This window comes from Diceros bicornis, chromosome 26 (assembly GCF_020826845.1).
Source record: "Diceros bicornis minor isolate mBicDic1 chromosome 26, mDicBic1.mat.cur, whole genome shotgun sequence".
NCBI classification, from domain to species: domain Eukaryota; kingdom Metazoa; phylum Chordata; class Mammalia; order Perissodactyla; family Rhinocerotidae; genus Diceros; species Diceros bicornis.
In genome coordinates, this window is record NC_080765.1 from 6306485 (window position 1) to 6378573 (window position 72089).

The 72089-nt window shown below is 40.0% G+C and overlaps 1 protein-coding gene across 3 annotated transcripts; it reads right to left on the reverse strand.

The window, feature by feature from the left end:
- Nucleotides 1-17396: 17396 nt before the first annotated feature.
- On the reverse strand, nt 17397-55520 carry LOC131422935 (cytochrome P450 3A12). Of its 3 annotated transcripts, none has more exons than XM_058570559.1 (14): nt 55450-55520; nt 51706-51798; nt 50028; nt 49776-49828; nt 49101-49200; nt 37152-37265; nt 36801-36889; nt 35344-35492; nt 29578-29705; nt 28856-28922; nt 25508-25668; nt 22872-23098; nt 20522-20684; nt 17397-17492 (listed from the first exon to the last, which is right to left on the reverse strand). In XM_058570559.1, exons 1-14 carry the CDS (start codon nt 55518-55520, stop codon nt 17397-17399), a joined length of 1512 nt encoding a protein of 503 aa, XP_058426542.1. The 3 variants fall into 3 exon arrangements, with proteins under 3 accessions (XP_058426542.1, XP_058426543.1, XP_058426541.1); XM_058570560.1 differs by lacking the exon at nt 50028 and adding an exon at nt 51445; XM_058570558.1 differs by lacking the exon at nt 50028 and having other exon boundaries at nt 49776-49835; nt 51712-51798.
- Between the last annotated feature and the right edge of the window lie 16569 nt (nt 55521-72089).

Consider the following 72089-nt stretch of genomic DNA (forward strand, 5'->3'; position numbering starts at 1 on the left):
ATATTCGTTTTCATTTGTCTTCAGGTATTTTTTGATTTCTCCTTTGATTTCTTCGTTGACCCAATCATTCTTCAGTAGCATTTTGTTTACTCTCCACATATTTGCGGCTTTTCTGATTTTCTTCCTACAGTTGATTTCTAGTTTCATACCGTTGTGATCAGAAAAGATGCTTGGTATTATGTCAATCTTCTTAAATTTATGTAGACTTGTTTTGTGGTCTAATATGTGATCAGTCCTGCAGTATGTTCCATGTGCATTTGAAAAGAATGTGTATTCTTTGGTTTTTGGATGGAATGTTCTGTATATATCTACTAGGTCCATCTGTTCTAGGGTGTCATTTAAGGCCAATGTTTCCTTATTGATCTTCTGTTTGGATGATCTACCCATTGGTGTTAGTGGAGTGTTAAAGTCCTCTACTATTATTGTGTTACTGTCTATTTCTCTTTTTATGTCTGTTAATAATTGCTTTACATATTTAGGTGCCCCTGCATTGGGTGCATAGATATTTAAAAGTGTTATATCCTCTTGTTGGATTGTTCCCTTGATCATTATGTAATGCCCTTGTCTCTTTTTACAGTTTTTGTTTTAAAGTCTATTTTGTCTGATATGAGTACTGCTACCCCAGCTTTCTTTTCATTGCCATTTGTGTGGAGTGTCTTTTTCCATCCCTTCACTTTCAGTTTGTGAGTGTCTTTAGGTCTGAAGTGTGTCTCTTGTATGCAGCATATATATGGGTCTTGTTTTTTTATCCAATCAGCTACCTTATGCCTTTTAATTGGAGCATTTAGTCCATTGACGTTTAAAGTAGCTATTGATAAGGATGTACTTACTGCCATTTTTCAACTTTTTTTTTTTGGTGTTTTAGTAGTACTTTTCTGTTCCTTTCTTCTTCTCTTGCTCTCTTCCCTTGTGGTTTGATGGCTTTCTTTAGTATTATGTTTGGGTTTCTTTCCCTTAGTTTTTTGTGTATTTATTATAGGTCTCTGGTTTGTGATTACAATAACCTATGTATATAGGAATCTATATTAAGTTGATGGTCTCTTTAGTTTGACCTCTGTCTGAAAGCTCTCCTCTGTAACACTCCTCCTCCCTCCTTTTATGTTTTTGATATCATATCTAACCTCATTTTTGTGCATTTGTATCCGTTACAGTCTTATCATGGAAATAGATAATTTTTCCTGCTTGTGGTCTTCTCTTTTCCCCTTAAATAAGTCCCTTTTGCATTTCTTGTAGTACTGTTTTTTTGGTGACAAACTCCTTTAATTTTTGCTTGTCTGAGAAACTTTTGATCTCTCCTTCCATTTTGAATGATAACCTTGCTGTGTAGAGTATTCTTGGCTGTAGATTTTTTCCTTTTAGCATTTTAAATATATCGTGCCACTCTCTTCTAGCCTGTAAGGTTTCTACTGAGAAGTCAGCTGACAGCATTATGGGGTTTCCTTTGTATGTAACTTGTCTTTCTCTTGTGGCTTTTAGGATTCTCTCTTGATCTTTAATTCTGGACATTTTAATTATGATGTGTCTTGGTTTGGGCCTCTTTGGGTTTATCTTGTTTGGTGCACTCTGTGCTTCCTTTGCCTAGATGTCTGTTTTCTTCCTTAGGTTAGGGAAGTTTTCATCTATTATTTCTTCAAATAGATTCTCTGCCCCTTTGTCTCACTCTTCTCCTTCTGGGACACCTATAACACGGATGTTAGTGCACTTGATGTTGTCCCAGAGGTCCCTTAGACTGTCCTCACTCTTTTTAATTCTTTTCTCTTTTACTTGTTCAGCTTGGGTTATTTCTTCTAGTCTTTTGTCCAGCTCGCAGATCCGTTCTTCTGTATCCTCAACTCTGCTTTTGAGTCCCTCTAGCGAATTTTTCATTTCCAGTATTGTATTCTTCATTTTTGATTGGTTCTTTTTTATATCTTCCATTTTTTTGTTGACGTTCTCACTGACGTCATCCATTCTCCTCCCCAGATCAGTGAGCATCCTTAACACTCTTTGTTTGAACTTTCTGTTGGGTAGGTTGCTCATTTCTGTTTCAGTTAGTTCCTTTTCTGGGGTGCTGTCATGTTCTCTTACTTGGAATGTATTCCTTTGCCTCCCCATTTTGCCTCTTTCCCTGTGCTTGTGTTATTAGGTAGGTCAGCTACATCTCCTGCTCTTGAGGAGGTGACCTTATATAAGTGATGCCTTATGAGGCCCAGCAATGTGCTTCCTTCAGTTCTGAATGTTCCAGATGTGTCCCCTATGTGGGCTACGTCTGTCCTTCTGTTGTGGCGTGGTTGCTCTCCCTGTGGGTGCACAGGGATGCTGAGCTATGCCCCTACCAGCTGTTGCAATGCTCAGATGCTTGTAGTTGCTGTGGGGCCTTCAGATTCTTTATCGGGTTTGGGGAGCTCCAGCAAGTTGGCTGAAAGATCTAATAGCACATTCGTATTGCAGTATTTCTTTTAAGTGAGTAGGCCCCAGCATGGCAGGTTGTTAGGCTCAGGAGCTTACAATTGCTATAAGACTCCAGCTTTTAGGTCTCTTGTCAGCTCTCAGAGGATTGCAGCTGGGTGGGGCTGTCCTCAGGCACAGGAGCACCCAATTGTTTCAGGCTTTGGAAGGTGGGGCAAACCCCCTATGTGGGTCTTTGAGAAGCACTAGTCTTCTGCAGCTGACAAGCCCCACGGCCCACAGGTCTGCACACACAGTCAACACAGTCCTGCCCTGTGTTCATGCCCCAACCTCCTGAAGTGAATCCAGTCTCTCCAAGCAGGGAACCCCACACATTCTACCACTACCCCACACTCTCCACTTGCTCATTGGACCTACTCACCAATATGCAGAGAATCCAAGCAGCTCACTTAGCAGACCCACAAGTTGCCTGAGGGCTTGTTGTTGGGTGGGGTCAGACCCTAGGGTGGGCTGCCTGCCCTGCCTGAGCTGGATTAAATTGGTCCTCTAGTGGGTGGGGAAGACCCTGGGCTAGCAGGCCCCAGGGAGAACTCCAATGGCGTCTGTCAGTGTCTGTGTCAGCACACCCACACCAGGCCACAACAATGGCTGCTGCCAATGTCCCAGTCCCTGGAGACATCTCACCTCTCACCAAGATGCACTCAGAGCCTATCAGGTGAGTCTCTTTTCACCAAAGCACTGCACACCTTTCTTTCTGGTGATTTTAGGTTGCTTTCTGAAATGGGTGAATTTGTGCATGGGCCCTTTAAAAGCTGGTTTTAATTTCTTTGTGAATCAGCTTTTCTGGGGGTACTCCCCAATGTTTTAGTAGCAAGAAAAGTCAGATATTATGCCACTCATCTCAATTGCGCTGGGTCCAAAAGATGCCTACAGTGGGGGCACTCCCTGGCTCAGGGCCCCTCTCCTCCAGGGAGGGCTGCCTACATTTGGGCTGCTTCCCAGCAGCTGTGAAGCACTGTGGCTGGTGAAGGCAGTGTTTTTTCTCTCCAGAAGGGAGTTTCTGCCTCTTCCACCTCAATTAGGATTGTTGCTTGTTGCAGGAGTTCCTCTTATCCAGTTTTCAGTTCTCGCTCAGGGGTAATTTTTCCACGAGTAGTTGTAAATTGGCTGTGTCCATGGGAGGAGATGAGTTCGGAATCTGCCTACACCACCATCTTGACTTCTCTAATTTTGGTTTGTAACTCCACTTTTTATTCTATTATAGGATTTAAAAGACAAAAGCATAAAAAATAACTATAAATATATATTAATTTGTACACATTATATAAAGATGTAATTTATGACATGAATAACATAAAGCGGGGTGCAGAGTGGTAAAAGAGTAGAGTTTTTTTTCGTGATTGAAGTTAGTTTAAAGTAGATTGTTATAATTTTAGGATGCTTGATGCAATCCCCATGGTAATTACAAAGAAAATTTCTATAGAATATGCACAATAGGAAAATGAGAAGGGAATCAAAAGGTCAGTACAAAATGTCCATCAAACTCAAAGGAAAGCAATAATGGAGGAAATGAGGAGCAAACAGCTGTAAGACACACAGAAGACATCAAAATGATAAGAGGAAGTTCTTCTGTATCAATAATTACTTTAAATATAAGTATAAATGGATTAAACTACACATTCAAAACACATAGATTGTGAGATACAATAAAACAAATTGAATCCAACTATGTTGTACCTGCAAGAGATTTGCCTTAGATCTAACAACAAGCATAGGTCGAAATTGAAAGGATGGAAAAATATACTCCATGTAAATGAAAACCAAAAGGGAACAGGGGTAGCTATAATAATATCAGACAAAATAGACATTACTTCACTCCTCACATCCCTTGCCCTAGTCAGACCCTCATCATCTCTGACCTAGATAATAACCACAGCCTCCCAGGTGATCTCCTATCAGATGGCCACCTTTGTACATCTAATCAGGGTGCTCCCAGGTTACACACCTCCCATGGAGGAGTGCTGCCTGTGTCTTATCCAGTGAGAGGTGACCACTCCAGCTGAGTTCCCAGCCCATTTCTCAACCTCATTCTGTGACAGACTGTACTCTTTATAAGTCCGAGCACACCCTATTCTAGCTCACATGTCCACACGTTTGCTCACGGTGCTCTGCCTGCCTTACTATCTCCAGAACACCTCCTCAATTTTAATATTCCTTCAGAAACTTAAATGTGATTGCTCGCAAACATGCATTTACTTCTAAACCCTACTGAAGCCCCAGAAAAATTCACTAAAGTGCTTTCTTAGAAGGCATAAATCCACAAGGACAAAGACAACCAGAGAGGAGGCAAGTGCTGTCAAACTTTAAACTGAGAATGTAGATAGAGCCAAGAACCATCACGAGCTCTTCATGCCAGACAACTTTCTAAGCACTGTCCTTAGTCCTCATAATAACCATATGTAGTGGGTACTCTTATTATCACCCCCTTTTCACAGGCACAGGAAGCAACGACAGACAGTCACAGAGCCAGGATATAAACTCAGGAGGTCTGGCCCCAGGATATATGCCTGTGACCACTGTATTTCTGCCATGAAAGGGAACTCACTTGTCAGAGCAGAGAAAGATGAAGACTGCAACACTGCAAAGACTAGACGCAAGCAGAACCAGGCTGCTGAAGCCCAGAAAGACTCAGAAACTGAATGCACCATGGACCTGTAAAATAAGAAGATGTAAGTGAGGCTGAAAACAGAAATTCTTTGAAAGACTGTACAAAAAAGAGCTAGACTTCCAGTTCCCTCCTGTAATGGGTTGAATAGTGCCCCCCACAAAAATTCACATCCACCAACAACCTCAGAATGAAGCCCTATTTGGAAAGAGGGTCTTTGCAGATGTAATTTCTTAAGATGTGGTCATATTTGAGTGTGTGGGTCTAATTCATTGACTGGTGTTCTCAGAAGAAGAGACACAGAGACACACACAGATGGAAGGCAACTGTGTGAAGATGGAGGCAGTGATTGTAGTGATGCTGCCACAAGCCAAGGAACACCAAGGATTGCTAGCAACCACCAGAAGCTTGGAAAAGGCCCAGAGCAGATTCTCCATCACAGCCTAATGTAGGAACCCACCTTACCGACATCTACATCTCAGACTTCTGACCAGTGAGAGAATAAATTTATGCTGTTTTAAGCCACCCAGTTTGTGGTACTTTGTTACGGCCATCTCATCTACCCTGAAGAAGACTGAGGAACACTTCTCTGTACATATTGAACTGTACAGGCTCTCGACATGGGGATCCCTGGTACAGAGGAGGATGAGATCTGGAGTGGAAGTGGGAGAAACCATGAGATTTCCATCACCCTCTTCCACCTGGCTGACAGGCCAGACTTCCCCTCCTGGGCAGAAAACCAGATTATTCATCTTTGGGAAGCTTCTCAGCATAAAGGATCTACAGATCCTGATTTTAGGGGTCTACATGCAGATGGCTCTACACCAAAGCCCAGCAATGACAAATCCCTCACATTCTCAAATACAAGAAGACAGGAAACAACCAGTGGACATTCAAGGGAAAGATAAAAAAAACAAACAAACAGAGACAGGGGTTCAAAGGAACAGAAGAAATATGGGAGGAGGAAAAGAGCTTCAAAAACAGTCACAGCAGCCTGAGAGCTGTGCTCACATGAATTCAGAGCAGAGAGCAAAAAGGAACTCTTGGAAATAAAAAAAAATTTAACAGAAGATGTAACATTTTGTAGAAAGGTAGGGAGGTGAAGTTAAGTATTTGACTCCAAAAGAATAGTAAACAGATGGAAATGAGAGAGAAAAAATAAGAAAATTAGAGAATTATTCCAGGAGTTCCCTCATATGACCAATAGGGATTTCAGAAGAGAGAACAGAAAAAAATGAAAGAAATAATTCAAGAAAATTTCCAGAACTGAAGGCCAGTACACTGCACTGTCCAATATGGTAGCTCCAAGATACATGTAGCTAGTTAAAATCAAGTATAAATTTTTTTTAATTAGATAAAATAAGTAATGCAATTTCTTGGTCACACTAGCCACGATTCCTGCGCTTAATAGCCTCATGGGGTAGAGGTACCATATCAGAAAACACAGACATTGGACATTTGCATCCTCAAAGAAAGCTTGATTGGACAGCTCCAGCCTAGAATAATGGATGAAAGAAGATCCACCAAGACACATGGTCACGAAATTTCAGAACATAAGGAACAAAAAGAATATCCCAAAGACTTCCAGAAAGGGTAGAGGAAGCAAGAAACAGGTCACATAAAAAGGATCAGAAATGAGGTTGGTGTCAAGATGACGGCGTAGGCAAACTCTGAAGTCACTTCCTCCTGCAAACACAACAAATTTACAACTACACTTGGAACAATTATGCCTGAGAGACAACTGAAAAATGGATAAAAAGAACTCCCACCACAAGGGACAGTCTTGAATGAGGTGGAAGAGGCAGAAATTCCCTTCTGGAGAGAAAAAAACAAGCTTTGCAAGCCACAGTGCTTCAAGGCCAGCTGGGAGCAATCCTCAGGTACACAGCCTTCTCTGGAGGAGTGGGGGACCTGAGAGGGGGAATGTTACTGCTATAAACATCTTTTGGACTCAGCACAACTGAGACGGGTGTCATACTGTCTGGCTTTGCTGGCTACTAACAACAATGGGGAATACCCCCAGAAAAGCTATCAGACATAAGGGGGAAAAAGTGGGCTCATAAAGGTCCCATGAACAAATTAACCCACTTTGGAAATCAGCTTAAAGTCACCAGAAAGAAAGATTCACAGTCTTTTGGTGAAAAGAGACTCAGCTGACAGGCTCTGGGTGCAACTTGATGAGAGGTGAGACCTCTCCAGGGGCTGAAACATTGGCAACAACCATTATTGTGACCTAGTACAGGCGTGCTGACACAGACACTGGCAGACGCCATTGGAATACTTCCACTGGCGTGATAGCACAGGGTCCGCCCCACCCGCTGGAACACTGATTTAATCCAGCTCAGCCAGGGCAGGAAGCCTGCCCTAGGACTGGCCCCACACAGTAGCAAGCCTTTGGGCAACTTGTGGGCCTGCATGGACTGGATGCTGGGTTCCTCTGCAGCCAGGTGAGTGGGTCCACCTCTGCGGGAGAGGTCCTGTGTGAGGAGTGGGTGGAGTGTGTGGGGCCCCTGCAGTGGGGCAACTGGCTCTGCTTCAGGGAGTCAGAGCATGTGCGCAGGGCAGGATTGTGTTGATGGGGATTGTGGCCCTATGGGAAGTGGGGCTTGTTAGCTGCAGAAGACTTGTGTTTCTCAAACAGAGACTTAGGGGATCAACTCTATTCTCCAAAGCCTGATCAGTGAGCTAGATGAAAGACTAGACGAAATCACCCAAGCTTAACAGATAAGAGAAAAAAGAATTAAAAAGAATGAGGACAGCCTAAGGGGCCTCCAGGACAACATCAAGCAGAGTAACATCTGTATTATATGTGTCCCAAAAGGATAAGAGAGAGACAAAGGGGAAGAGAATCTATTTGAGGAAATAATAGTTTAAATCCTAACTTAAGGAAGGAAACAAACATCCAGGTACAGGAAGCACAGAAAGCACTAAACGAGATAAAACCAAAGAGCCCCACACCAAGAGATATCGTAATTAAAATGTCAAGAATTAAAGATAAAGAGAGAATCCTAAAAGCTGCAAGAGAAAGATGACAAGTTACATACAAAGGAAGTCCCATAAGGCTATTGTCTGACTTCTCAGCAGAAACCTTACAGCCTAGAAGAGAGTGGCATGATATATTTAAAGTGCTGAAAGGAAAAGACCTATAGCTAAGAATACTCTACCCAGCAAGGCTATCATTCAAAATGGAAGGAGAGATAAAGAGTTTCCCAAACAAGCAAAAATTAAGGGAGTTTATCACCAGGAAACCAGCCCTACAAGAAATGCTAAAGGGACTTATTTAAGGGGGAAAGAGAAGACCACAAATAGGAATAAGAAAATTATCAAATAAAATCAATGGTAAAGGCAAAAATACAGTAAAGGTAGCAGATCAATCACCTATGAAGATAATATGAAGGTCAAAAGACAAAAGTACTAAAATTATTTATTTCTGTGATAAGAGGGTAATAGACACACACACACCGAAAAAGAGGTTAGATATGATATCAAAAACATAAAATGTGGGAGGAGGGGAGTAAAAGAGTGGAGCTTTTAGAAAGAGGTCAAACTAAAGAGATCATCAACTTAATATAGATTGCTATATGTGTAGGTTATTATATATGAATATCATGGTAATCACAAACCAAAAACATATAATAAATACACAAAAATTTAAGAAGAAGAGACCCAAACGTAATACTAAAGAATGCCATCAAACCACAGTGAAGAGAACAAGAGAAGAAGAAAGGAACAGAGAAGACCTACTAAAATATCCATAAAAAAGGTAACAAAATGGTAATAAGTGCATACTTATCAATAGCCACTTTAAATGTTAATGGAGTAAATGGTCTAATCAAGAGGCATGGGGTGGCTGATTAGACAAAAAACAAGACCCATATATATGCTGCATATAAGAGACACACTTCCTACGTAAAGTCTCTCACAAACTGAAAGTGAAGGGATGGAAAAAGATACTCCACGCAAATGGCAATGAAAAGAAAGCTGGGGTAGCAATACTTATATGAGGCAAATAGACTTGAAAACAAAAACTGTAACAAGAGACAAAGAAGGGCACTACATAATGATAAAGGGAACAATTCAACAAGAGGACATAACACTTGTAAATATCTATGCACCCAACACAGGAACACCTAAATATATAAAGCAATTATTAACAGACATAAAAGGAGAAACAGACAGAAACACAGTAATAGTAGGGGACTTGAACACTCCACTTACACCAATGGATAGATCATCCAAACAGAAAATCAATATGGAAACATTAGCTTTAAATGAAACGTTAGATCAGATGGACTTAGTAGATATATGCAGAACATTTCATCCAAAAACTGCAGAATATACATTCTTTTCCACTGCACATGGAACGTTCTCCAGGACTGATCACCTTAGGCCACAAACCCAGTCTTAATAAATTTAAGAAGAGCAAAATAATACAAAGCATCTTTTCTAAACACGATGGTATGAAACTAGAAATTAAGTACAGGAAGAAAATCAGAAAAGCCATAAATGTGGAGATTACACAAAATGCTACACAACAACGATTGGGTCAATGAAGATATCAAAGGAGAAATCAAAAAATACATGGAGACAAATGAAAATATGATATGCCAAAATTTATGGGATACAGCAAAAGTGGTTCTAAGAGGGAAGTTTATAGTAATACAGGCCTATCTCAACAAACAAGAAAAATCTCAAATGGTGCACCTAAAAGAACTGGAAAAAGAATAACAAACAAAGCTCAAAATCAGTAGAAGGAAGGAACTAATAAAAATCAGAGCAGAAATAAATGAAATAGAGACTAAAAAATAGAAAATATCAATGAAATCAAGAGCTGGTTCTATGAAAATATAAACAAAATTCACAAACCTCTAGCTAGACTCACCAAGAAAAAAAGAGAAAGCTCAAATAAAATCAGAAATGAAAGAGGAGAAATTACTATGGACACGTCAGAAATACAAAAGATTACAAGAGAGTACTAGAAAAAGCTATACAACAACAAATTGGATAACCTGGAAGAAATGGATAAATTCTTAGAATTATACAACCTCCCAAAAGTGAATCAAGAAGAAATAGAGAATTTGAATAGACAAATCACCCGTAAGGAGATTGAAAAAATAATAAAAAAAACCTCGCAAAAAATAAGAATCCAGAACCAGACAGCTTCCCTGGTGAATTCTACCAAACATTCAAAGACGACTAAACACCTATCCTTCTCAAACTCTTCCAAAAAACTGAAGAAGAATGGAAGCTTCCTAACTCATTCTATGAAACCAATATTACTCAGATACCAAAACCAGACAAAGACAACTCAGAAAAAGAAAATTACAGGCTGACATCACTGGTGAACTCAATGCAAAAATCCTCCACAAAATACTAGCAAATAGAATACAACAATACGTTAAAAAGCTCATACATCATGATCAAGTGGGATTTATTCCAGGGATGCAGAGATGGTTCAACACCCGCAAATCAATCAACATGATACTCCACATTAACAAAATGAAGAATAAAAATCACAGGATCATCTCAATAGATGCAGAGAAAGCATTTGACAAGATACAGCATCGATTTATGATAAAATCTTTGAATAAAATGTGTATAGAAGGAAAATACCTCAACATAATAAAGGCCATATATGACAAACCCACAGCTAATATCATTCTCAATGGAGAAAAATTGAAAGTTATCCTTCTAAGAACAGGAACAAGACAAGGATGCCCACTTTCACTAGTCTTATTTAACATACTATTGGAAGTCCTAGCAATCAGCTAAGACAAAGAAATAAAAGGGATCCAAAGTGGAAAGGAAAAAGTGAAACTGTCACTATTTGCAGATGACGTGATTTTATATATAGAAAACCATAAAGAATCCACCAAATATTTTTAGAAATAAGAAATGAATAGGGTAAACTTGTGGGTTACAAAATCAACATACAAAAGTCAGTTGCATTCCTATAATGAACAACGAATTAGCAGAAAGAGAAATTAAGAATACAATCCCATTTACAATTGCAACAAAAAGAATAAAATACCTAGGAATAAATTTAACCAAAGAGGTGAAAAACCAGTACACTGAAAACTGTACAACATGGTTGAAAGAAATTGAAGAAGATACAAAGAAATGGAAAGATATTCTGCTATTAGATTGGAAGAATTAACATAGTTAAAAGGTCCATACTTCCTAAAACAATCTATAGATTCAATGCAGTCCCTATCAAAGTTCCAACAACATTTTTCACACAAATAGAACAAAGAATCCTAAAATTTATATGGAACAACAAAAGACCCCAAATAACCAAAGCAGTCCTGAGAAAAAAGAACAAAGCTGGAGATATCACACTCCCTGATTTCAAAATATACTACAAAGCTATAGTAACCAAAACAGCATGGTACTGGCACAAAAACAGACACAGAGATCAATGGAACAGAATTGAGAGACCAGAAATAAACCCACACATCAATGGACAGCTAATTTTCGACAACGGAGTCAAGAAGCTATAATGGAGAAAGGAAAGTCTCTTCAAGAAATGATGTTGGGGGTCCAGACTGGTGGCTGAGCGGTTAAGTGCACACACTCTGCTTTGGCGGCTCGAGGTTCACAGGTTTGGATCCCGGGCTCGCACAGAGGCACCACTTGTCAAGCCATGCTGTGGTGGCATCCCATATAAAGTAGAAGAAGATGGGCACAGATGTTAGCTCAGGGCTGATCTTCCTCAGCAAAAAGAGGAGGAGTGGCATCAGATGTTAGCTCAAAGCTAATCTTCCTCATAAAAAAAAAAGAAAGAAATGGCATTGGGAAAACTGGACAGCCACATGCAAAAGAATGAAAGTAGACCATCATCTCACACCATACACAAAAATTAACTCAGAATGGATTAAAAACTTGAATGTAAGACCTGAAACCAGGAAACTTCTAGAAGAATACATAGGCTGTGCTCTCTTTGACATCAGTCTTAGCAGCACATTTTCAAGTACCATGTCTAACTGGGCAAGGGAAACAATAGAAAAAATAAACAAATGGGACTTAATCAAACTAAAAACTTCTGCACAGTAAAGAAAACAAAAAGGCAACCTAAAAACTGGGAGAAGATATTTGCAAACCTTATATCTTATAAGCGGTTAATATCCAAAATATATAAAGAACTGATACATCTCAACAACATAAAAAACTAACAACCCAATTAAAGAATGGGCAAAAGATCTGAACAGACATTTCTCCAAGGAAGATATACAGATGGCCAACATGCACATGAAAAGATGTTCAACATCATTAACTATCAGGGAAATGCAAACCAAAACTACAATGAGATATCACCTTACAGCCATCAGGATGGCTCAGAGTCCCTCATGAGGTTTCAGCCAAGCTGTCGGCTGGAGCTTCCATCATCTAAAAGCTGAATTGTACTGGATAATCTGTTTCAAAGGTAGCTCACACATAAGCCAGGACTTATTGTGGCAAGAGGTCTGAGTTCCCTGCCATGTGCCTAGTTCAGTGTCCTCACAAGATGGCAAATGGCTTCCCCTAGAGTGAGTGATCAATGAGGGAACAAGGTCGAAGCATCTATGTCTCTTAAGACTCATCCCCGGAAGTCATGCACTATCATATCCACAATATCCTAGTGGTTTCACAGGTCAGCCCAATTCCCTTTGAAGGATATTACACAGGGTACAAGTGCCAGGAGGAGAGAAACATTGAGGGTGCGTTTGATATCTGGCTACCACAGTCTACAGCCACAACGTTGCCCTATTGATAGGTATTATGGGAACACAAAGGCTTGGTATCAAGGAGAACCAGCACATGACAGGTACTCAGTAAAGTCAGTACACACCCATTCCCTTTGGTCCTCAACCATGTGATTCCAATGGTCGCCCTTTGCTTAGACCTTGGCACTCCTTCCTCTGACCTGACCCACTACCCCACTGCTGCTTCCAGTGATTCGCAGTAACTTAAAGGTTTGTTGCTTTCTCCAGTTTCCCTCAGTTCTCATCTCTCGTCTGGGTCCTATACGTCTTACTCTACCTGAAATGAAGGAGGGATGTTCCAATTATCTATTGCTACGTAACAAACCCCCAAAAGAGTGGACAATAATGATCTTTTACTTTGCTTATGAGTCTGGAGTTGACTGGGCTCAGCTGGGCTGCTCTTACTTGGTGTCTCTCTTGTGGCTGCAGACAGGCTAGAGATGGGGTCACGCCAGAGGCTGTCTTCACTTGTCTGGGTTAGAAGACTCAAACAGCTGGGGGCTGTAATTCCTGGGTTTCCTTAGACATTTCTATATTGCTAGATAGTTACACAGATTATTAGATAGATAGATAGACAGATGATAGAAAGATGATAGATAGATAGATGATAGATAGATAGATAGATAGATAGATAGATAGATAGATAATAGTTATAGATAGATGATAAATAGGTAGCTAGATACAGATGTAGATAGATGGATGATAGATAGATATAGATGGATGGTAGATATAGATAAATGATACGTAAATAGGTAAATATAGATAGATTGAGAAATTTGGACAGACATGTATAGATAGGTGATAGATAAATGTAGAATCATATATACATATGTACAGACATACAGTACTACACTTACAACGACTTTTTGCATCTTCAAACAAGATTCCAAGTAGAGGAGCGTTCTTGTCCTAAAAAATCAAATATAGAAGTTCAGACACCCAACTGAGGGCCTTCCAGTCCCTTGGTTCATCACCCACTCAGCTGAAGTTCTCAGCCAGTCTGTCACAGGAGAGGAAGTGAATCCCTGAATAAACCAACATTGACTCAACAATTTCCTGGTCCTGCCTATCTTTGAGACCTGAAGGGATAAACCTGTCTCATCCTAGCTTTTCATGTATCCTGGACACTGCACAGCCCAGACATGACCAGAGAGACTTGTCAGAACTCTGGGACCAGAAAAGCAATTCTAAGGGAGGGCAGGAGAGGGCCCACATGGATGCAGTAGGAGCGTTTCCCTCAAGCCACTGCAGTGCATCCCCCACAAGGTTACCCATGCTTAGTTGTGATGACAAAGGCACTCCTAGACTGGAGATGTTTATATTGTAGTTAGAGAAATTATTGAACAGTATCAGCTGTGACACCAATGATTTCATAGTTCAACTTCTGTGAGAGATGTATGCAATTATTTTCTAAATTGGTAGATGAAGCTAGAGATGATAATGCTGGAGGGCAAACTTCAAAACCAATATTGGCTTTCTGAGGACTTAGAATAGCAGGTCTATGAAAATAATAGCTGACATTTGTTAAATGCTCACTGTGTGCTCAGTGGTCCATGTCCTAAATACTTCACTCACATCATCTGATTCCATTGTAACTTGAGATAGGTGCTGGCATTATCCTCCTATTTTGTAGAGGGGGATTCTCAAGCACTAAGTACTAAAGTACAAAGGTGTTAAGTAACTTGTTCAAGGTCTCATTTGTGTCTGTAGTGAAGGAAGGTACCAGACCCCTTTCACTAGGCTGTGCACCCACCCCAGTTGCTGGGTGTATTGGCTGTTACTAGCTGACAGCTGCCCTATTCTCTGGGGAATCACCCTTGGCCAAACTAAAGCCACTTTTCCCGAGAGTTTAAGCATTTGCCCAAAGAACTGATTGGTCCAGACTCAGCTCTAGACTGAGCTGGGATTCAAAACACAGGAGCTCCAAGTTCCGAGCCCCCCATCTCTCAATCACTGTGTGGTGCTGCCTCCTAATATTAAAATAATACAAGTAAGACTAAGGTGATGAAGAGGGAGAGGTGGATAAGCTAAAAGGTGCCTTTGTGGCTCTTCTCCTGCAAGCAATCACAAACTTACAGAAGAGTCTTAAAAGAACTCTTTTCCTGAACCACCTCAGAGTAAATTGCTGACCCAATACTTCATATGGCCCTGTATTTCCTACAAATGAGGATATCCTCCTACGTACCTCAATATGACCTTCAAAGTCAGGAAGTTAACACTGCTACATTACTGCCATCTAACCTCACACCCCATTGAATCACCCCAGTTGTCTCAACAATGTCCTTTATAGCAGAAGGACCCACCCCAAGTGTTGTGTTTAGATGTAACCTCTCTTTAGTCTTTGGTCTGGAACACTTCCTCAGTCTTTGGCTTTCACGACTTTGACTATTTTGAAGATTACACACCAATTACAGACCAGGAGTAGAATATTCCTTAGTTTGGGTTTGTCTGACTGTTTCAGGATTTCTTTCAGGTTTGCTTCCTGGGCAGGACAATCACAGTAGTGATGCTGAGTTCTCACTGCATCCCATCAGGTAACACTCAGTCAATTCATCCTGTTCCTGGTGATGTTTTCCCTGATCACTTGATTAAGGGGATGTCTTCCAGGTTTCCCACTGTGAAGCTACCCTTTCCTCTTGTAATTAATGGGAATTTTGAGCAGCAGCACTTTGAAACTGTGTAAATATCTTCATTAAATTGCAATTTATCCATTTATTGGTATATATCTATATGTACACGTTTCCCTGTTTTATATAGTGGGTCATAATCTCTTGTTATCATTCTTTATTTTGATGCTCAAATTGTCTCTGATTTGGTCAGTGGAAGCCCCTCAGGCTGGCTTCTGTGTCCTGTTGACATGTCACCATCACTTTTTAGCATTCTCTTCCTTTTTAGCATAACAAGATGTTTCAGGCTCATCTTGTACTTTCCCAGTCCCAGCCCAAGAATCAGCCATTTCTCTAAGGAGCCTTGGTTCCTTTGAGCAGAAAATAGTATTTATAAGCCAAGATCTGGTCACAGGTGTGCTCATTGTTGTTAGGAAGTCATTGTTTCTGAGCTCTAACCGTGGAGAGAAGTAAAGAAGGTGTGTTTTTATATTTACGCACACACACACACCCTTCTATCTATCTGTTATCTATCAACCATCTCTTACATAGAAAGCATGAATTTACATTGATACTCAGTTCCAATCCCTGACTCCACAGGGTTTATTCTGGTTTTCTCCCTTTCTGAATTGGTAACTACCTTCTCCAACAGTGAGAAACCTGTCTCCTGTCGTCTTTAATATATTTACTTATTTGATCAATCCCCCTTTATGCGGCCAATCCGCACTCCATCTCTTTCCACACACAGATGCCCTCCTCACACTACTTGGGTTCTCCACACTCCATTTAGGCTGTGGCTTCTCTCACCAGGCCACCCCTCTGTGTGGACCTACTTCTCACCTTGCTTGGGCTCCCACACTCATGCCAGGCTGCCCCTCCATGTGCACACCTTCCCCACCCTACTTGATCTCTGACTTGGAGCCACTATGACTCCCTTCTCTGCCTCCACCCTCCAACATGTGGCTGCCCACCTTGCTGTGCCCCACCTACTGATTTTAGGACTGAATTTTCCTGGAAGGGAAGGGAGTGAGGAGAAGGAAGGGGAGGGAGGCATCAGAAAAAGAAAAGGAAGAACATGTACAGCTGCTGATACCAACTGAAAGTGATGAAAACTTGTAGCCTTTCTACCTATCAATTGACATATCAGCCATTGTTTATTTGATCTCCATTGTGATAAGACAGTTGGGAGTTGAGGATGGAGTAGAAAGAGGTATAAGAAAACATGTTTCCCGCCTTCAGACAAGTCAGGGGAGATAGGATAAAATCCATAAATCAAAATTAATATAATAATAAGTGTCTCAGTTGAGTGTTATAAAAAATATGTGCTCCAAAAAAGGGAGTATTAAACTATGAATATACTTTCTAAGCAACAGGCAACGTCACAGTAGATTTCTCTCACTTATCTTAAATAACAAATGGGAGTTCTGCAAAACGTCCCAGTCAACCAGTGACTGTGATGGTCAAAAACATTTAGTCACTGGGTCTCACTGATTCAGCTCTGTAGATTCCCCCTAATGTGCAGAAAGCATAAGATAATACTTTTGTAAACAGAAGTTCATTGACTTGCTCAACATAATACTTTATGGAATATTCTAAATGAACATGTGATATAAATGCCTCTACTACAGTCAGCACAATAATTCTTTTTTTCATTAAAGTTTGTTGATAAAATTGTTGAGAAATTTTATTCTTGATCAGAGCTCAGGGAGAGTAGATGGTACTAACTGGGGGTGGATGGAGATCTTTCTGTGAGAACAAGATAAGATGAGTCTACATATCTGGCACTTACAAGGCCCCTCCTTTATATCACACAACAAGTAATACTCTACACAGACACTGAGAAAGTGCAATGAATGTAAGACTGCATAGGCATCCATCAAGGGCAGTAGGTTAAGACAATCTTTATTCTGGATTTTATTCACCAAGTAAACTGAGGTCCTCGGTGTTCTGGGATACAGCTTCCTCGAACAACAAAATGGAAGTCCTTAGGGAGAGTCAGGCTCCACCCACAGTCCCATCTCTGGACTCAACCTTTAGAACAATGGGTTTCTGTGGTTGAATAAGTCCTTGAGTGCCTAATTTCAGGGGGATCTGCAACAGTTAAGCAAGCATATGAGAACCAACTAATGAAGCTCTGCCAACAACAGAAGCAAAGTAGACAAGATACATTAAGGACAATAATGCTTTACAAACATATAAACTACTTTCAGCATCATATAACTTTTATTTATACTTTGTAAGCTATGTCAGACTGGATGGTGAAAACTTTCATTCATCCATCCATTCAACAAATTATCTATGGAACACCTATTCTGGATGAGGCCAGACACAAAGTGATGTTGGCTTATATTACTTTTTGATTTAAATTTTAAGTAAAAAAGATGAATTTTTAAAATTTAAACCAAATTCTTAGGGATCATGGCAAACTATTTTGAAAAGCCATATAGAGGTAATTTTGGATATGTTGAAACTTGCAAGGTAACCTGGAGTGTGTATTATACATTTTATTTATTTATTTTTTCCAGGACATTAAGCTTTTATTGACTTTTAGGTGTAAATTAGTAAGTTATGACAGCTTTAAACCGTTATCTTTCTTCTGGGCTCATCCTCATTGTTGATCTGCTTTTGGTTTTCCTTTTTCTTTTTCTTTTTTTTTTTAAATGTTTTGTTTATTGCAGTAACATAGGTTTATAACATTGTATAAATTTCAGTTGTACATCATTATACTTCTATTTCTGCACAGATTACATCACGTTCACCACCCAAATACTAATTACAACCCATCACCACACACATGTGCCGAATTATCCCTTTCTCCCTACTCCCTCCCCCCTTCCCCTCTGGTAACCACCAATCCAATCTCTGTCTCTATGTGTTTGTTTATTGTTGTTATTATCTACTACTCAATGAAGGAAATCATATGGTATTTGACCTTCTCCCTCTGACTTATTTCACTTTGCATAATACCCTCAATGTCCATCCATGTTGTCACAAATGGCTGGATTTCATCGTTTCTTATGGCTGAGTAGTATTCCAATATACATTTTAATTTTGTGAGACATCTTCAACTTCTAAAGAGTCTAGTCTCTTCTTCCAGTGGAACACATCCAGTTTCATGACCGGGAGAGGTCTTTGCGAAGCATTACGCCTCTTTTCTAACATCTTTTGGCTCCCACATGTAGTGCAAATGGTGAAATTCTGGAGTTCTATGGTGTTTTGACTGATAGTTTTAGCTCCATTCTCATATAGTCACTCCTTAGTGTTAGGGGATCCAGTAGCAGAGTAATCTTGTGACCTCAGTTGACTGAAGGGCAAGAAAATTGTCACGGAGGGTGACAAGTGCCAGCCTGTGGATGACTTGGAGCTCGCAGGGAGGGTCTGCCCATCCCAGGTGTACCAGAGGCCATTTTCTCTCAGGGCTGAGTCCTCTGTTTGTACACCTACAGGACTGCCACACAGATTCCCTAAAGCCAAAAATAAGATGGAAATCATCTCCATCCTCCTCTCTCCTGCAGAAAGCCTACTTAAGGAGAGGAGTTGCATATTAAATGTACAAGTCCCAGAAATAAGTCTTATTATAGGACCTTGCTTGATATGAGTCAATAGCTACTGTTCTTTGCATATTCAGAGGAGAGATTCCAGACCTTACTATAAAGGTAAAAACCTTATTTTCTAATTTCAAATGGCATACATATACTCCCCCTGCAGACAGACACACACACACAACATGCACATACACAAATCTCATTTGTTAAATTTTAACCATTAAAATTGTTCAAAATTTGTATCCAAGAGCTCTAAATAAACTGCAAATCACTCCTTAAGCATTTCCTGGATGACTACAAGGTATCATTGGGAGTTTATGAAAGGAATAAATGAGGTGCTAGAGTTAAAGACATTCTTAGGCACAAAGAAAACATAGAGAACTAAACTGGATGGTTTAATGACAAAATATTAAGATACATGGTCTGATCAATGATACCAGCCTTCAGTGACTGATAACAGAGCAGAGGAGAGAATGGTCTCTGGACTAGATGTGTGCCAAGGAGGGGCTTGGGGATTGAATGAAGACTTGAAGGATGAGAAGAGACATGGAGAATAGTGAGAAAAACATCCATAGAGTTATTACGAGGACGTACAAAGAGCCCAGCTTGACTGGAGCTGGGATCCTAGAAGGTGAGGTCAAATAGCCAGAATGGCCCTGGACTGTGAGAGACCTTCACATCTGGCAGAAATGCTTTCAGTCTGTGATTCTCAACCTTGGCTGCACATGAAAATCAATGGGGTGCTTTGAAAGCCATATCTGGGGAAATTATTTTAGAATTTCTGAGAGGACTTAGGCATGAAGATTTTTTAAAGTTCCCCATTGATTTCATTATACAGACAGTGGATGAGAACCACTGTCATAAATCTTCAATAAGTTTTGGTAAGGAAGAGCATCCTTCAAAAGTTACACCGTGTTGTCACAAATGGCTGGATTTCATCGTTTCTTATGGCTGAGTAGTATTCCATTGTGTATATATACCACAGCTTCTTTATCCATTCGTCCCTTGATGGGCACTTAGGTTGCTTCCAAGTCTTGGCTATTGTGAATAACGCTGCAATGAACACAGGGGGTGCATGTACCTTTACAAATTGGTGTTTTCAAGTTCTTTGGATAAATACCCAACAGTGGAATAGCTGGATCATATGGTAGTTCTAACCTTGATTTTTTAAGGAATCTACAATGTTGTAAACCAATGTTACTGCAATAAACAAAAAATTTTAAAAAAAAGTTACAATGTGGTAATTATTACATTTCATGGCTATTCAGAACACTGTCCCTTCCTTCCAGTGGAGTGGAATTTAAAACTTTGCTCAAGTTCAAAGGACTGCACATAATCATGTCACACAAACTGAATTGACTCTAAATGACCTTTATAGTTGAGTCTTTATAAAGCCACAGACTTAGCAGTCCAGAGCTGAAAGGTCCTAAATGTCACAGATGGCTTCAGATAGATTCTCTGGCCAATAGAACAAATTATTATTTGAATAGAACACATTTTTATAAATATATAAAGCCTTCAATTACATAAAACTACAAATAAAATATTATTTATGCAGAAAATTCACTGACTGACCTGTGTTTCTTTACAAGGTCTGAAGGAGAAGTTCTGCAGCATTTTGACGACAGCAAGTTTCATGTTCATGATAGCGAACCTCAAGCCAATGCAGTTTCGGGGTCCAGTTCCAAAGGGCAGGTATATATAAGGATTTATATTGTCCTTATTCTTCTTACTGAACCTGGATCCACAATAGTAGATGAGAACAAGTTAATGAAACATAAAAACCGTAAGAGTTACATGTTTTGGGTTCTCGCTTAGACTCCTCAACCAGTAGTACACAGGATACTTTTGTGGGCTAGTCATTGACATCCTGCTATGAGTATTTTGCTGCGAGAATTGTAAGCGACAGATCCTTTCCATTCCCCTTACTCTCCAGGAGATTTCAATCTTGTTGTGTTGAGGAGATAAGATGAATGCTGTTTAAAACAAAATTTATCTTTAAACATGAAAACTACATTCAGGGTGATGAGGTGTTCACAAAAAGAAATGAGAGTGATTGAAGGAAAAGTAGATCCCTGCCTCCACTCTCTTATGTTGGTCATGTGCTCACGGAGGAAGGAAGCACGAGAAATGCCTCCCATTATTTAAATTGTTATTTTCTCTTCTCTTCCCTTCTTCTCCCAGCCTTCTCTCTCTCTCTCTCTCTCTCTCTCTCGCCCATAGAATAGCTTACATCAGATGATTTACGTGGGCATATAATGCTACTCCACTATAGTATAATCACTGACTTTCTTCTCTATCTGTCCCACCAGCTATAAATTCCTTGAATGTTAGACCTATGTTTTATACAATTTGATTCCTCAATACGTAATTACATTAAGAAAATTTATGGATTTCAGGAAAGTGATAATGGCATTGTGGCATGTACTTTCTAAAGAGTCCTTATAGTTTAGAGAACATTCTGAAATAGCTATACATGATGCGATATAATAACATAGGATTCAGGAGAAGGGTAGCAGTGGTGTGTGGATGGGGCAGCTGACATGGGCTGATGGTTGTTGGGCAGGTGATGGACACATATAGAGGTAGGAAAACTTATATGCTGTGTGTATGTCAAATACACATATAGTTGTATACATGTCAAAAATTCTTCTTAATAGCAATTTTTTTAACATTTGGATTTCTAACTGCATGGTCCAGTCCCTGACACACCTTAAGCACTTGCTCTCTGTTTGATGACTGAATTAATCAAAAAAATGTAGAGTGACTGGTCTCTAATTTTATGTTCGTGAAGTTACAGGAGGGGATACTGGGGAGTTGGGAGGAACAACAGAATTCCTCTGGTCCAGAAACAAAGGACTTGGTCAACTCTAACCTCTTTTTTCAACAAGTACTATGTGTAGATGCTATGCCAGCACTAGGGACACCATGGCCAAAAAGACAAGGTCCCTGCCATCAGGGAGCTTATACTCAAGGGCTAATAAAAGTCTAGATCTCAGCTAGTGCCCTAAAAAGTTCATTCCAAATTTTGCTCACCAATATAATAAATGTGAAAGCATCAACTCTTTCCAGAGTTCAAGCTGTGCCCAAAGTCAGACCTCAGCTCAGTTCCCAGAAGAATATGCTGAAGACCCCTCCAAGGAGGATGTCTCAGAGTCTAGACAGCAGAGGAATTCCCTTTGGAAGGGTTGCCCAATACTGAGAGTGGAAGGGAGCTGGCATGGGGCTGCAGCCACAGACAGCACGGGGGACGTGTGCCCACGTTTGTCCTCAATGAGGCTGCTTAAACCACCAGGATGAGGACCTCTCAGAGTAATGCTAGATGACACAGCAGCAATGTTTGAAAAAACGGAATGTGGGAATGTTGGTGATAATTTAAAGATCTGAAGAGAACAGCAGAGGAAAACATGAAGGAAAAAATAAGCCTATATTCCTAAAATAAAACAGTGGTTTCATAAATGTATGGCAAAATACAATTACACAGACAAACACACACAAAATATATACACATATATACACACACACATATATGGTAACATTAGATATTGTTTATATTTTCCTGTTAAAGTAAGTAGTTCAAAACCAAATAAAACATAATACCCTTCTAATTTTTAAAAATTTATATATGCATAGAAAAATGTCCATAAGGACATACATCACATTATTAATGAGGTCTATCTTAAGGTATTGTCAATGTGGAGAGCTATAATTTTCTTTTTCTTTCTTTTTCCTAGTCTACAGTTAGTAAAATTTTGACAACAAACATTGATCACTCTTATAATAAGAAACAAAAGCTTCTAAAAATAAAACGATGTACAAATAAATGATTATACAATCACACATTTGTCATCTATACTAAAAGATGTCAGAATATGCTCAAAGCTGCCATGATCAGGGTGGGTCCCCTTTCCCAGCGGCCCTGTACCTTTCAGGATGGAACTCCTCAGGATCTGGCCAGAACTCTGAGGCTCGGTGAAGAATAAAGGTTGGCACCATCACTACTGTGCCTTTAGGAATGAACACTCCATTGATTTCCACATCATTCTTACAGACCCTCTCAAGTCTACCAGCAATTGGGAATAATCTGAGAGATTCATTCAACAGCATGTCAAGATACTCCATCTGTAACAGGGTATCATATGTGGGTGGGGCCTGGGAACAAAGAAACAGATTTTGATAAATTGAGATTTGGGATCAATTTTCTATCCAATCTCTGCAGGACTATTGAAATGTTAGGAGTACGACAGAATAATTCATATTGATAAAGCATTTATAGAGACTAGCATTTATAGAGATTTTAATACATATCATGCCCTTTGACCTGCTCAGTCATCCATTGAAATATGTGGAGTAGCTATGACTACGGGATTTAGTTGGGACAATCCCCTAAACAGGGCCTGAAATCGCTCACGTTACCATGTAGTGGTTTTTCTTTCACATGTGAACAAATGTGACTAACAGACTGTGACCTTACTCTTAAGTGAAATATGCCCAAGTCATTGTTTCATTTCCAAGAAGAGGCCACATATCTGTACCAAGGAAAGAGAACGTGTAAAAGAGCAAATCCCCTATTCGACATAGAATATTTTAGTTGAAAAATCCTTCTTGCTAACTCTTATTTGGAAAGTTGATTAGTAGAGTCTCTCAAATTTTGTATTATATAAAATCTCTATAAATAATTTGGGCAGAAACTAATTCTTTTCTAAATCTAATATGACAAAAGAAGGGTAAGATTGGATGTTACCAAAGCACCAAATTTTGGTTCTAGGGAAAGTTATAAAAATGATCAGAACCCCACTCTCAGCCCCATCCTCTGTTGCTGGAAGTCTCCTAGTGGCTGCTTCAGGATTGGACTGTAATCTCTGAAGATCTAAACAAGCCACTTGAGCCACAGAGGCTGGGTCTCTTCTCATCACAAAGAAATCCAGTTTGGGGAGAGATCTGAAAACTGTGCTGACAATATGTGGCTATGACCTGGTGTAATATTGAAGAGGCAGTATTGCAGAGGTTAAGAGTTTGGCTCAGGAGCCAAACACCTTAGATCATAGCTTGGCTTCTTCACCACTACTTATATGACTAGGGTATGAAAGTTATTTCATCTCACTGTAGCTCTGTTTTCTGATATGTTCCATGGAGATAATTAGAGTTGACACTTCATAAGGTTGGGTGGCAGAGACATTCACTGATCACTCAACATGCATGTAGTCTCACACATTTCCCAGCCCATTGAACTTAGGGGAAATCAGCTTTGGCGATGGTCTGTGAGCTGAAGTGATGCATGTCAGTTCAGGGACAAATCATTTGAAAACCCAGTGAACAACACTCTAGTTCTTTTTTCCCCAGCCCACAGAAAGGCCTCATGTTCCAGACAACCAGCTACAGGAAGATGGAGCCTCATAGCCTGTATCCCTAGTAACTATGTGGAGCAGAGACTCCTACTCCCATCCTCCACTAACATCCATGTTGGACATGAAAATGTCAGTTAGAAGTAATCTTTTGCTTTGTAATGCCACTGATATTGAGGGCTAATCTGTTACTGAGGCATAACCTAGCCTATCCTGACCAATACATAATTTTATGAGGATTACATTCACTTATAAATAGAAAGCATTTAGGATAGACATATGTAGTAAGAAGCAAATGTAAGCTATTTATGTTGTTATCGACCTTGTGATTATTATTATTAAAAAAGAGAGAACAAAATTCTTTCACTAATCTCTGTCTCTAAGTGACTTTTTCATCATATTTCAAACAAAAGAATCCCGATATTGGCTTTACCAGAGAAAAGAGATAATCTCTAATAGAGGTAGGCCCTAAAATGTCTCCTTACTCTATATCTGAAGGACCTATGATACAGAAAGGTCATAAGATTTGTCCAAAACGACAGTCAGCACTCAAAGTCATGTCTTCCATTTCCAACCCTAAGCTCTTTCCTGTACATCAGGCTTCTCCTGTCTACAAAGTTACCCAGGTTAGTAGATTGCGCTAATGGCCCCAATTCTCCACTCTTTCCTGTGTCCATGCCCTTTGCCGTCTAACTTTGTGGTGCCCTCCCATTCTGTCACTGGGGTTGGTCATGTGGCTTGCTTTGAACCAATGGAATGTTGGCCAACTGTGATGTAAGCACAGTTTTGAAAGGCACCCATGTGATTGGGCTTCTTGTTCTTGTCCTCTGCCATAGCCCTACAAAGAGGACAACCAGGCTAGTTTTCTGGACTATGAGAGACATGTGGATCATGTGCAGAGTTGAGTCAGCCCAGTCAGCTTAGCCAAGGCCAGCCTAGGTCATCCTACAGCCAGACCAAAGCGAGTCCAGCCAACATCAACAGAGATAACTACCCATACACTTGAGAAGTAAATGCTTATTGCTAGATCTCACTGAGGTTTTGTGATTTTTACTTGGCATGATTGTGGTTACAGAAAACTGATATGCCAGGACCAGAACTTTTTTCACAGATCTTTTATTTATGTGAGTTGCAAGAATTCTCCTAGAAAGTCATGAGGAGACATTCTTGCTAAGCCTTCACCTTCTCCCTCTCTCTCCAGTTATTATCCACTCACCTTATTGGAGAAAGTAGCATCAATCTCTTCCTGCAACTTCTGCTGGACATCAGGGTGAGTAGCCAAGAGATACATAAGGAAGGAAAGAGAAGTGCTTGTGGTCTCGTAGCCAGCAAAAATAAAGATAATAGATTGGGCCACCAGCTCCAGATCAGACAGAGCTAAAAGGAGAGGGAAGACATTTTAGGTAAAGCAGGTCAATGTAACACAATACAGTTTAGATGATTAAAATCGAAATGAGTCTCAACACCCTAGGGAAAAAGAATAGAAAATCAGTTCAGAGTCAAACAGAGAGTGGTTTCACTCTGATGCCTATCTGACAGAGTCAGAAAAAGGCAAAAATTGTCTTGATTCAGTTTTTCTCAAGGTCTGTACTATTCTTGAAATCTACTCCTGGTTATGCCACCATCCTCACCAACACAACTGGGTAATTTAAGAGATAGCATTTCTGTCTAACATAGACAATGTTATCAGTATGTCCTTTGGAGAATCCTAAAAATACTTAGCTACAAGTATTATGGGGTATCATTCTCCCTCAGGAAAAAATAAAATTATTCTAGCTAAAACACAGCTTGAATTTTTTTAGGAATGTGTGCAATATTAATTCTTAAAGGTGGAGAAAATTAAAGGATCTTTCCTCTAAACGTATTTGAGAAACCTAAGAGAATAATATTCCACTGCAGATAAACTCTTCCCACTCAAAATGTAGTCCAGGGACTAGCGGCATCGGCAGCCTTTTAGAGCTTATTAGAAATGCAGAACTATTGAATCAAAATCTGAACTCTCATGAGATCTGGTGGGGTTTGCGTACACAAGCTAGCATGAGAAGCATGGATAGTACCTTGAGAGGCATCAGATAATGGAAGACCTGGGGCGCAAGTCTTCAAATGGAAGATCTCAGATATGTACAGAAACTACAGAGACACACAAAATGCTAGAAGAGTGGTGATTGACCCTAGTCTAATCAATGGCATTAAAATAGCAGAAGACAGAATGTGTCAATAGAGCTCATTGAAAAAAAAAAAATATATATATATATATGGTGCAGTGAGAGTAACAGCAACGCTCATTCAATCATGGCCTTAATGTCTTCTTCCTCAGCACATACCATTTCTCTCTGCTCTACTTTATGCTCAGCAAACTGCCATTGGGATTATAAGTTGGCATCCTTTTTGATTTTCTCCTGAAAGATGCTAAGCACAGTCAGGCTCTAATTTGACTGGGACTAGATTAGGACCTTTAGATACTTAGGGGAGTAAAATAAACATACCTGCCCCAATCATGCAATTCACAACTAAAAACAATAAAAAAATGATTGTAAGAAAGGTCTATAGAGTTCTGATTTTCCAATGATGACTTCTGTGATGCTGTTGTGGGTAAAGTCAACTACCAAATTCTTTCCCCCCATTAGCATGAACCTCATGATACTCAAAGTTTAGAGCTGTGCTGTCCAATATGGTAGCTACATGTGGTTATTTAAACTTTAACTAATTAAATTTTAATACAATTTAAGTTTCAGTTCTTCAGTGGCAGTGTCCACATGTCAAGTGTTCAATAGCCACATGTGCCTAGTGGTTACTATATCGAACAGTGCGGATATAGGGTATTTACTTCATCACAGCAAGTTGCATTGGACTAGATAGATAGATAGATAGATAGATAGATAGATAGATAGATAGATAGATAGAAGTAGATGTAGACATAGATATAGATATATTTATACTAGTGTGTTGGACTCAGATAATCCCTGCTGTCTAAGACCAATTGTTGAATATTCAGGAATTCTGTGAGATGGTTGTCAAACCACTGGTAGTTTGAAATTAAACATATGGGAGCATTCATTACATGGAAATAAACTATAAATCAGAGACTTTTTTGAGAAATAAAGATACAGAGCATGTTTACATCACTGGTTATGGGTAGATATAGAAATATTTATGTTTGTCAGTTCTGTGTAAATATATTTGATGTTCTTAGCTTTGTCCACTAAGAAGTTCTAGAAGCAAAGACACCCTTAGTAACAATGAACTGCTACAAGTGATTAGCAATGACAAAACAGATTTTGGTTTCTCAGTACCATTTCTCACCAAAAGGAACCAGAATTCCTTGTAGAAATGGTTGATTCCAGGGCTGGACAGGGGAAATAGAAGGGAAACCCGGAATGTCTTGCATCAGAAAGCAAGGAAGTGCTCAGAAAATGATAGCTTAAAAGGATACGGGATACTCGGTAGACTATAACGGTGGATATATGTCATTACACATTTGTCAAAACCCATCTAATGTATGCCACCAGTGGAACCCTAATGTAGACTATGGACTTTGAGTGTCATTGAGGGTTCATTGATTCTTACAAATATATCAGTCTGGTGAGGGATTTTGAGAGTCGCAGAAGCTGTGTGTACTGGGGCAGGAGGTATATGGGATATCTCTGTACCTTCAGCTCAATTTTGTCCATGAATCTAAAGTTGCACTGAAAAACAAAGTCTACTAAAACAATAAAATTTAAAAAATGAAGAAGAAAAAATAGGACACTGGAGTCCACTTTAAAGAGCTTCCAGTGGACAAATCTAAGAGAATTTGAGCATCAAAATAAAAAATTATGCAAGCAAGTGAATTAGTTATATATAAGATCATATTGATACAAATATATAAACAAATAAATAAATTGGTGAGAATGGAAAGTTCTCTCTTACAAAGGAACATCAACTTATAAACGAAGAAGACATGATGGAATCAGAAAGCCATCCTTTTGCAATCATCATAGTAATAATGATTTCAGTCAAATCTATCCGTGGATGATACAACTTGCAGATGAACTTTTAAAAGGGACAGAATGTTTACACAGTCTCAAAGGCTTCCCCCACTAGTTACTTACTATTTACACAGGGGGAAATAAAACTTCACAGTAGGTTAAGCTAGTGAACACAACATTACCAAGTGTTCAAGGTAAGGTCACCAACACTGGGGCAATGTGTCTGCTGATGTGGCCTTCAATGTGCCTTGATGCAAATTTTCAGGCAGAGGTTCTGATTCAGTGGGTCTGGGTGAGGTCTAAAAATTGACATGGAAAGAAGCTCCCCAGAGGTTCTGATGTAGGTGATCCACAGACCACTGACTGACTTCTAGGCACTCTCAAATAACTTGTCTATGGTTTCCCTTCAAGCTTTGAAGAAAGTTGTGTCTGCATGCTTCTAGAAAGTTCCTTTGGCTACCATTTATATCTGAACATGTGTCTTTCTTCAACTTGGCAGAAATTCTCTTCTGTCTGTAAAAATTCCTTCATGTTTTAGAACCCCTCCCTCCCCCTGAGCCTCCCCACTGTGGCTTTCTGACACAGTCCTTGGTTACCTTTATGGGTGTCCATTTCTTTGGAATTCTGGGAGTTAATCATCAGCTGAAGAAAATCCACTCGGTTCTGGAAGCAGAAAGACAAATTTCAATGACAGACAGTCATTTGTGAAGTCAGAAATAAGTCAGCAGTGCAGTGCTTAGCCTCTTTCCTGAGAATATGGCCCCTTTAAGTCCAAAAGTCTGACTAATGTTTCCTGAGTCATCAGTGAACAAAATCATCCAGCTACAAATCTTGGAGAGCAGGATGTTCCCCTGAAAGAAATCCAGCCATCATGTCCAGCTGCTTTTTGGCATTCATTATCTCTGATCTTTGCCTTCTCTGGCTTTTGAATACAGCTTCCAGGCCAAAGAGTTGACTGTTCCATTTCCTGTCATGTCTGCTTGCTCAAGAGGAAGTCTCTGGAGTTCAATCATTTTTCTCCCCAGCCTTAATTCTTAATGAATGGCCACATAGATCAATTCCCTGACTTTACAGAGATCATCAACAGCTTTTCTAAGAGTATCTTCAAGTGCCCCACACTCCCAGAACTCTACACATCCTGGGGAACTCAGCCCTGCCTCCTTGACCTGTAGACGTCCTTATGCTGTTCTCCAGGCCTCATGCAAGGCAAAGCTGGCTAAGCTTTAAAAACTGACACAGAAGTGCACAAATCATATGTATACAGTTCACTAAATTATCACGAAGTGAACACCCTCATGCAACCACAACCAGATTTTACCTTTTGTTTATCTCTGAGGCGACTTTCTTTCATCCTTTTTACAGATTTTGTGAAAAAATCAGTAACACTTTTTGGAAAGAGAAAGATATTTAATACTTCAAAAACTGGGCGAAGAAATGGAAAGAGTGCTGTGGGGCAAAAAAAAAAGAAAGCACAATGAAAATGCAAAGTTTACCTGGAGAAATTATAATTTCCTTTACCAATCAGAAGAGTAAAAGACACCAGGGTTCTCAACCAGGAGCCATTCCCTCTATCACCTTTGCTTGGACATCGAAGCCACTGGATGAGCAAGGGTAAGTCTGCACATAGAAACCATCACTATAGCAGTGACATCAGTGGCCGCATCCACATCTTTGGAGTGACCAAAGGAACAGGATTGCATTCCTTCGCCTCTCAGCCTTTTATCTATTGGACTAGAGTTTCTTTGGATAAACCAAACCATAGCTGGCTACTTTAAGTAATCATGCAGTTCAAGAAAACGGACTCAAGAGACAAATAATACATGATGTCTTTCAACTGCAATGAAATGAAATCAATAACAAAAAGAAAATTGAGAAACTCACAAATATGTGAAAATTAAACAATACACTACTAAATAACAAATGGGTCAAAGAAGAAATCAAAAAGGGAATTAGAAATTACTTTGAGATAAATAAAAATGAAGACACAATATACCAAAACTTATGTGATGTAACAAATGCAATGCTCAGAGAGATCTTTATGGCTATATGGCTATGGCTATTTATGGCTATAAATTTCTACATTTAAAAAAAACAAGGGTCTCAAATCAATAATCTAACTTTCCACTTTAACACACTGAAAAAAGAAGAGCATATGAAACCTAAAGCAAGCAGAAGAAAGGAAATAGTAAAGATAAGAGCAGAAACTAATGAAACAGAGAATATGATTTCACTCATATGTGGAAGATAAACTAACACAAGGACAGAGAGAATAGTTTAGTGGTTATCAGGACGAAGGGGGTTGAGGGGTGGACACAAGGGGTGAAGGGGCACATCCATATGGTGACTGACAAATAATAATGTACAACTGAAATTTCACAATGTTATAAATTATTTTTTTTTATTTTTTGTTTATTGCAGTAACATTGGTTTATAACATTGTAAAAATTTCAGGTGTACATCATTATACTTCTATTTCTGCATAGATTACATCATGTTCACCACCGCAATACTAATTACAACCCATCACCACACACATGTACCGAATTATCCCTTTCACCCTCCTCCCTCCCCCCTTCCCCTCTGTTATGACCTCAATAAAAAAATAAATTTTTTTCCAAAAAAATAGCAAAAATCAGTCAAAGCCAAAGCTGATTCTATGAAAAAACTTTTAACTAGATTGACCAAGCAAAAAGAAAAGAAGATTCAACTCACCAGCATCAGAAATGAACTACAGGATATTACTACTGACATTAAAAAAACAAAAAGAACTATAAAGGAATACTATGAACAATTGTACATGAACAAATTAGATAACTTAAATGAAATGGACAATGTCCTAGAAAGACACAAACCATAGGAACCAATTAAAAAATCTGTGGTGGTTACCAGAGGGAAATAGGGCAGGGGGAGGGTGAAAAGGGTAATGGGGCACATGTTTATGGTGACGGACGGCAACTAAACTTTTAGTGGTGAACACAACGCAGTCTATACAGAAGTCAAAGTATAAGAATGTACACCTGAGGGCCAGCCTGGTGGTGCAGTGGTTAAGTGCGTGCGCTCTGCTGTGGCGGCCCAGGGTTCGCAGGTTCTGATCCCTGGTGTTCAGTGACACACCGTTTGTCAAGCTGTGCTGTGGCAGTGTCCCATATAAAGTAGAGGAAGATGGGCACAGATGTTAGCCCAAGACCAATCTTCCTCAGCAAAAAAGAGGAAGATTAGCATCAGATGTTAGCTCAGGGCTGATCTTCCTCACACACACACACACAAAATGTACACCTGAAATTTATATAATATAATTTATAGAATGTGACCTCAGTTTAAAGATAAAGAAATAGACAATCTAAATAGACCTATAATAAGCAAAAAGTTTGATTTATTAATAGAGAACCTACCCACAAAGAAAACCTCAGGTCTAGAAGGTTTCAATGGCAAATTCTACCAATTATTTAAAAAATAATTAACATCAATTTTTCACAAACTCTTCCAAAAAATAGAAGAGGAGGGAATATTTCCAAATTCATTCTACAAGGCCAGTATTACCCTGATAGTAAAACCAGACAAAGACATCACAGGAAAAGAAAACTAAGATCAACATATCTTATGAACACGGATGCACAAATCCTCAACAAAATACTGGCAAACTGAATCAGTAACATATGAAAAGAAGCATATTCCATAGCCAAGTGGGGTTTATCCCAGTAATGCAAGGTTATGTAATACACAATATAAATAGAATAAAATCCAAAAACCACATGATCATCTCAATAGATGCAGAAAAAGCATTTCACAAAATCCAACACCCTTTGGTGTTAAAAACACTTAACCAACTAGGAACAGAAGAGAATTTCCTCAATCTGATAAAGGGCATATATGAAAAAAACATAGTTAACACCATACTTAATAGTGAAAGACTGGATGTTCTCCTCTAAGATTAAGAGCAAGAGAAGGATGCCTGTCTCACCACTTCTACTCAGCATTGTACTATGTGTCTAGCCAGGGGAAGTAGGCAAGAAAAAGAAATTAAAGGGATCCTTGTAGGAAATAAAGAAGAACATGCTGCAGTCCACACAAAACTGAAATATAATAATGTACACCTGAAAATTACACAATGTTATAAGCCAATATGACCTCAATAAAATAATTTGAAAAAAAGTAAACCTATCTTTATTATCAGATAACATGATCTTGTATGTAGAAAATCATAGGGAATCTACCAAAAACCTATTAGAACTAATAAACTAGTTCAGCAGCACCAGGATATGATTTCAATATACAAAATCAATTTTATTTCTATACACTGCAAAAAAGCATCCAAAAGGGAAATTAAAACAATAACTCCATTTACATTAACATCAAAAAGAACAGAATACTTAGAAATAAATTTAACAAATAAGTGCAAAATTTTTACTCTGAATGGATCCAGCCAGTGGCATAGCAGTTAAGTTCACGTGCTATGCTTTGGCAGCCCGGGGTTCATGGGTTCAGATTCTGGGCGCAGACCGACACGTTGTTTGTCAAACCATGCTGCAGCAGCATCCCATATAAAGTAAAGGAAGATGGGCACAGATGTTAGCCCAGGGCCAATCTTCCTCAGCAAAAAAGAGGAGGATTGGCATCGGATGTTAGCTCAGGGCTGATCTTCCTCACACACACACACAAAAATTATACTCTGAAAATTACAAAATATTGTTGAGATAAATTAAAGAAGACCTAAAAATATGGAAGAACAGCCCATGTTCATGGAGAGAAAAGTTAATATTGTCAAGATGGTAATACTCCCCAAATCAATCTATAGATTTAAGGCATTGCCTATTAGAATCCTTGCTGCTTTCTAGAAATTGAAAGCTGAATTTAAAATTCATATGGAAGCAGGGGACACAGACTAGCCAAAACAATATTGAAAAAAAACAAAAAGAATAAAGTTGTAGGACTCACACTTCCCAATTGCAAAACTTACCACAAAGTTATAATAATCAAAGCAATGTGGTAGCGGCATAAGGATAGACATATAGATCAATGGAATAGAATTTATAGTCCAGAATAACCCTCATCTCTATGGTCAACTAATTTTGAGAAAGGTTTCAAGACCATTCGATGGAGAAAAATAGTCTTTTTAATAAATGGTGCTGGGACAACTGGATAGCCACATGCAAAAGAATGAAGTTGGACTCTTATCTAACACAATATACAAAAATAAACTTAAAATAGATCAAAGACCTAAACATAAGAGCTAAGACTATGTAACTCTTAGACAAAAACCAAGGGGTAAATCTTCCTGGCATCAGATTTTGCAATGGATTCTTAGACGTGACACCAAAAGCACAGGCAATAAAAGACAAACACATAAATTGTACATCATCAAAATGTAAAATTTTGTGCTTCAAAGGATACTATAAAGGAAGGGAAAAGATAACCTCAAAATGGGAGAAACATTTTTCAAATCATATATCTGATAGGGACTTTCATCTAGAGTATGTACAGCACTCTTACAACTCAACAAAAAGAAAAACAACCCAGCTACAAGTGGACAAAGGCTTTAAGTAGAGATCTATCTAAAGAAGTCAATAGAAGTATCATAAAAATGGCCGACAAACATATAGAAAGTTGTTCAACATCACTACCCATTAGGGAAATGCAAATCAAAACCACAATGAGATATCACTTCACACCCACTAGGATGGCCATAATCAAGATAGAAAAGTGTTGACTAAGTGTTGGTGAGGATGTGGAGAAATTAGAACCGTCATACGTTACTGGTGGGAATGCAAAATGGTGTACCTATTGTGGAAAACAGTTTGGCAGTTTCTTAAGAGGTTCAACACAGAATAACTATATAACCAGCAATTTCACCCCCCAAGTAGACACCCAAAAGAATCAAAAACGGGTATTCAAACAAAAACTTGCACATGAATGTTCATAGCAACAGTATTCACAATAGGCAAGAGGTGGAAACAACTTAAATCGCCATCAACTGATGAATGGATGAACAAAAGATGGTATGTCCATACAATGGAATATTAATCGACCATAAAAATGAATGAACTACTGATACATGCTACAACATGGATGAAACTTGAAAACATTATGCTGGAGAAAGCCAGCCACAAGAGACCACAAATTGTACGATCCCATCTATATAAAGTGTCCAAGCTAGGTAAATCTACATTGACAGAAAGTAAATTAGCGATTGCCTAGCACTAAGGGGAGTGGGAGGTGGTAGTTAAAATGTACAGGGTTGCTGAGATGACAAAAATGTTCTAACAGTTGACTATAGTGATGGTTACACATATCTTTGAATGTAATAAAAATGTTTTTTTCAGCTTAATTGAATTATAATTAACACACAGTACTATATGTCTAATGTGTGCAGTATAATGACTTGACATGTATAAATTGTGAAAACATTACCACAATAAGTTTCATTAACATCCATTACCTCATATAGTTACAAAAAGAAAAATTACCTCGTGGTGAGAACTTTTAGGATCAACTCTCTTAGCAAGTTACAATTGTACCATACAGCAGAGACAGCTATAGTCAACATGTCGTAAATTACATCCCCAGTCATTATTTATCTTATAACTGAAAGTTTGTACCTTTTGACCACCTTCCTCAAAATCCCCCATCTGCAGGGTCTGATGGGGACACTAATGCACCTCTACCCTCCAACCACAAACATGATCTACTGTCTCTATGTGTTTGCTGTTGTTTTTAGATTCCACATATAAGTGAGATCATACAGTATGTCTTTCTCTGTCTGACTTATTTCACTTAGCATAATGCCCTCAAGGTCCATCCATGTTGTCACAATGGCAGAATTTCCTTCCTTTTTATGGCTGAACAATATTCTAGTGTGTGTGTGTGTATATATATATCACATTTCTTTATCGATTCATCTGTGGATGGATACTTAGGTTGTAAAAACAATTGAATTGTACATTTTAAATGGGTGAAATATATAGCATGTGAATTATATCTCAATAAAGCTGTTACAGATAGACAGAAAGGAGAGAGGGAAGGAAAGATGAAAGAGAGAGAGAGAAGAAGAAGGAAGGAAGGAAAAGAAAAACAGTAGTCCACATACTTATTGAGAGAAAGAATGGATCGAGGAAATCAAATTTTAAGAGCTTCTTGGTATTTTCCACAAAGGGATCTTGTGGGTTGTTGAGGGAATCGATGTTCACTCCAAATGATGTGCTAGTAATCACATCCATGCTATAGGCCCCAAAGATGCTGAGTAGAGAAAAGAAGACATGGAAGATTAAAATTGGCACCTCTTTACTATTCTTATACAACACATGCAGCAAGAAGTGCATGTAAATTCATATGCCCAGGCAAGACAGATAAAGAGCCATACACCATCAAAATCTTCTGCTGGATCATCTAAAGAGTCAATACAACCATTACACTCACTGATGAGCTGTTTATCAGGTAACAATGACTAAGCTGGCCCTGTGCTACAGGTGATGGGGACACTAATGCAAGATAGGCCCACTTCTGAGCAGAAGGAGTACAGTCACAGATTGAAAGAGACTGATAATCAGGCAAATTATGGTACTATGTCTTGAGTAAGGGCAATAGTAGATATATAACCACAGTGTTTGAGCAGGATGGAGGGTAGAATAATGAACTCTTCCGAAAGGAGTCAAGAAAGGTGACACTGACCTGGCTTTTGCCTCACCATAGTATCTATGCTGAGAGCTGATTCCTCTTTGGAATATTACAGAACAGCAGCACCCTGTTCTGAGTTGCCAGGAATGTCTTCTCTCCTTCTCTGCACCCCTGCTGGGGCTCCTGAAAGACCCACTCCTCCTCAACTCCAGTGAACTGAGGTTGCCCTGAGGGTAGACTCATTTCTACAAATGTAAGAACTAAGGGTGTTCCTAGTTAAAAAAAGAATGATAATATATCACACCAAAGTCAATTTAGGGTATGTCATAGCTAAGTGATCATGCATTCTCAGTTTTCCCAGGACAATGCTAGTTTACACCTGTTGTTCTTGCATAATTAAAAAATATCCCAGTTTAGACAATAGGTGATATGATCACCCTACCCACAGTCTGTACGGGGCCTTCTCTCTTTGAGACTGAAGGAAGGAGAAGTGGTGGTAATATTTAACATTTAGTATTTTGCTGATATCTTCAGCAAAATCAGGAAGGAGTTTAAGTCGTTCTAAGTTCCACAGTGTAATTTTCCTGCCCCACCCACTGCCCACCAATATGTACCAAATGCCTTCCCCTCTCACCATTCCATACCCTCTATGAGTACCATCACTATACAATACACTCTTATTTTTGTCTTCCATAGTATCCAAGGTGACAATTAAGCACATAAATTAATTCTGGATCATGTACACAGGAGAAGACCTGTTCTCCCCTGGCCGCCCTGCGCTCCTTGGGTGGTCCAATGGAGTTGTAGCACAAAACATCTACATCTGTTTGGTCACTAGAATAACTCAACAGCAGGAATTTTGGCTCTGTGGCAGGCAGCTGGAGGGTTTTGTGACAGAGCTCAGAAACCCAGCAGTGCACTCCTACTTACTCTTTCAAAGTGACAGGCTTGCCTTTCTCTGCTTCCTTTCTCAGGTTCCTCACCAACACATCTCCATATCGGCCAATGATGGGGAACATCTAGATACAAAATACACCACCACCCAAAGTTAAATGCAGAGACTTGAGTCCTACAAGCACCTGGCTTGTACAAGCATGGAGCAGTAAGTGACATTTTATAATGAATCTTATAATGTCTTTTCTAGGATATAAAGATAAAACACCACTTTGAGGAAGCTCAATTTCAGAAAAATACCACTTGGAAAAGGACTATGATGTTATCTTCTACCTGATCCCAGATGCAGTCTTAAGTTTCTAATTAAAACTCTTCTTAATTTCTTACCTCCTTTAGCTTTCCACTGGTAAAGGTTGGAGACAGCAACATTCGTATTCTCTTCCATTGTTCATCCTCAGACATAGAGATGGCATTCTTCATAAATCCCATTGGACCAAGAGACTAGACTCAAAAGCAAAAGACGTTTTGCCCTACATAAGTTTCAGAGCTCTCAACACTTGTGGAAAATTTATTAAATGGGCATCAATTCTTCAAAAATTATTTAGTGACTTTCCACTAAGTAGCCGACCCCATGCTAGATGCTCAATATTCACCCCCAATGTCTAGGTTTCTGTGAAGGTTTAGGAGACATCCAGCTATCAGATGTAATTTCCAGCCTTTATATTCCAATCTCCTTTTAAGTGCAAATGATCCACATGGTGGGAAAACTGTTCTTCCAGGGAAATAGACAGGAATAAGACCTAGTACACCCTGCAAGGCTGCACAGGGTAGAAAGGGATTGGTGACAGATAGCCAGACAGCCTTGGAAAACTGTATTTGGCCTCAGAATAGTTCTGTCTTTAGCTATATCTACAGCATGAGAAACTCAAAAGAAAAGGATGTCTTGAAATGGTGATTTTCGAAAAAAAGTAGTTAATATTTCAAGATTAGTAACTTATTTGCTATTCTGAAGAAATAGTACCATCACATGGAAATCCTTTTCGGTTACATTTTTTCTAAAAGGATAGAAAGGAAAAGAAAGAGATAATTCTATTTCTCAGCTTGGGAAAGACCTATCATGCCAACATAATTGTGACTTTTTTTCATCTTCCAAAACTATATTTTGTCATAAAATGGATATCTCCAACACCCACTCATGATAAAAACTCAAAAGCTAGGAAGAGGGAGAAACTTCCTCAACTTCATAAACAGCATCTACAAAAAAACCTACAACTAACATTAAAGTTATGATGATAGCTGAATAGAAGACTCTAGTCTCTGTTGCCCCACAAAAAATAACAATTAAACAGCTATTGATGCATGAAAACAGGTAACAAGCTTCACCAACACAGAAGAGCAGAAAAATGAGAATAAGTACACTAAATGGGTAGGGAGCATAGTTTTATGATCTCTGCATCATCCCATCCCCCAGGCCAGCACTGCTCAGCACCAAGAGGGAACTCCCAGCCTGAGAGACTTCTACCTGCTGGGAATAGCATAGCAGGGCAAGTGACCAGTTTCCCTAGCATTTCAGGGCCCTGCACAAATGACCCACTTTGGTTTCACCCTAACCAGAGACTGGCATAGCTGACTTTACTTGAGACAGCTAGGAAGAAAGAAGAAGGGCAAGGACTAACAGTATCAGCCATGGGTGGGAGTGACTGTGGTTATTTGTGGCCTGATCTGCAGAAGACCCCAGAAGCCTTTGCTACTGAGGAACCAACAGCCAGCGTGGACTCTGCTGACGCCCTACAGATTTTCCTGCTGATAGCCTCACAGGTTTTACATTCACAGACTCCAGCTATTTGAGTCCTACTCTGCCCCACTCTACCCCAGACAGACTCTCTGATCCCCAGGACCCAAACCAGCAGTCAGAGCTAGACTCTATGCCTGGGCATGTTCATACCAACAGCTCAAGCCCCTGCAGCTGCTCAGGTGCCTGGAGCCAGCCCTAACTCCTGTCAGTGGACTGCACTGCTGCATGTGCCCACAGCTAAACCTTGCAGCTGCACACCTGCACACTGCCAGCCTCAACTCCAGTCACCAGCCCCCACTGCAGTGCATGTGCTTGTACTCAGCCCCCAAAGCTGAGCGTGTGCATACTAACCACTCTGGCCACCACTTATACCTGCCTTGGTCCCTTGCCACTTGACCTGGAGGTGCTGCTAAAACCTCAACAGCCCTTGCAGCCACTGTGGACCATCCACAGCTCTTGCTGCCAAGGATCGTGCAGTTGGTGATGTTGTGAACCCCATCTGCCTGAGCCAAGCATGCCCCCCTGCATATAGAGCCACAACACACCCCCACACTTGGTACCCAGCACCGCTAGACTGAGGGCCACAGCACACTACAGTGTGCCCCAACCCACAAGCAAAGGTCTTTCCTTACTGAAGTTAGTTCATAAAGTCTCATAGAGGTGAATGCTTCTTCAAATGCACAGACACCACTGCAGGACTACAAGGATCACCAAGGATCAGGGAAACATGACAACACCAAAGAAAACAATAAACTTCCAGTAATAGACTTCAAAGAAATGGAGATCCACGAATTGCCCGACAAAGAATTTGAAACAAATCTTCTAAAGAAGCACAGAGAGCTACATCAGAACACACATAAACAATTTAACAAAGTCAGAAAAAAAGTTACAAAAAGAAAAGAGAAATTCAACAAAGAGATATAAAACATAAAAAAGAACCAAAAAGAAATTTTAAAGCTGAAGAATACAAAGAATGATCTAAAGAATGCAATGAGAGCTACAAGAGAACCCTCATGAAGCTATTAGTGGATTTCTCAGGGGAAACCTTGAAGCCCAGGAACGTTGAAATGATATATTCAGAGTGCTGAAAGAAAAAACTACCAACCAAGAATACTTTACCTGAAAAGTGATCCTTCAGAAATAAGGCAGACATAAAGACATTTCCAGACAAACAAAAGCAGAAAAAGTTCATCACCACTAGACCTTCCTTACAAGAAATGCTAAAAGCAGTTCTTCAAGCTGAAAAGAAAGGACACTAACTAATAACATGAAATCTTATGAAAGTATAAAACTCACTCATAAATATGACTATATAGTCAAATTCAGAATACAGTAATATTGTAATGATGGTGTGCAAATCACTTACAATTCTAGTTTAAAGGTTAAAAGACAAAAGAATTGAAGATAACTATAGCTAAAGTAATTTGTAACTAGATACATGATATAAAAAGATGTAATTGTGACATCAAAAGCATAAAATGGCAGGGGAGTAAAAGCATTCAGTTTTTGAGTGAAAACAAAGTTAAATTGTTGTCAGCTTAAAATAGACTGTCATATCTACAAGGTTTTTTATTGGAGCCTCATGGTAACCACAAAGCCAAAACCTATAGTAGATACAGGAAAGACACAGAGAAAGGAATCACAGCACACCACTATAGAAATGCATCAAATCACAAAGGAAGACAGGAAGAAGAGAGAAAGAAGGAGCAAGGGATCTATGAAACAACCAGAATAACAAAATGGTAATAGTAAGTCCTTTCTATCAATAATTACTTTCAATGTAATGGACAGATGAATGGATAAAGAAAATATGGTGTATATATACAAAATTGAATATTATTCAGCCTGCAAAAAGAAAGAAACACTTCCATTTGTGACAAAATGGAGTCACTTGGAGGACAATATGCTAAGAAAATTAAGTCAGAGAAGGAGAACTGTCACATGATGTCACTCATATGTGGAATCTAAAAAAGAAAAGTCAAACTGATAGCCACAGAGAGTAGAACAGTGGTTATCAGAATCTAGAGAGAAGGGAAAGGGAGATATTGATTAAGGGTACAAACTTCCAGTTTTAAGATGAATAAGCTCTGGAGACCTAATCTACCACACAGTGACTACAGTGAATAATACTGTATTGTATATTTGAAATTGCTAAGAGATTAGATCTTCAATGTTCTTACCACACACACAAGAAAAGGTAAGTATAGGAGGTGATGAATATGTTAATTCATTTGTGATAATCATTTCACAATGTATTCATATATCAAAACATCACATCATACACCTTAAATATATACATTTTTATTTGTCCAAAATAAATAAATAAAAATTTAAAGATGGTGAAATACTAAATGCTTCCCCCTAAGATCAAAAACATGGCAAAAATGTTACTCTTATCATTCTTATTCAGCATCATACTGGAAGTCCTAGCTAGTGCTGTATGACAAGAAAAATAAATAAAAGGCATACAAACTGGAAAGGAAAAAAACAGAAGTGTTCCAATTTTCAAGTGATGTACTTGCCAATGTAGAAAATATCAGGGAACATAAAAAGTAAAAACCTCTAGAACTAATAAATGAGCTCAGCAAGGTTGTAGGATACAAAATAAACACACAAAAATCAACCACATTTCTATATAATAACAATGAACAAGTGAAAACACATTAAAGACACAATACCATTTACAATCACGTCGAAGGAAATGAAATACTTTAGGGTAAATTTAACAAAACATATATAGGATCTCTATGCTGAAAACTACAAAATGTTGGTGAAAGGAATCAAAGAAAACCTAAATAAATGGATAGACATACTGTTTGTGTCTTGACCTAGTAAAGATATAGATTTTTCCCAAATTGATTTACAGATATTATGAAAATAGCAATTTTTATTCTAAATTTGTATGTAAAGACAGAAGACCTAGAATAGCTAAAACAATCCAAAAGAGAAAGTGGGAGGGATCACTCTACGAGATGGTAAGACTTACTCTATAGACACAATAATCAAGATTGAGTGGTGCTGGTGGAGGGATAGATACATAGCTCTATGAACAGAATAGAGAATGAGAATTAGACCTACACAAATAGACCCAACTGATTTTTTCTTCTTTTTTTTAATGCAGAAGATTGGCCCTGAGCTAACACCCATTGCCAATCTTCCTCTTTTTCGCTTGAGGAAGATTGTCCCTAAGATAACATCTGTGCCAATCTTCCTCTATTTTGTATGTGGGATGCCTCCACAGCATGGCTTGATGAGCATTGTATATGTCTACACTGGGGATGCAAATCCACAAACCCCAAGCCACTGAAGTAGAGTGTGTGAACCCAACCACTCTACCACTAGCCAGCCCTAGGCAAAACTGATTTTTGACAATGATGCAAAAGCTATTCAGCTGAGGAAAGATTGCTTTTCCACAAATGGTACTGGAGCAATTAGACATCCAAAGGCCAAAAAAAAAAAAAAAAAAAAAAAAAACCTTGACCTAAACCTCACACCTCAGACAAAACCTTATACAAAAATTAGCACAAAATGGATCATGGACTTAAATGTAAAACCTAAAACTATATATTGTTTAGAAAAAAAATAGGAGAAACCTTTTGGGACCTAATGCTAGGTGAAGAATTTTAAAACGACACCAAAGGCACAACACATAAAAGGAAAAATTGATAAATTGACCTCATTCAAATAAAAAAAAATATTTCCTCTGCTGAAGAACCTGATAAGAGGAAAAGACAAGCTACAGACCATGGTGATAAAAGAATAGTAAGAGGGACACTTGTGGTGATGGAAGAGTTCTGAATCCTGATTCTGGTGGTAGTTACACAAATCTACACATATGATAAATTTCCAGACAGACACACACACACATGTAAATGAGTGCACACAAAACAGATGAAATCTGAAACAGCTATATGGGTAGTACCAATGTCAATTTCCTGCATTGATACTGTACTATAGTTATGCAAGATATTACCACTGGGGGAAACAGGATGAAGGGCACATGACATGGCACCTCCTTGTAATTTTTTTGTGGCAATTTCCTGTGAATCTATAATTATTTAAATAAAAATTTAATAAATAAATAAAATTTAAAATTTAAAAATAATGGATGGCCAAGTGCTATCACCATCATGGCAGAATGAGTTTTCCCCTCTTTCTCTCCCCTGTAAGTTAAACAGAAATCAATTGACCAAAACGGTATTCCCTACAGGGCACAACAGGTCACCTAAGTTATCCATGCAGCTATACATCTGAAAGTGGGTGCACTGGAACCCCAGGAAGCAGTGAAACTAGGGGAGCAGCCCTTTCCCCCTCCTCTGGTAGAAGTGATTCAGGGCACAGATCCTTACACGGTGGCCTGCGTTGACAGTGACTGGAGGTGAGGAGGCCCAGACCATGCACGACTGCCTGCAGAGCAGGGGTGGCAGTCCATGTGACCACCCATGGAGTGGCAGCAGAGGCAGCGGTCCAGCCCACACAACAGCCAGTGGACAGCAACAGCAGCCCAATCTGGACAACTTGGAGCAGATGGGGCAGGAGCAGAAAAAATAGTCCCTGACTCTGCCCAGTGGTGGCAGGTGGAAACTGTGACCAAAAGCATCAGGAAACACAGGAGAACTGGTGAAATAGCTCCCACTGGTGGCTCGCCCAATACCAGCTCCACAAGCAGTGGGGGCTGCATACAAGTCTCTGGGTCCCCAAGCCCCTACCAGATGCAGCGATGCCTGAAAACCCAGCACTCCTGGCATGATGCAAGCAGCACCACCAGAAAACCTGGGAATAGCAGTGAAGCTGGTGAACAGGACAGCAGCACCTAAGCCCACGGACAGCCAGTAGAGGAATATGAGATCCAGGCAACCCCAGAAGCAGCATAAGTGCTCACAGCCTGGTGACCCCAGTGGCATCACCTGAGACTGTAGTAACATCATAAGCAGCAAGGCACCAGCAACCCCAGAGGCACAAGCAGTACTAGGAGGGCACTGACGATGCCTCTAGCAGAGGCAGTGGAGGGAGGAACGTGCAGGTTCTCAAATACAATCAGAAGCAGCTCAGAACCAAAGTCACCAAAGCCAAGTTAGAAAAGGTGATTAGACTACAAATATGCTGGCAGAGAATCAATTCATCAAACAACATGAAGAACTACATTAACATGGCAGAACAGAAGGAAAATGACAACGCTCAGAAACCAAACTTGAAGTCACAGAAAATTACAATCTAACTGACAGAATTCAAAATAGCTGTCATAAAGAAACTCAACAAGTTACAAGAAAACTCAGAAATACAGTTCAATAAGCTCAGGAATAAAATTAATGAATAGAAGGAATACTTCAAAAAAGAAATTGAAGCTCTAAAACAAAAAGAAAACAGAAATTCTGGATATGAAGAAGACAATTAATGAGATAAAAAATAATGTAGAAAGCATTAATACTAAAGAAGCTCTTGTGGAGGAGAGAATTAGTGAGCTTGAAGATAGAAACCCAGAATTGACTCCAGTGGAGGAGGAGAGAGAAATAAGATCTTTTAAAAATGAAGAAATTCTTTGATAAATATCCAGCTCAATTAGGAAAAGTAACATAAAGATTATAGATATTCCAGAGAGAGAAGAAAAGCAGAAAGGAGCAGAGAGCTTACTCAAAGAAATAATAGCTGACAACTTTCCAAACCTAGGGAGGGAACTAGACATGCAAGTACAGGAAGCCAATAGAACTCCTGATTACATCAAGGCAAAATGATTCATTCCAAGGCATACAATATTAAAATTGTCAAAAATCAATGACAAAGAAAGAGAGAAGAAAATAACCTTCAAAGGAACCCCCAATAGGCATTCAGCAGATTTATCAGCAGAAATCCTACAGGCTAGGAGTAGAATGATATATTCAAAATACTGAAAGACAAAAACTATCAGCCAAGAATACTCTATCTAGGAAAATGATTCTTCAGATATGACAGATAAATAAAGGCTTTCCCAGAAAAACAAAAGCTGAAGGAGTTCATCACCCTTATACCTGCCTTACAAGAAGTGTTGAAAGGTGCCTTCCTACGTGAAACAAAAAGGCAAAGGTTTACAAAGCTTTGAGCAAGGACAGAAAACATCAGAAAAGTGCAGCTCTATATCAGAATAGGTTAGTTATAACTTAATTATAACATAAAGGCTAAAGGGAAAGAAAGCATCAAAGTTAACTACAAACACGTCAATTTGGTCACAAACTCACAATACAAAGAGAATAATTTGTGACAACAAAAACATAGAAGGGGTGGAAAGGAAATGGGTGGAACGTGCATAGGCTAATGGAGATAATAGGCTATCAGAAAAAGGACTAGGTAATCCATAAGATCTTTTATACAAACATCATTGTAACCACAAAACAAAAAATCAGAGGAGAGTACAAAATCATAAATAAGTGGTAAACTGAGAAAACAATCACAGAACACCACCAAAATGAAATGGTAGACAGAAATACAAGGAAAAAGAAACTGGAAATTTAGAATGACCAGAAAACAAAAGATAAACTCGCACTCTTAAGCCCCCTTTTATATCAATATTCTAAATGTAAATGGATTTAATTCACCAATCAAAAGACACTGACTGGCTGGATGGATTAACAAACAAGACCCCAAAATATGCTGCCTCCAGGAAATATGTCTCAGCTCTAAAGACAAACATAGGCTCAGAGTAACAGAAGGAAAGATGATACTTCCAGCAAATGGCAACCAACAGAAAGCACACGTAGCCATACTTATATCAGACAAAGCAGATTTCAAGATATAAAAGATAATAAGAGATAAAGATAGCCATTATATAATGATAAAAGGGACATTCCACCAAGATAACATAATACTTACTAATATATTTACACCTAACACAGGAGCATAAAAGTATATAAAGCAACTATCAAAAGACCTAAAGGGAGAAATTGACAACAACAAAATAACAGTAGGGGAACTTACCACCCTATTTACATGAATGGATAGATCATCAAGACAGAAAGTTAACAAGGAAACAGTGTCCTTAAATGAAATACTAGACAAGACGGACTTCATATATATAGAAGATTCCATCCAAAAATAGCAGAATACACATTCTTCCCAAGTGCACATGGAAAATTCTCAAAGACAGACTATATGTTGGGAAACAAAGCAAACCTCAATAAATTGAGAAAATTTGAAATTCTATCAAGTGTCTTTTCTGACCACAATGTTATGAAACTAGAAATCAACTACAAGAAAAAGCTGGAAAAGTCACTAATATGTGGAGACTAAACAACACGCTACTATTCGATCAATGAAGAAATCAGAGGAGAAATCAAAAAATACCTGGAGATAAATGAAAATGAACACAAAACATACCAAAACTTATGAGATACAGCAAAAGCCATACTAAGAGGGAAGTTTATAGCAATACAGGCTACCTCAAGCAACAAGGAAAATCTCAAATAAGCAAGCTAACACTGTATCTAAAAGAACTAGAAAAAGACTAACAAATAAAGCTCAAAACCAATGGAAAGAAAGAAATAATAAAAATCAGGCAGAAATAAAAGAAATTGAGATGAAAAAAGCAATAGAAAGGATCAATGAAATTAAGAGCTGGTTCTTTGAGGGATAAACAAAATTGACAAACCCTTAGCTAGACTCAGTAAGAATAAAATAGAGAAGATGCAAATAAATAAAAACAGAAATGAAAGAGGAGAAATTACAACAGATACCACAGAAATGCAAAGGATCATAAGAGAATACTATGAAAAGCTAGTTGCCAAAAAAGTGGATAACCTAGAAGAAATGGATAAACTCTTAGAATCATACAACCTCCCCAGACTGAATCCAGATAAAATAAAGAAGTGAATAGGCCAATCACAAGTAAAAAGATTGAAACAGTAATCAAAAACCTCCTGAAAAATAAAAGTCCAGGACCAGACGGCTTCTCTGGTGAATTCTACAAAAAATTGAAAGAAAATTTAATTCCTATCCTTCTCAAATTATTCTGAAAAATTGAAGAGGATGAGACACTTCCTAATTCAATTTATGAGGCCAACATTACCCTAATATGAAAACCAGACAAGGACAACACAAATAAGGAAAATTACAGGACAATATCACTGATGAACATAGATGCAAAAATCATCAACAGAATATTAGCAAATCAAATACAACAATACATTAAAAGGATCATACACCACAATCAAGTGGGATTTATTCCAGGGATGCAGGGATGATTCAACATCTGCAAATCAATCCATATGATACATCACATTAACAATTGGAGAATAAAAATCACATGTTCATCTCAATAGATGCAGAGAAAGCATTTGACAAGACCCAACATCCATTTATGACAAAAACTCTCAGTAAAATAGTTATAGAAAGAAAGTACCTCAACATAATAAAGGTCATATATTACAAACCCACAGCCAATGTCATACTCGATGGTGAAAGACTGAAAGCCATTCCTCTGAGAACAGGAACAAGACAAGGATGCTCATTCACACCACTGTTATTCAATATAGTACTGGAAGTTTTAGCTAGAGCAATTAGGCAAGAATAAGAAATAAAAGTGATCAAAATTGGAAAGGAAGAAGTAAAATTCTCACTATTTGAGGATGACAAGATTTTAAATATAGGAAACCCTAAAGAATCTACCAAAAAACTGTTAGAAATACTCAACAAATACAGTAAAGTTGCAGGGTACAAAATCAACGTACAAAAATCAGTTCTGTTTCTATACACTAATAACGAATTAGCAGAAAGAGAAGTCAAGAATTCAATACTATTTACAATCACAACAAAAAGAATAAAATACCTAGGAATAAATTTAACCAAGGAGCTGAAAGACCTATACACTGAACACTATAAGATATTATCGAAAGAAATCGAAGATGACATAAAGAAATGGAAAGATATTTCATGCTCATGGATTGGAAGAATAAACATGGTTAAAATGTCCATATTACCTAGAGCAATCTACAGATTCAATGCAATCCCTATCAAGGTCTCAATGACATTTTTCACAGAAATAGAACAAAGAGTCCTAAAATTTATATGGAACAACAAAAGACCCTGAATAGCCAAAGGAATCCTGAGAAAAAGAAAAAAACCTGGAGGTATCACACTCTCTGAATTCAAATTACACCACGAAGCTATAGTAATCAAAACAGTGTGGTACTGGCACAAAAACAGACACACAGATCAATGGAACAGAATTGAGAGACCAGAAATAAACCCACACATCTATGTATGGCTAATCTTTGACAAAGGAGCCAAGAATCTACAATGGAGAAGGAAAGTCTCTTCAATAAATGGTGTTGGGCAAACTGGACAACCACATGAAAAGAATGAAAGTAGACCATTATCTTAAACCATACATAAAATTAACTCAAAGTGGATTAAAGACTTCAAGGTAAGACCTGAAACCATAAAACTCTTAAAAGAAAATATAGGCAGTACACTCTTTGACATAGGTCTTAGCAGTATTTTTTTGAATACCATGTCTACTCAGGCAAGGGAAACAAAAGGAAAAGTTAACAAATGGGACTACATCAGATTAAAATTCTTCTGCACAGCAAAGTGAGCAATCAATAAATGAAAAGACAATCTATCAACCAGGAGAAAATATTTGCAAAACATATATCCAACAAGGGGTTAATTTCCAATATATGTAAAGAACTCCTACAACTCAACACCAAGAAAACAAAAAACTCGATCCAAAATGGACAGATGATATGGACATTTTCCCAAAGAAAATATACAGATGGCCAACAGGCACATGAAAAGATGTTCAGCATCACTAATTATTAGGAAAATGCAGTTCAAAACTACAATGAGATATCACCTCACACCATCAGAATCACTATAATTAACAAGACAAGAAATAACAAGTGCTGGAAAGGATGTGGAGAAAAGGGAACCCTCATACACTGCTGGTTGGAATGCAAAGTGGTGCAGCCACTATGGAAAACATTACAGAGATATCTCAAAAAATTAAAAATAGAAATACCATATGATCCTTCTCTCATCCTACTAGGTATTTATTCGAAGAACATGAAATCAACAATTCAAAGAAATTTATGCACCTCTATGTTCATTGCAGCACTATTCACTATAGCCAAGAAGTGGAAGCAATCCAAGTGCCCATCAATGGATGAATGGATAAAGAAGATGTGTATATATACACACAGTAGAATACTACACAGCCATATAGAAGACAAAATCATCTCATTTACAACAACATGGATGGACCTTGAGGATATTATGCTGACTGAAAGAAGTCACGCAGAGAAAGACGAATACTGTATGATTTCACTCATATGTGGAAGATAAACAAACACATAGATGGAGAACAGATTAGTGACTACCAGAGGAGAAGGGGGTGGAGAGATGGTGAAAGAGATAAAGGGACACATTTGTATGGTGATGGATAGAAACTAGACTAGTGGTGGTGAACGTGATGCAGTCTACACAGAAACTGAAATATAATAACATACACCTGAAATTTATACAATGTTATAATTATGATCTCAATAAAATAATTTTAAAAAATGGATGCCTACCCGCCGGTTTGTGAAGACAGAATAACATTCTTTCACCAGTACTGTTTTGATCATGTCTGGATCTGTGATAGCCAATACAGGCTGTGGGCCATCATAAAACCTGTTAGGGAAACAGAATTGATTAAATTTAACAAGCCAGATTCTACAGCTGGAGCCATGCTTGGAAGTCCAGACTTTCATCCTGACGTTACATAATCCATACTCCTAGAGATCATGGCTGGAAATAACAATAGAACATTTGTTAAGTCTAGGTGGTTTGCACATGGGTATTTCCTATATCATTCTCCATAATTGTTTCTGTTTAAAATATTTCATTATAAAAAGAAAGTTGGGTTAGTAAATAATTTAAGATAAGTAAATTACCTAAGAGAAAAACAATAATTAATTAAGGAAAGTCCACCCACTCAGTCATGAAAAATTATAGTTTTGGTGATCTATCAAAATATGACATAATATGAGATGAAAACTGTAGACATACTGATCACAAATATATAAAAATGTGTCTACAAATGGAGACAGATTTGGAATGCTCAAAAAGTGATAGTAGGATCTGAATAATTTCATTCCCTGTTTCCAAAATTTCTAAAAGAGGCTCTGGACTGAGATTGTCTTCCATGCAATGAAGACATCATCATAACAACAAGTCTATCCAATGAAAGTTTCCAGAATACTCACCCCCACATATTTCCATACTTTTTAAAACATTTCTTGTCAAAATCCCAAAAACCCTGCAAGGAGAAACAAATTCAATTATTAATCTAAATGTATTGAAATCTACCTCTAATTGGGACAGAAATGACTCAAATGCCATGAAATTTGGCTTACTATCTTTCACCGGCAGTTAGAGGGAAGCTCTTATTCAGAGACATGTTAAGGGTTAAGGAAAGAAAACAGAGGAGATATTTGAAATGGAGCATTTAAAATCACTCTAGAATTTTCTCCGGGTATTGTAGATACTAAATGACTTACGCATGTCATGAATACTCAGTAACTCCCTCTCTTTCTAAAGTGTTTTCATGAGAAAACTGAAGTTGAGGGAAAGCAAGAGTGGCCTGCACAATCTTTGATCTCCTAGTTAAGCATCCTTTTCATTTATCTCATGAGTTCTCTCTAGAATTCCAGGAGAATTAGGAAGTTTAAGACACCAGTGACCTTTTTGATCTAGCAGATTTAAATAAGTCTAAGGCATGTTTCTTGAGCAAAAAAGTGAGTGAGTGAATGAATGAATGAATGAATGACAAAGTAGACTTGCCTTCCAGTTTTCCAGCTCAACATGGAAAGGATGGGGAGAAGCCACTAGTCCACATAGGACAAAGCAGATTAAAACACTTGCTCTGAGTTTTTGCTTCCGTAACTTAAAAACAATCTTCCCATCACTAAGTTTCAGTTGTGATGTTTTGACAATATAAAAGAAATTCCCAGGAATATAGATCTTGGGGGGAATCTACTAAGGAGCTGATCTGGGAAAGATGGAAAGGAAATCATTGCTTTTTCAGAGGACAAAAAAGACCAAAATTTCTTAGGCAGTATTTAGGCCCTGAAGGCCTCAGTTGGAAGAACTGGGACCTGAGAAATAAGCCTCAGATCTGCGGAAAATGAAATCTGAGGCAAAGAGCAGCCTGCACACAAGGCTCTCCCTACTGGCCTTCTGGACCTGAGGTTGTAACCTTCTATGCAGTGGCCAGGCCCTGGGAGAGGGATCGGAGCTGGATTAACCACAAAGGCTCTGCCAAAACCTACAGTCCTTGTGTGACCTACCACATTCTGTTCAGTTACATTAAGTTTTTAATAATTTTGTCAAATCATCTCCCTTCTAGGGATTTTTTATAAGCGATTCTGCCTTAAAAAAACAAAAACAAAAACAAAAACTCGAAGTCTATCTGAAGTCCATAGACAACTGTCATCTTTTCTCAGTATACCCGCTCTCTGCTCAGATGCAGCCGTAGGGAGCCTCCTGAGAAGGCAGTGAAGTAAAGAAGAAAGCTCTTATTCCATTTGTCAAATCTCAAAAGACGTCACAGGTAGCAAAAGGTGAGTTACAGCCATCAATACAACGGCAGGAGTTTAGCAGATCTTGAGAGAATTCAAGTATGAGCAAATTACCCAACAGTGTATACTGGTGCTGCGTAATAGCCTGCAATTTCAAAGCTACATGGGAGAAAGAAGAAGAAGAAGAAAATAATGCTATGCAGAGCTTATGCTATGAACAGTAAAGTCTGACTTTAGTATACACAGCTTAATGAGCTAATCCTGGAAATTCTCTTTATTCTTTTCTCCTAATATTCAGCACAATTATGCCTTCCTGGGAATCTGCACCTGGAAGAAAGAAAATCCTCTTCACAACGCTCACAAGTTGGAACACCAAGTCCTGGGCTGAATCAGCCAGAGAGCTGGGCTGTCCAACTGAGGCAAAACCTGAGTTTCATAACAGCTGAAAATAGATCCCTGGAGTAAACCTAGCCATGTGCTGGGTGGGGCCTGTGACACCATTTCTTGAAGTGTGAAACCTCAGAACTTCCTCCTGAGAAGGGATATTTTTACTATAAAACTAATCTGGGATTTGCAACCATAAGAAGCAAAAGAAGGAGCTTATAAAATACTCAACTTAAGGTAGCCCAGAACTGTTCCAAAAAATGGCAGAGGTGTCGGCCCAGGAATTCCCAGCTTCTTAAAAAGTCCATGTGAATAGGTCCCATATCTATAAAGTGAAAGAGAAAGCCAGGTTGCAGGGATTGTGGAGTAGGTGCTGGGGCTGGCCAGTCCCTGTTTCAGAACTGGAACAGTCAAGTGAGGGAGGTAACATGTAGATGATAAATAATAACAGCAACTCCAACAGCAATAATTACATTCACTCATCATCTCCTTTCCCACCTCCACTGCGAGACCACACAAAGTAAAGATGAGTAGATAAAAGCAGCTGAAGTCTCTGTGGTCCCAATCCTAGAGTGAAGACTTGATAAATGTTTCCAAACTTAAGTGCTCATGAGAGATTCAGGCTGGAATTCTTCCAGGGAATTCACTAGTGTATATTTAGTAAGTCGACTCTCCCATGATCTTGAGATTTTCATTCTAGGTAGAAAGGGAAAAAATTTCTTTTTCTGCTCCAATGAGATTTGGCATAACTGTGTCCACTCAATAAAAGAGAGTTACTGAAAGCCTACCATGACTTTGTTCTTACAGTTTTCTCAGAGGCTTTTATGCTTTTGCTTCCCTCTATGCCTTGACTCCATTTTAGGATCTGGTCCTTCTTAAATCTATCTTCATAGAGAGGCCTTGGGGCAGCCAGTTTTTTTTATCTCTATAGAATGACAACCATGTTCAAGCTTCCATTGGCCTCAGAGAAATGTAAGTGTCTTTAAGCTACACCCAAGTCTCTGTCGTTAGGCAATTTGGTTGACTTGAGCTGAAGAGTAGGGTGATTGGCCCATATGCTCCCTGAATGATACTGTATAAAGGAACCAATGACTAAAGAATCCACTTGCAGATAATTCTTCCCCTCATGGGCTCTGGTCCTCCAACCTTGACACTCACCTGCTAAGCACAATGCCAGGAATGCTCTTCTTTTTCAAGATGGTCCCTCACAAAGCAGTTACTTCACTGCCTCGGTGCATCAACTGTCTCAAGAACCCATTAAGGCTGGTGCGCCCTATGGGAGGTCTGCCAGTAACTCATCTTTCATGTGTCATGTGTGGAATCCCACAACTGGGGATTCTGGATCCTTGCAAGCCTTCTCACTCACTCTTTTTACTGAGAGGTGGCAGAATGGAGGGAGAAGAGAGGCTTAGGGAAGACGCTGCCAGCAACAATTTTAACCATGAAGTTGCTAGGCTTACAAGGCTAACTGTGGAGGCAAATTAGGAAAGTATGGCTGAAAAGTACGTTATGTATAAATAGTTCAACATGCCTTACAAGTGCTTTCAGCTAAAATATAGGCAGCCTTCTAAAGTTCAGATACTTTCCTGTTGATAGCAAAAGATGTGTTATGAAACATAATGAGTAACCATAAAATGTTCTAGAGAGTTCAATTAAGACCTTGTCTCTTCTTCTTTGGAAGTTAGACTTTAAGGCAGTACAGGTTCCAAATACTCTGTATAAATCCAGAAAATCTTATAATATGTGATAAAATAAATCCAAAAAATTTACATGAAAGGATGTATGTTTGAAGTACCCAGCAGAGGCACCTTGGCCAGGCCCAGCTGGGCATATGGATCCTTCCTCCAGTGCAGTTGATGGAAGCATGAGCACTGGCTGCCAGAACCAGGGGTGGCCTCGGTTAGTTCCACCTAGTTCCTTCCTTTGCCATCACAACCATGCAATTCAATTAAACCAATTTCTGCTTCTGAACTTTCGATGTGCTACATGAACTCTCAAGTGAGGCCAAGCAATTGAGTGAATGTCAGCAACAGTGATCCCAAGGAAAGATATGGTCTAGTGTCTAAACGCGCATGCTTCCAAACCAAGGCAGAGGGTGGGTGGGGTGAGTTCCTCAGTTTATTTCCAGCTTCCCTGTTTTTGGTACAGTAATGCTGCTTTTGGTACAAATGAAGGGGCTAAGAATAAGGCCAAACATTTTTATTATGTTTACATTGTATTGACATAAGGAGGGCATTGTCTACTCTACAGCAACAGACTCTTGGCTGCATCAGCGTCTCTAAGGCTACAGTGTTGTTTGTCCAGTGGCGGCAGTATCTAGTTACAGTCCTACTGCCAGACAGACCACACACAGAGTGACTTAGATGGTGTCCCTGTCCAGGTTTCAAGCAGATGAGATGCTAACCCTACTGCCCTGTGAGGGACCTCCTGTGGGACCAGGACAGAGGAGCATCTCTGCTCTGAAGGATAAGAAATATTCTTCCACTCCATCCTAACTCCTACCTGGATGCCTCTCATACCATCACTGGCTCACAGTCTCAGTTACTCACCTGCACTGAGAGATTAGAAGAACCTGATGGACATGTATATTTTAAAATATATATGCAATTATATCATAGAAGTATATATTTGCACCCTAGATTCATATTCTTGACTTTTTTCCAGAAGGGTGAGGTTATTTATGCACTTTTGTAGTCACAAATCCTGAACCAACAGCCTTCTTTTATCCTTCAGAAAGTACATGCTGGAAACAGTCTTATCTCAGTAAATAATCTAGTATTAAATAGAGTGGAATTAAACCACATCAATTAATTTTAAAATGTCATCAGTCAGAAAATATGTTGCTACTATACCTAGAATTCCTAACATTAATTTCAATGAATTAAAACCAGATTTATATTTCCTATGTTCACATCTGTGTTCATGATTTCCTACTCTCAGAATGTGAAATTGAGACTGAGGTCAAATGTGACATGGAGGCCCTTCCCTACCCACATGTCAAAAACATCTCTTCTGTCAACCTACTCCATACCAGGATCCCACCATTGAGAGGAATTCCTCTGCTGGATGGTTTTGATTTATCCTCCTGCACTGTAACTTAAAGGGAAAAAAATATTTAAAATCCAAATTGGCTTATGGGGCTCGTGCCTTTGCAGGCTGCTAGCAGATTTCATATTGAGGGAAAAGAAATCTCTATACTGATGCTAACCCTCCCAGAGACTGGAAGTAAAAGGTGAAAGAAAATAATACAATTTCAAGATTTCTACCGGGTCTCCTCTGCTCTAAAGATTTGTCATTAAGAGGTAAATAGTTCTGCATATTACAGGATGTGGGAATTGAGTCTTAGAAGGGGATTCCCAGGAGAGGGGCACAGAAAATAGAAGAGCTGAGTCTGAGGAGAGAGGAGGAGCAATCTCCAGCCCACCTGCAAAGTCTGGGTACACCAGGTGCTTTGTATAAATGACGCCAGTAGGTGGGAGGGAGAGAAGCAGGAAATACTCAAGTGACACGGGATCCAGTCCTTCTATGCCTCTCTTGCAGCAGATACAGGACCCAGAAGGCAAAGATAATGAAACAAAATCCAAAGCCACTTCCTCCTGCCTCCAGGATCCCTAGACCTTGGGAAGAGATGAGGATCCCACTGCCCAGAGGCCATTTGTTTTTAACCTGTCGCTGCTGAATTCTGCTTCATTAGTCAAGGTCCAAAGTGGTAGTCAACCAGAAGATTATTCCCAGGAGCAAATAATGTCTCTAAACTCCACTAGCTACAGAAATTGTGAGTGGGGGGGGGGGGTTACTCCTTCAATAGATCTGGGTCAGATCAATAATAACTCCCCAAGTGACTGTAGCACCCAACAATTAAACAACTTCTCCTTCATTAACTAGCTTAATCTTCAAAACAGGTAAGGGAAAGGGGACCCTGAGTACCTCCCCAAGTGTATGGTTACAGAGGACACGAGCCTGGACAGTTACTCACAGATAGAGGAGCACCAGGCTGATAGCCAGGAGAACCCAGGTTTCTGTGGAAAAGCTTGGGATCAGGTCCATGGCCACTTTTCTTCCGAGATTGTCTCCTCCGAGTTTTCTTTTCAGCAGTCTGTGCTACTGTTTGCAGGCCTGTGGGTACAGAGATTCCCTTCTAGCCCAGTGGAGATTCAGTGAGGCTGGATGGTTTATGTTCTGGGAAAGGGGGCGGTGCTGCAGCTGCAGCCAATAGAAGGGCCACCTGTGCTACACCTGCAGGTGCCATCCCTGCCTGATACTTGGCAAATCATCATGGGTACTCCCAGTTTGATGTCCTTTGAGTTCATATTCTGTGGGAAATCAATAAACAGCTCAATCAGTGTTATCAGTAATTCCAAATATTACAGAAATTCAAGTAAAGCCACCGGCCTTCAATTTCTAACCTGCCCTTGACTCCATGGCTTGCTGCATTCCAAAATACTTGAAATCCTTCAAACATACTAGGTCTACTGATCTTTACCCATGCAATTTCCCATACCAAGAAATTCCTGTGTGCCCCTTAGAAGGCTCCTACTCATCCTTCAAAACTCTGCTCAGACAGAAACCCCTCCCTTAGTGTCCTTCCGCACCAACCTCCTTGAACAGATACAACCACTTCCTCCTCTAGGAAACATCCCCGCCCCACCACAAGCACAATTCTATTATTGCCCTCTCCACACTCCAGCACCATTGTTGGTTTCCACACCTAGTTTTCTTACCAGATTGAGAGCTTCTCAAGGGCATAGTCAGGGAATTAGTCATTGTTATGTCCCTAGTCCCAAGCTAAGGACATCCCTAAAGGTTGTTGGAGTTAAGTTGGTTGATGTGAGATTGCTGGGCCCCCTGCATGTCCTTTCGCTGTGGCTTATTGATGACCCCACCATCTTCTTGGATTACTAATACAAGAGGGCCTAGATGCACCTCGGCCACCGTTGCTGCATGTTCAGGCTGATACATTACGGTTCTGTTGACAAGAGGGCCCCTGAAGGAGAGGCCAGACATGAATGGTATGGTGATGGCTGCACCAAGCGGTATCAATTCAGGCTGCTTCCTTTCCAGCCAATCCAAGGGTCCTGCAGTAGACAGCCAGTTAGACAGATCCTTGACCAACGAGTGGCTCCATCTCTCTAGAAAGATCAATGTCCAATGACAATAGGTGTGAAGGGAGCAAAGAAGAGAATAGCAGCCTGGATGCCCAAGTAGACCCCAACTAGCTTAGCCACCAACAATATGGCTGATGTCTCTGTGGGCAGCACACATAGCACCCAGACTCCAAAAATATGACATGATCTTTTTCTCTGGTGCAAAGGGGTCAGAGCAGATGGCTTCCTGCTTTTTGATGAGTAGGGGATTTTATACTGGGTGGTGTGGAGCTGGTAAAAAGGAGGCTTGTAATAGCAGCCATTGTCACCTGTGAGCCCCCTGCCACATTCTTAATGGGAGAAATCTGAGCACTGGCCATCTGGAAGCTATACCAGCTCATTGTCATCACTCTGACCCATGTTCTGTGTCTACTTGGCCTGAAACCAGGGATTATGTGAAAAGCAAAACCTCAAAGGTTGTTTAAACTCAATACAAACAGAAGACATTTAAGCTATTTGTGCACTTCCTTCTTTCTTTATCCTTTCTCACTTTCAGCCCTTCTGAGGGCTGAGTAGAAAGTGATACTCACCTCCCGATAACTCTTTCCAACCCTCTGACCTGAAAGTCCCCAGGGCTGCTCAAAAGTGGCCTGAGTAGGTGCAAGTCTCATTAGTAAAGTGCAGTAAGTCCCAACTATCTCATCCACCTCCTTTAATTTACTTGGGAGCTTGTCAAGCACCCTGAAATTTCTACCAACACAGTTTGTCATCTTTGGATAGGCAACTGTTAAGATCCACAGCTGCCACTGGAAAGTGTAATGCATGAATACATCTATTCATCCGTGCAATGATTCAAGGCCAAATGGGTGAATGTTATGTGTAGGTATCTTGCAGGCTGTGGGCTAGAAGCCATACAATCCCCTTCCTTAGGAGCAGCCTCCCAGTGGAGGGATAGAGACACATAACTGTGCTCAGAACGTGGATTACCTCTGGAATCCCCAGGATAATGGAGCCCTACAGAGAGGGAATTAAGCAGCGAAGTGGCTGCAAGCCGGCATACCAACAAAGGACGGTCCTGGGAAGCTGGAAGATGATCCCCAGGAAAGGTAAGATAGAAAATCCCAGGAATTCCAATATGTTTCTGTCCCCTTTTGGTGCCTTCCCTGGGCACTGGTAAACAGGGTCATACTTCCATCCACAGTTTACAGATGTAGAAACTGAGGATCAGTGACAGCAAGTGGCTTCCCAACTGGAAGTGATCACAGCAATATATTATAAATCAGCTAATAGGAAGGGAGACTGAAAAGTCTGATGCTGCTCTGAAACACCAATATCCAGTGTTTACCATATCCTGGTAAGGGCCACTATGGGAACTAGTGAAACTCAAAGCTTCAAGAGCACACTGGTTAAGATTTTGGTTCCTATCTCAATGGCCACCCCCACAGTATTTCCCGTATGGGTCTTCCGGAACAAAGGACTTCACTTCATCTCAGCAAGAACAAACACAGATGCAAGTCAGGAAGATACTAAGGGTATGGTTGGGTAGGATCTTCCCTCTATGGTCTCAACCAGAGAGGTACACAGAACACATCCAAACAAGGAAAGATTAGAGCGTCATCTGGTAACTATTAACAACTTAATTCTCTCATCTAGACAACAGACTTGCTTCTTCTTGGAAACAAAACCTCGGTGGAAACTAATGTCCGTTCATCTTCCTCCAAAGTGCATGCTCAGATATGACGATTTTTTAACCAAGCCTAATATGACCATCCACCTGCCCTAATCACTTCAGGGCCTGGTCCAGCTTATTGGGATCTAGCCCATGGGTGATAGGACAGTCATTGCTTGGGGCTAAAATGTAGCCAGAACTGTGTCCTATCCAATGCAAATGACCTTACTCTGTAAGGGGAAAGAATAGCCATGATCTTTGCGCTCCTTTGTTCCACAGAAGGGAACAGCTAACATGGAGAAACTCACATACTAATAGCTGTGCTACATGTGTGAAGGAAGACACTGTATATTGGAAGAACACGCCACACATCCTGTCTCACATCTACTTGTTTGTTACTAATGGGCTCCTCCTGTACTTTCAAAACTCTGTTCTAAATGCTTAGGGCAAAAATATGACAAAGACCCAGAAATTATTCACATTGAAGATAGAGATAAATTAATAGATAATTATAGTACAACCAAATTAAAGTAATTATATAGCTATGAAAAAAGATAGTGTCCTCTTTAACAAAGAATGGCTTATCTGCTTTCTCGGTCTCCTTAGCAACTGGTAAAAATTGAATCTCAAATAACATTCAGGGAAGCATTAGGATCAGATATCAGTACAGGCGGACAGGTTGGCAGGGACTCAGTGACACAAGAAGGCCCATGAGTCTGACATTCCCATCCTGTTATACTGTTAGCCCAAGTGGCTCCTTTTCTGGGAAGCCTGCCCTGACTTCCACTGGCTGAAAGAATTGCTCACAGTATGAGGAGAGAATGTTGCTCTGGAATGATTTGTGCACTAGATTCAAACTTCACAGGTCACGATCTGGATTGTGCAAAACGTGAAAGCAAGATTATATGTTTGTAACTCAGCTCTCGAGCCCCCACTCTTTTCAGTAGGATAAACTTTGAGCTTTCATACTCGAGCTAACCAGGTGGTATCTAACTTTTGCTGCCTGGGCCTCATTGTTGTTGGGAGAGTGGTGAGGAAAGTGGCAGGTCCATGGACATTCTGTCTTGGCATCGGAGGAGGGGACACCTCTCTGCAGTCTCATTGTGTGTTGGTTGGGCTCTATGCCTGCTGTGTTCAGACCATGGGCTAAGACTGAATATAAAAGAGTCCAGACCCTTGCCCTCATGAAGGCACAAGGGAGAGCGATACTAAACAAATAACCACACAAATAAATATTGAGTTATAAATCGGGACACGTGCTATGAAGTAGCAGTATTGGACACAGTGGACCCTTCTTCTTCCCTTAAACCCTCTCCTCCTTTGAAAGATTTGAAGAAAACAGAATCAATAGGACTTGATGTATTGGAAGTGTGTGACCTTGGGCATGCCTGGGCTTGTGTGCCCCTCTGTCTGCGAAGGAAATTGACCAGAATCAACCTAAGAGGACCTTATCTCAACCACAGGACCCCTTCACTGCCTGACTCTCTCAACCTCTGTGCCTCTTGAGGATTTTCTAAACCCTCCTTCCTCCTCCTTTAGTCTCGTTCCTGTCATTTACAGTTCCCCAAGTGCCCCAGCCCAGTCAGGAACCAAGTGCCCTGAGGGCAAGATGGAGAGCAAAGATGAAATAGAATACATCTGGGAGAAGACAACCACACATTTAGGCCCTGAGTTATAAATTCTAAAGTGGTTTCTCAACAGGGACTACAGAGAAAGAAGCACAGCACACCACACACACATACACACAGACACACACACAGACTCAAGCATACACACACACAGAAAGACCTAACATCAGGCAGTGAAAACTAATAGATATTGCTCTGAGTACTTGACCTGCATGAAATGATTCAATCCACCCAACAATCCTATGAGACAGATATTGTTATGATCCCTATTTTACAGATGAGCAAACTGAGGCACAGGAAGGTAAAATGACCATTTAAGGTCTCATCACTAATTCCTGGCAGAGCTGGGACTCAAATTCAGATTGTCTAGCTTTAAAGCCCAAGGTCTTAACTTTATCCAGGCTCAGCATTGCCAAAGCCTACACAGAATTAGTGGGGGGACTAGCACTAGAACCCAGGCCTTCTGAGAGGATAGTGACCAGCGCTCTGCCACAAAACAGACAAGGTGAGGCCCCCTAGCAAGCCTATCAATGAGGGCTTGGGTGACACAGGGGATGTCCTTTCACACCCACATACATTGCACCATGCAGAAAGCCCCCTTGCCCTGAAGTAGAAGCACTTCCATAGACTTTACAGCAAAAAGAAGAGGAAGAGGAGGACTTCTTCTTGGCTGCTCACTTTCTACTCCATCTCAGAGTGTCTCCTTCCCAATAAACTAACCACTAACATCTCTACAGTAATGCAGAATTTATAAAATTCTTTCATGTCTCTCTCAATTGATCCTCATGACAACTCTGTGAGGTAAATAGTGTTGGCGTAATTTTAATTTCCACTTTACATATGTGGAAACAGAAGCTCATAGTGGGAAAGAATCTTGCTCACGCAATTAAATCATGAATCCAGGGCATGGAGCCGATCTTGTGATTCCAATTGTGCTGGTGGCAGGCTTGCTTGGATTCCAAGGGGCCTCCTGAAATAACCTGGCAGGTTGTTATAGCCTCACATGGGATACATATTTCCTTCCACATCTCCCAGAACACTTCCACTGTAGTTGCAAAAATGCTACAGAGCTGGTTGTAACCACAAAAATGACATGCACATCCTTCTACCCATTACTAAATTACGTATTCACTGAACTTGTGGTGTCAGGAAATAAGGGATGTTGCAAATACTTCTGACACATCACAATCAGAATCGTTTGTGTTTTCAGGAAAGCAGCCAGTAAAAGGTGGTGAAACCAATGACTGAAAGAGGAATCAGAGGATGGAAGGCAAATTCAGAAGAACACATGGAAGGGAATCAATGAAACAAAAAGTGTAAGGTAAAGGAAAAGAGGAGTGTCATGGGGTATGTTCAAAAGAGAGACAAAGCCTTAGAAGTCCATCCTAATTCTTGCAGTAAACTCCTAAATTGTTTGATCTTACCCTCAGCTGGGCTTATCCAGGGAATGTCCTACTCAGTCACAAAACAGAGCCTAGTAAACATGGATCTTGTAACTTTCCTCTATTGCTCAAATCCCTCTAACTACGCCCGTCATCCCCAGGATAAAATCCAAACACCTCAGGGTAGGAATGCAGGACCTTGTTCATCTGGCTATGGCTGGCGTCTTCAGTCTTGTCTCAGTTCACTTCCCCATGTGCACACAATGTTTTAAGTAAATAGTATGATTTCCACTCTCCAAGCTCTCCAAATGAGACATGTATGTATCTCCTTGTGTCTTCACAGGCTGTTTTTTTGCCTGGAATGGACCTAACCCATTTTCCATCTAGTGAATTCCTACGCATCCTCCAGGAGTCAGCCAGGACATCATCTCCACGGCCTCAACAGGTAGGTGATGGAAAACATCCCACTTCTGCATGTTCCACAGTTCCTGTGGAGGAACAGGTAGTGACTCTCAGCCTAGGATGCTCATTACAATCCATGTGCATGGGGAGCTTTAAAAAATACAGATGCTGGGCCATTAGAATATCTGAAAGTAGGAGAAAAGGATCAGCAATAAAAAACAAACCAAAACAAGAAAATTAAAAAATTTCTCCTGGAAGCCATGCTAACATGCAGATGATAATTTCTGATGGAGATGAGGTACAGATCATGTGGATTTTCTCCTTGAGTGCAGGAAGTTTGTCTTATTGATTCTTAATCGCTGGCCCAGCACACTTCCCAGAATATCACAGACATTTAGTAAAACTTGTTGAATCAGAGAAAGACTAAGTGAGTTAATAAAATACAGGAAGTTTAATGAGAGACAAGAGGTTGGCAAGGAATAGCCCGGAAACCCCAAAGAAGAAACAGTAGCAAGCCAGACAGTGAGCATCTCCAAAGCAGGTAACTATCTAGTTTTCCTTTAGCTCAGGGGTAGAACATTTGACTACAGAGTGTTTTACATTAACCTTCAAGGAATAGATATGCCTTAGCCTGATTTCCCAAGAAAGGAGAAGGGATTACACAGGGACATAGCTACCAGGAGGCAGGGGCCATTGACAGCAGTCTTAGAGGCTGTGACCACAAAGGGGTAGTCAAGAGAATCCGAAGTGCCACATAAAGTCAATCCAGAGAATTACAAAAGAACAAAAGCTAGTAACCCAGTAGATAAATTTGGGAAATGGTCAAGTAATGAGAAATATGACCAAGAAGGATCTGACTGATCACATGAGGCAGCCAACCAAATTATGATAAAATAAATTCAAACACCACTTAGGGAAGTCTGTTTATTTAAGGGATTTGTTTGCTTCAGATGTGGGAGTAACAAAATAGTTTCCAATAAAAACAAACTCATCATCACTGTGATTTGAGAGTCTCTGGAGACATCAGTTGTCTCTGCTCCCAGTGGACCAGACTCAAAGCAGGTACTTGTAGAGAAGATGAGGGCATTGCTGGTTCTAATCCTGGCCACAAATTAGAGAGAAGCCAACAGTGTTCAAGTCTCATAAGGAAGCAACTGCTTCTAGAAAACGTGAATCTAGTTTCAAGAAATATTAATATCTTTAATTTTATCATACCAACTGTGAGATATACTACTAAGCAAAAAATATATTATGACATGTGACTGGGAATATAAAATTACACCCACAAGTTCACATGTCTATGAGGAAAAAGACATAATCAGCCATTTCTCAGTTGTTCAATCAATATTCACTTGCTGCTTCTGCATTTCCTTTGTGAAAAGCCAGCACTTACTACCAGTTGGCTAGTAGCACATACTGTTAATTTTTTCAAACTTGTAGGATGGAGACCTAAACTCAAGAAAATCATACCTGTTAATTTAATTGTTGCTAAGAAAACTGAAAACCATCTGCTGAAATATTAGAAGCAATAGACTAGTTCCTAGGAAAACATAATTGACAAAAACCAACACAAGAAGAAATAGAAAGATAAATAATCCAAAAAGTCCTTAAAAATATTAAGACAAAGTCAAAATCTTCCCACAAGGAAAACATCACATCCAGAATGTTTTCCTTTAGCTCAGGGGTAGAACATTTGACTACAGAGTGTTTTACATTAACCTTCAAGGAATAGATATGCCTTAGCCTGATTTCCCAAGAAAGGAGAAGGGATTACACAGGGACACAGCTACCAGGAGGCAGGGGCCATTGACAGCAGTCTTAGAGGCTGTGACCACAAAGGGGTAGTCAAGAGAATCCGAAGTGTCACGTAAAATCAATCCAGAGAATTACAAAAGAACACATCATGCCCAGCTCATTCTATGAGGGTACATCAACGTGATCCAAATCAGATGAAAACAGGACAAGACAGGACAATTGCATGCATGTCTCACTCATGAGCTTCCACACAAAAACCTAAACAAAATAGTAGCAAACTAAATGCAGCAGTGACGATACACCATGGCCAAGGTGTATTTGATCCTGGAACTCAAGGATGGTTAATAGAGAAAAAATATAAATATCTGTTATCATGTTAACTGATTAAAAAGTCATATCATCTGAATAATTTCAGAAAATGAATTTGATGATATTCAACTCCCAATAATGATATAAAAAGTTCTTAAACTTCGAGTAGCTGGGAATATACTTAATTGATCAAAGTATCTACCAAACAACCTAAGAAAACATCAGTCTCCATAGTATAAAAGTATTATCCTCTTATACCTCCATTTTAATGTTTTACCATGTGCACATACAGCCTTTTCAAAATTACTAACATTTTAAAAAACAAAGAATATCCCATCAATTAACTAAACTCTTTGCTATAAATGAGAAGAACTACATTGCTTGTTTTTGTCAGGAATCCAGGTTGTGCATCCCAGGGTAAACAATTTGAAAATCACTGAAAAAAATAAGTATCTTTCTCCCTTGTGAGGCTGCTTAAACTGACCAGCAAGAGGCAGGGGAGAAAGGAGAGGACAGCCGTTCATTCAGCCGAGATCACCTAGGTTCACAGGCCCAAGTACTTGACCACTAGTTAGAATACCAGCTTCTGTGATAATCAGATGGAAGTATTGAACCATCTCCCCAGAAAATAAACATTCATCATTTTTGCATGCAGTTCCAAGCGGTACCCACGGACACATGTCACCATGGTGCTGGCGCACCCGGTGACTTTTCAAGGGTCCCTACTCAGCAAAGTTCAGCTCACTCGGAAATCCAGCACAAGATGCCCTGTTGTGATGCATCACGTGGTGATCCCCAGGGCCGTGGGGCCCTCTCTATCAGTACGAATTGGGTCTTCACTGTTCCCGTGGTATGATGCACCATGGGGGCAAAGTGTGAACAAGACTGTCACAGAGGGCACTTAAGCAGAGGGCGCAGGTGGGCTGCTCCACTAGGAGCAGACACCTCCAAAGGCATTAGGAGTTTCAGGAAGGCAGAGATGAGTGGGATCTGGAGCTACCTGGGGAAGGGTGAGCTTCCCAGAGAAGGAGACATTCTGTTTGCACACCATGGACACATGAGTGTTCTGCCAGAAGAAGACAAGGAGAGAGGGCATTTCAGGCTGTGAGAGTGGCCCAGCTTACCGTCCTTATCACTGTTGAGTATTTTTGTCATTTTCTGGTTGCAAACACAGTGTCTAAATTGAGCCAACTTTTTTTTGTGTGTGTGTGTGAGGATGATTAGCTCTGAGCTAATATCTGTTGCCAATCCTCCTCTTTTTGCTGAGGAAGATTGGTCCTCGGCTAACATCCGTGCCCATCTTCCTCTATTTTATATGTGGGATGCCTGCCACAGCATGGCTTGATAAGTGGTGCGTAGGTCTGTGCCCGGGATCCGAACCTGTGAACCCCAGGCCACCGAAGCAGAGCACACGAACTTAACCACTATGCCACCGGGCCAGACCCATGATCCAACTTGTATTACTGCTAATACAAAGTAATCAGATCACAGGCCAAGCTAGGGATTTTCTTCTTCTAGGGCCAAGGCTCAGCCCTGGACCAGTCAGCAGGATTCTGGGCAGTGCCTCTGGAAAAGTCCACTGGGCTTGGCAGGCACCAGAGTGGCCTGTCTTCTACTTGTTAGGGTACATTTCTGGGATTTTAAACAATTTATTGAGGTAAAATTCACATACCTGAAAATTAACCATTTCAAAGTGAACAACTCATTGTCATTTAGTACATTCACAATATTGTACAACCTCCACCTCTCTTTAGTTTCAAAGCATTTCCATTCCACCAAATAAAATCCTGTGCCCACTAAGTAGTTTCTCCTCTCTCTCTCCTCTCCCCAGCCCCTGGTAACCACCAATCTACATTCTATCTTCTCGGATTTACCCATTTTAGATGTTTCATGTAAATGGAACCATGTAATATGTGGCCCTGTTTCTGGATTCTTTCATTTATGATAATGTTTTCCAGGTTCATCCCTGTTGGAGCATGTGTCAATACTTCATTTCTTTCACGGCGAACAACACTCTACTGTATGGATGCACCACAATTTCTGTATCCATTCATCCACTGATTTGCATTGTTTCCACCTTTTGGCTATTGTGATTAGTGCTGCTATGAAAGTGAAGATAAATGTATTTAAGAAACTGTTTTCAATTCTCTTAGGTATATACCCAGGAGTGGAATTGCTGGGTCATATGGTACTTCTATTCTTAACATTTTGAGGAACTGTCAAACTGTTTTCCACGTGGCTGCACTATTTTAGATTCCAACCAGCAATGTCCGAGGGTTCGAATTGCTCCATATCCTCACCAATACTTGCTATTTTCTGTTTTTTTTTTTAATAGCCATCCTAGTCATTGTACAGTAGTAAAATTTATGGGATTTTGACTTTGTGCAACCACAATGGGTAAGAATCTGTGAGAACATTCCAGAGATAGAGAGGGACAAGGAAAGGGTGTGGCTGGGAACTTGCCCAGGTGGCCCCTGAGCTGTCTATGGACTCCAGGGACATCCTTACTCTCTGTTGTGTAGACAGCAGGCAGGTAGGGATCCACAGAATGTGACTGATATGCAGGCCCTGTGTGAGTTCTGTAAACATTCTCAGCCTCAGTTGCCTAATCTATAAAGTGAGCATTAATAATTATGCATTTTCTTCCCAAAGGAGCCCACACTAGACTATCCCTGGCCCATGACCTGCCGGGGCTTGGAGCCTAGATCTGCAACTCTGGTTCATTGCGGCTTTGACTAAAAAGAACATGTAATGTTGCCCAGCCAGATACCTGATCCTCAGCAGGTCCTCTAGAAACTTTCACTCATTATGAACTCATGGACAGTTCAACCAGTGGCTGAGAGAGGACAAGACTTATAGAGTAACTGCAAATTGTGTAACATATTTTGTTTTAGCAAGAAAAGATGTGAGTTCAAGTTTTAGTTGAAAAAATAAAAGATTGGGAGTTTTCTGAGTTTGGATTGTTTAAAATCCCCGTCTTCTTGATTATATTTAAAGGAGTTTTTTTACCCCCTGCTGTGAAGGAGCTACTGAAGTCACGAATGTTCAGAGACTTAATTTCCTGGATTCTAATTGGGGCTAGCAGCGCCTGTCCAGCTGTGTGAGCACAGGGCCTGGTGCAGAACCACAAAGTCCCACTTTTCCCCACCCACATAGGATCTTAAAGCCCCCCTTGGTTGAAGTTCCTCCCACTCTCCTCCCCCTTGACTGTACCAAGTCTGTTTCTAAACAGTTCCCAAACTTGAGTGTATTGTAGGCAGAGAAAAAGCTAATCTCAAAGGGAAAATAAAAAGATGTAGGGAAAACTCATTCCCTCCTTATTGCACAGTATGTTTACAAAATTCGTTCATAAACTGCAGGCAGGGCCAGGACTAGGACAAAGAGAGTGATACATTCTGCTTGAGAGCAAAATTGCCAAAAATTATAGTAATTGAGATAAATTATACCCTAACCAATATTTTTAAAAATCAACATTAATGGAAAAAAATCTATGAGGAACGAAATGTCAAAATTTAAATAAAGACGGGATCAGTAGGTTAATATTACTTATACACTAGGATTCATCTAGTTGATGACACTGTGTGCTGCAGTGTATAAGGTGAAGTGTTCTCATTCTGCAACTTACACCGAAATGAGTCAAAAAGTAAAACAGGTGGATGGATGGATAGAAGAGTAAAGAAGGGTGATAAAGCAAATGATACAAAATGCTAATTGTTCAGTGTAGGTGGTGGGTGCCTGGTTGTTACTAAACAATTTTTTTCAATGTATTTTCAAATTTTCTGTATTCAAAAATTGTTATTATAAAATTTGGGGAAGCGATAACTACCAATATTTTTTGAGAGCTTAAATATCTTGCAAACATTCCTCTCTCCTCACTCCCCCTTCACCCTACCATAGTCAGACCCTCATCATCTCTGACCTAGACAATAACCACAGCCTCCTGGCTGATCTCCTTTCAGAGGACCACCTTTGCACTTTTAATCAGGGCACTTCCCATTTGGCTCCTCCTTCAGTTCAGTACTCTCTGTGCTTTCCACAGGGGAGAATTGGCCATGCCCAGCTGGGTTCACAGAGCTCCTCCTCAGACCCCATGCTGTGTCAGATTGCAGGTCCCTGCACACACTATGCTCTGCATCTTTAATCAGGCTGCTCTGCCTGCCTTATTCTCTCCCGAATGCCTCCTCATCTATAAGATTCCTTTAGAAACTTAAACATGGTGGATTGACATTTGCGTTTACCTCTGAAGCTGCCTAAAGCCCCAGTGAAGTACACTAAAGGGCTTTTTTAAAAGTCATAAATCCACAGAGACAAAGACAACCAGAGAAGAGACAAGAGCCACCAAATGTTTGAACCCAGCAAGTAGATGTAGCCAAGAGTCATCCCAAGCTCTTCATGCCAGATACCTTTCTAAGCACTGTCCTTAGTCCTCAGAATAACTGTATGCAGTAAGTTCTCTTATCATCATCCCCTTCTTACAGTACAGGGAGGTTAAGTCACTTGGGCAAGGTCACACAGCCACAGAGCCAGGATATAAACCCTGGTGGTCTGGCCCAGGAGTCTATGCCTATGACCATTGTATGTGAGCCATGAAACATCACTCATTAGGAGGAGCAGAGAAAGCTGAAGCTGAAGCCTGCAGCACTGGGGAGACCAGCAGCAAGCAGAACCGGGCTGCTGGAGCCCAGAAAGTCTCAGGAACTGAATGCACCAGGGGCCTCTGTAATCAGGGGGTGTAAATGAGGCTGAAAACAGAACATTATTTAAAGTGTGTACAAGAAAGTGATAGACTTCCAGATTCCTTCCTGTACTGGGTGGAATAGTGTCCCCCACAAAGTTCACATCCATCAACAACCTCAGAATGTGACCCTATTTGGAAACAGGGTCTTTGCAGATGCAATTACTTAAGATGTGGTCATATTGGACTGTGTGGGTCCTAATTCAATGACTGGTATTCTTATAAGAAGAGATACAGAGACACACAGAGGGAAGGCGGCTGTGTGAAGATAGAGGAAGAGATTAGAGCGATGCTGCCACAAGCCAAGGAACACCTAGGATTGCTGGTAACCAGAACCTAGGAAGAGGCATGAAGCAGACTCTCCCTCAGAGCTCCCAGTAGGAACCCACCCTGCTGACACTTTGTACTTGGAATTCTGGCCTCCAAACAGTGAGAGAAAAAATTTCCGTTGTTTTAAGCCACCCAATTTGTCGTACTTTGTTACAGCTACCTCATCTACCCTGCAGAAGACCGGCGTACTCTTCTCTGAACATGTTGAACTGGACAGACACTGGACTTGGGAAGCCCTGGCAGAGAGGAGGACAAGATGCTGGACTGAAAGCAGGAAAAATGATGAGATTTCCACCACCCACTGTCACCTGGCTAGCCGGCCAGATTTCCACCTCTTGGGGTGAAGACCACCGAATTCCTCTTTGAGAATCTGCACAGCTCAAGGGATCTACAGATCCTGATATTGAGGGAGTCTCTAGCAAGATGGCTCTATAATGAAGCTCCTCATTGACAAATTCTACAGACTCTCAAATAAAAGTGAAGAGGCAAGGACCAGCCAACATTCAAGGAAATGACAAAAAAAAAAAAAACAAAAACAGAAAAAGGAGCTCAAAGGGACTGAAGCAATGCGGGAGGAGGAAGAGAGCTTTGGAAAACAGTTACAACTACCTTAGAGCTGTGCTTACAGGAAACGAGAACAGGGGGTAAAAAGAAACACTTGGAAATAGAAAATATAACAGAAAATGTATCATTCTGTAGAGGTAGGAAGATAAAGTTAAGTAATTCACCCCAAAAAATAATAAAAAGATGGAAAATGAGAGAGAAAAAATAAGAGAACTAGAAAATCACTCAAGGAGTTCCATCCTATGACCAACAGGAATTTTGGAAAACAGAATAGAAAACGTAAATGAAATAATTCAAGACAATTTCCCAGAAATGAAAGTCAATACACTGTATTGTACAAAAGAGTAGACCCTAGACACAGGTGGTTAATGAAATTTAAACATAAATTTGTTAAAATTAGATAATGCAATTCATTGGTCACACCAGCCATGATTCAAGTGTTCAATAGCCTCATGTGGTGGAGGCCATCATACCAGACAACACGGATACAGAGATTTGCATCATCAAAGAAAGGTTGATTGGACAGCTCTGGCCTAGAGTAATGGATGAAAGCAGATCTACAAAGGCACAAGGTCATGAAATTTCAGAGCACCAGGGACAAAAAGAAGAACCCAAAAGCTTCCAAAAAGGATGAGGGAAGCAAGAAACAGGTCACATACAAAGGCTCAGAAATCAGAAGGGCATTAAAGTTCTCTACAACAATACTAAAGGCGAGACTCTATGTCTTCACATTCAGGGAGAAAATTCTATGCCCAAACTATTAATCAAGTCTGAGGGTAGAACACAGAATTATTCAAACTTGCACATTCTTAAAAAAAAAAAAACTTACTCCTGCACATCCTTCCTCAGAAAGCTACAAGAAGATGCCCTCTTCTTGTAGGGAGGGAGAAAATGAGGGAGAGAACCAAGAAAGAGACAGCCACGTGATCCTGCAACAGGCAATTCAGTGCAGCAGAGAGGCAAGTGGAATGCCTGAAACTATGATTCTGCAGAAGTCACCAGGAGCAAGCAGCCTGGACTGAAGCAAGCAGAGAGCCTCGCAAAGGCTTAAACTTGGAGAGCAAAGTTACATTTCTTGCAGAAAATGCATGATAGGGACCAAGAAAACTCATCAAATTAGGAAAATGAACTATTGATTCCAAGGAAAATGAAAAGTTGTTGAGAACAGAAATGGAAACATAGAAGTGTGTGTGGCTCAACTGTGAATAATAAGTACTTAAGTCATATTGATGCAGACACCAAATAGGAACCCAATTCCTATGCCTGATTGGGAAGGAGGGAAGTGAGTGTGAGGCAAGGAGGATATCAGGAACCTAAACTCTCCTATTCTAGAGCAATGAATAAATAGCAATATAAGCATGTCGTTTAGTGACATGGCAATAAACACCAGAAGAAACTGCTAAACAGGTTGAAAGTAGGTTCTGGAGGGAAAAATCAGAGTGGACATCAAGTAGGGCAAGGCACCTCTACTTTTATTATAAACCTTGTAAGATTGTACCATGTTATACAACATATACATCTATAAATTTGATCTTTTAAAATAAATTTTTAAATGCCCCAGATCAGGTGTCAGCTCCTCCCAACCCCTTCTGGGGACAAGAACTTCTTCTCTGTGCTCCCACAGCCCAGGGGCTGACCTCCCACCATACTGAATCTGTATGTTCATGAGTCTGATGTTTCCCCCCCAAACTGAGTGCATTTCATACTGACCCAGAGTGGTGCTCAGGAAATGTTTGTGGGTATAAACAGAAGACAGGAAAAGGACTTTCATGCTGACCTCCCAGGAGTGTCTTATGTACAGATAAACATCCTGATAGCAAGTGTTGGGAAATCTGCAAGTGCCATAAGAATGAGTGGTTCCAGTGTGAGCCCACCTGGTGTTTCCAATACATGTTTCACAAACAGCCATGAGATACTTTTACTGAAGGCCTCCTATGTGTTCAGCAGTATTCTAGGCCCTGAGAACATTAACCTCAAGGCCACTCCTGCCTTTTGGGTTCCTCCTGGGCTCCATCCCAGCAGGGGGACTAATAATGTTTGGAAACAGCATAGCATAATGGTTAAGGCCACAGGTCTGGAGGGCTCCACCTTTCCCAGCTCCCTCACCTTGGGCAAGTCATTAACCTCTCTGTGCCTCGGTTCTCTCAAGGGCTGTTAGGAGGATTAAATGAGAAACTGTGAAATTAAAGCCTTGTACTCGAACACTGAGACTCCTTCCAACTCTCTGATTCATTCATCTTTGTTCATCAATTAACTAGGTTATGTACCAACTGCAGAAATGAGAGATGGGGCACTTTTGAATCTGCACACAGATACTCAAAGGAAATGTTGCATTTTAACTTTTCACAATTGAGATCATCATCCCCATGAGACCTGGGGCAGGATTTGGTAGGGAGAATTTCTTGTTACCAAAAAACAACTTCTTGCTCTCACTTGGGTAACGGGCTTTTCTGAGTTTGGTCTCTCTGATCCTCCCTCCTCTTCTCCTCTCAGGATGAGGTCGGGATGTTTGCAGGTATAACTTATGAGAATGAGAAACTGGTCTCAGACCCTAACCCTGCCCTGAGTCTTGCAGGTGACACCTGCTCCCTGTCCAGGTTCTGCAGAGGGTCCTCAAGTTCACTGCTGCATTCCTGATTCTATCAGGCCTGAGAGTCACCTCTGCTGACCTGGGCCATTCTCACTGGCACCCAGGTCCCAGCCCCACCCTCCACCAGCCTTGATGAGAGTGCACATTCACTGCTGCAGGTCCCCTTAG

What these genes read in the sequence shown, in the direction of transcription:
- LOC131422935 (XM_058570558.1), bottom strand. Translation starts at nt 55,520, where the DNA reads ATGGACCTGATCCCAAGCTTTTCCACAGAAACCTGGGTTCTCCTGGCT. An exon ending in CTGTCTTCACAAACCGGCGG is followed by an intron (nt 37,266 to 49,100) that starts GTAGGCATCCAT and finishes TTTTGAGTCTAG; the next exon opens with TCTCTTGGTCCAATGGGATT. An exon ending in ATGCTACTTTCTCCAATAAG is followed by an intron (nt 23,099 to 25,507) that starts GTGAGTGGATAA and finishes CTTTGTTCCCAG; the next exon opens with GCCCCACCCACATATGATAC.